Source organism: Ostrea edulis, chromosome 8, assembly GCF_947568905.1.
Source record: "Ostrea edulis chromosome 8, xbOstEdul1.1, whole genome shotgun sequence".
Taxonomy (NCBI): domain Eukaryota; kingdom Metazoa; phylum Mollusca; class Bivalvia; order Ostreida; family Ostreidae; genus Ostrea; species Ostrea edulis.
Genome location: NC_079171.1, coordinates 67,571,930 through 67,644,018, shown reverse-complemented (window position 1 = coordinate 67,644,018; position 72,089 = coordinate 67,571,930). Strand labels below are relative to the sequence as shown.

The 72,089-nt window shown below is 34.6% G+C and overlaps 1 protein-coding gene across 1 annotated transcript; it reads left to right on the top strand.

The window, feature by feature from the left end:
* The first annotated feature begins 30,421 nt into the window (after window positions 1-30,421).
* Window positions 30,422-49,374, top strand: LOC125682784 (uncharacterized). The gene is made up of 4 exons (XM_056147771.1): window positions 30,422-30,619; window positions 46,343-46,528; window positions 46,673-47,453; window positions 47,549-49,374. The coding sequence occupies exons 1-4, from the start codon at window positions 30,422-30,424 to the stop codon at window positions 49,372-49,374; spliced, it is 2,991 nt and encodes a 996-aa protein (XP_056003746.1).
* Window positions 49,375-72,089: the final 22,715 nt, after the last annotated feature.

The following is a 72,089-nucleotide window of genomic DNA, read 5'->3' as shown; positions in this document are numbered from 1 at the left end:
CCCTTGTATATTGAGGGATCCTATTTGTTCAACTCTTAATTTAGTAATCATTACATAGAGTGATCACTTTTCATTTACTTCACCCCTTAATAGAATTGGATTGATTTTGTTCACGATAACATATACTTATTTATAATATTATATTTTATGTCATGAACCACAGACTAGAATTGTTTCTGTTTACTACATTTAGTGTAGACCTGAATTGATTCTGCTTACCGTTTATATTCGCCTATAAGTCGGTCCGCCTATAAATCGGTTGTAGTCTTTAAGGTTATTTTGTAGGAATTTACCATTGGCCCGCTTGTAAGTCGGTACACTTTCTTTGTCAGAATCGGTTGACAATTTCAAGTCAATGGTCTAGTGTTTTCGCCTATGTTTCAAAAAAATATTTTCAGAAATTAATAATTATGAGGTGCTCAATATCCAAGCCATATCTGTTTGGGGTTTAAACGCAACCCCTTGATTTATCATCGATAATGATCACTTGTTTACCTAAGCAATTATGGTGTCCTAATTACACAGTACCTGACACCGTGTTTAATTAAAGGCATGCGTCTCGCGAAAATTGTTATTGTGGTATTCCGGTAAAATTCACTGTATCAACATTCGAGATTTTAAGAGTCAAGAAGGATGATCTAAATTATCTGTTAACAGTATTCAATCTTTTACGAAATATATTTCAGCCGGTATACATATGAATATTTCAATATTTAATCGGGTTCGCAATTCAATTTTTGCCGATAAACGAGAGATTTGTTAAATTGAATGAAATAATTAGTTATACCGGTATGTAAATGATTTTTAAAATAAATAATATACACTTAACTAGATAAAATTATGAATATATGTAAATACTTAATTGTATACATAATTTTTAAATACATAAACAATACGATGTGTCTAGATATTTGTGAACAATAATCATTTTTGTAGTAGTGTGTTATAATCGTCCGGAGTTGTTTAAAAAACACTACATATGGGGCTCAAAATTATTTTGCTTACTAATTATTACAATTAATTTTTACTACTCGAGGAATGAAGAAAATGTTGACCCTCATTATACTTTATTTAGAGATATATAACACTTTACAATGTATACAAATGCTTGGGAAACGAGGTTTTGAAAAAAAATCAAATGAATGAATGGATGTACTAACACAATAGCGTGGAATGGGTAGATTGATTTTGTACTCAGACACCATACACATGATCTAATATGTCATTTGGAATTTTAAAAAAGCTACAGGAATTTAACAGAATGTCACAACATATACCATGACAGCGTTTGGTCTGTAATTTATACTCAGAATTGCGGTCAGCCATTGGTTTCAAACAATCATTCTGCTGAGAAACGGTAATTCATAACGCAGTTTGTTAGACATGACTTGAGTCAAAACGAAGAGAGACTATCGCGAGTTTATATTGCTGAGTGAAGTAATACATTGCGAAATGAGTTGCTTAAATGTTTGAAATCCAAAATAACAAAGGAAGTTTTAAATCTATTATAGGGGAAAACAGTGTGTCAAAAAAGTGGAGTCAAATTCGTCTAATGATAAGAGCTATGCGTGAAGGAGATAATACAATATACATGTGCTGCATATCGCTCCTGGCGTGCCCATACTATAGTCGGCACATGCTTAATCACCAACCACTTGACATTGTCTCGTGTTTTCAAAGGTTTCTGTTTACCCCATGATCAATTTCGTATTCATTTTGCGATTTACGGAATTAGTTTAGCTTCTCCATCATCGACTTCCCATATTCATGCAGTAATAGTCAACTCCCACCTGCATATCATGCTCAGATCTCATAACTGATACGATAAACAAGAACTTGTCAAACGTATGATCAGTTATTAGATTGGTTCAGGCCACTAACAAACAAATTGATAATTCATGGGTTTCAATTAAAGTCTGCAATTCGCAAATTACATGATCATTATAATGACATTGTTGCAAAGACAGTTTATCATTGGATCAAATGATATCTGACGTGTTTCATATTGATTGTTAGTTCGACACACCCATTTTAATTACGGATAATTCCGTTTACCTGTTCGTAATATAGAGTTCATGGTGGGTGTGGCCGTTCGACAGGAGACACTCTTACTTTGCAAATGTTCCCACCTACAGTGTGTCCAGGGGTCTGTATTTACCAAACTCGTTATTATGTATTACTTATATGATCGATGAGGTTGATCATTATTCGCTATCTTCACCTTTCATGATGAAGATGCAATTGACTAATTTTGTTATATGTGTATCTTAACTTTGTCATGATTCTCAGTTCGATTAATGAGTAACATAATCATTTGAAATTAATAGTATTGGTTTCCAATTGTTTGTCATTCGAAAAAAAAAATTGAAATCAATTTGAAGAACACAAGTTGTATCGAATATATCACTCAAGAGACATTATTTGTCAAAATGCACATTTGGTACATCGACATTGGCACCGTCTAAGTTTCAATTGTGAAAAAAAATATTAATATTCCTATGATAGATGTTTTCAATTTTACACCGACCGAGAACAATTGAATTCACTCACTAAAAATTCAGGCCACACCAACTCACTCAATCGTATCTGTAATAGCCTCTATATTATAAACGTAGCCAGTAAAATTATCCTGGAACATGCAAATGCCTATCATGTATTTCCGATTCACATTTCTGTTTAAGATGAATGGAAACAACATACTGCGAATCTTCCATCGACGACATCTTCAGAAATTGTACAGTATCATCGTCGTGGATATTGTGTCTATTTTAAACTGACTAGATATTCATAAAATTCACCTTGACACGATTGTACTTGTTTTTGTGTGTGTGATAAAAATTCGGATCTTTTATTTTACAAATATAGATATGTATTGTTTCGTAAAACGGGTATTATACAGAGGATTTTCTTATCGTTGCATACTCGATAACTGGGGAGAAAGAAATTTAACAATTCATCAAACTATCAGCATACTCGATAACTGGCGAGAAAGAAATTTAACAATTCATCAAAGTATCAGCATACTCGATAACTGGGGAGAGAGGAATTTAACAATTCATCAAATTATCAGCATATTCGATAACTGGGGAGAAAGAAATTTAACAATTCAACAAATTATCAGCTTACCCGATAACTGGGGGGAAAGAAATTTAACAATTCATCAAATTATCAGCATATTCGATAACTGGGGAGAAAGATTTTTAACAATTGTAGGCAAACAAGAGATAATCAATAATCTCATTATTTCTAAATTGCAATGTAATGCGTCGATAATTCTCAATCTCCCTTATGAAATAATTAAGCAACTGAACAAAACGATATTTAATTATCTATATAATACAGGTGAAAGAATCAAAAGAAATACACTCATTGGAAAGGAATTGAAGGGTGGGGTCAATATTTTTTATGTTCATTCCATTTTTTTCTCATTAAAAGCGTCTTAGATTACACGTCTGCAAAGTACTACATCCAGTTTCTAAACATTTCCTGAACATAAATATCAAAAAGAGGTATATAATTAAAACAAACCTGAGAGATGTAAAACAATATAAAGATATTAATTTCTGACGTAGTTCTATACAGAAGTAATTTGCGCTTTTAACAAAACCAAAATAATTAAAGATATCTCTATGACTACAGAATGTGGACAAAAGTATTCGCACGGGCGATGACGGCCATTTTGTTTATCGAAAACGCTTGACGGTAAACAAACATATTTTTGGAGTGTCTGAACAGGACAAATAACTTGTAAATGCAAAGATATTGTAAATAAACAATTTGTTTCTATCAATAAAATCAATGAAATAAATAAAAGGTCAAGTACCTTAATACTTTCGTGATATACCCTCGGGCCCTTTGAACTTGGCGCACTCGTTGAGGAAGGGTGCATGGATATTTTGTATAATTTACTGTAAATGAAGTCCAGATTTCCAGAATTTTGTGAAACAGTTCATCACCAAAATTTAATGTAAGAATGCAATATGAAGTTTTCTTTTAATTACCAGCCATGTTTTCTACGGGGTATAAATCAGGTCATTGTGTGAGCCACATCAGTCCTGGAATTTGTTTCTCAGTTTTGTAATTGATTGAAAGACAAGATCAAAGAACAGGTGTATGGTCATCCATAAACAGATAATAGTAGTCTTGAAAGAGGTTTGCTATACAGGCCACACGTTATCTACGTATTGTTCAGAGTTATTCATGTTGCTATATGTATTGACTCTGCAAAGAGTGATAACGCCATGACACGTAATGCATCCCTAAATATTTTACCAGTTTCGAGGGAAAATACAGTCCAACAGTCAATATTTAAATCACTTCTCCATATATATACTCGACAGTATTTTCCAAAGACAATCTGGCACATGTCAGAAGAAATTACCATTTTCCTTTCATTTTCCACGGCCCAGTTTATTTTACCCGCACATCATTGCGCATGTTTTACAACAGTGTCTATCTAACAAATCTCCATTGTGCACGTGTACTCATTATTATTTTTCGTCCACTTCTTTGTTAATTTTCTATTGTATCTTACACTCGAAACTTATCCCAAGCTCTATACACAGTTGACATAGACATTCATAATAATTTTCCAACTTCCCCGGAACCTTTACAGCCCTGTACTAATGCCTCGATGTTTTCTTATCAGCCTATACCCAGCTCCGATGTTTACAACCCATGTTTTCTAATCACTATCGTGCATGTATAAACAGAGTTGCAGACGAACACAAACATCATTACGTCACATAATTGACTTTCATTTTTTTTAAATACATCATCTGTGAAAGGATAACTCATGTATGTACGGTGAAGATAACAAACAGTAAGCAATCTCATAACTCCTATACGCAATATAAAATAGATAGTTGGACAAACACGGACCCCTGGACACACCAGAGGTGGGATCAGGTGCCTAGGGTGAGTTCTTTTAACATCAGCATTGCTAGTGAGAAACGTTATTACATTTGATAATATTCGACGTGTCTTCTCAAATACCAACCATGGTAACTTTAAACGATACGATGACAGAATCATAAATTATCAATTTACTAAATGTACTAAGTTTGTGAAGTCTTGACATACTTACACATTTGGCCGAATGGTAGATAAAGATACCATGCTAAAACAGAGCATATGATATCCGGTCTCCAGGCTGGTGATTAAAGCACCAGAGGAGAAAGCGTTATATAACGCAGACAAGAGGGGGTTTGACCATTTTTGTTTAGAATTATATTTGGTGAAACTGTATATTTCAATTGATCTTTCATAGAACACGTATTTCATCTATTTCTTAACATCCTTGATGATATACAAACCATATGTTTTTTTTTGTTTTTTTTATTTTTACAAGTTTGGGAATATTTTACACAGATATAGGCAAAACTGGCATGTGGTTTTTCCGAAAGTATTTACATATAAATGATTGTATTACTACGCTATAGAGGCGATTGTTTAACATTCCTCTTTTCAATGAATCAAATGGGTGGGGTTGTAACGCCTTACCTATGAAGATCCGCCGATTGTGCACCACTTGACCGCATACGGGTATCGAAGCAAAGGATATTTATTTATTTAATTTCTCTTGTTTAACGTTTCTCTCGAGAATTTGTCATTCATATGGAGCTTTAACCGAGACCAATGACGGGCTTCAAATGTAGGCCTTTGCTCGGCGCTTACGGTCATTGGACAGTGTACTGTACCTACTGTTGTACGGAGTATTTGTTTTTAAGGGATCTTAGAAGACCTGTGATATCAACCTTTGATGTCGAGTGTTTGGCGATGAAAATGTTACTACCTGTTTTAACGACTTAGGTATGTCGCAGATGGGATTCGAAACCGGCATTCCGCATGTCACGCGAAGTCTATAAGGTATTGGCCACTGCGGCGGTGAGACAAATGAGATGGAAGACACGAACTACTTTCGTTGATTAACGTACAAACTGAAAGACGGGTAAATATAGTGAGCAAAGTGAATAATCGTAGATTAATGTATGTCTAGCAAAAGTGGTAAAGGCTTAATCATTTATTTCCGGTTCCATCACACTATTATACAGTCAACATAATTCAAAGTATGTCTTTTTTTTCAAAACTAAAAGGGATGGGTGATCCAGTTTTCAATGTATTATACCTTGTATTAGCAGTTAATGTGTGAAAGTTTGTTTGAAGTTGAAAACTTCGTGTTTAAATCCTCAAAAACCTAAAACTCAACAGCTGTATTTCAATTCTCTGCGCTTGCGAGTGTCTTCATTTAATAAATGAGTAAACAAATAAAATATAAATTTGCCTTCAGGTTAATGAAGACGTTTGAAACTTGCAGTATTTCACTTGCAAGGCGTTTCCTTCACTGATAGCAAAAAGTTTATGCTGAACAGAAGAAACAGATATTGATCTTTGAAAAAATGCATGATTTATAACAGCCAATACAGAACCAAAAGAATATTGTAATTATTTGTGCAAACACATTATTGCCTTCCAATTGAATTTTGTGGATATACTTGTCTAGTATATAGAGGATATTGATATATTTCAATTAATATCAACATTATCTTGTAGTTCTCAACATTCGTTCTGTAAAATTTATACGGTACCAATTTTGATGCACCAGATGCGCATTTCGACAAATAATGTCTCTTCAGTGATGCTCAACCGAAATGTTTGAAATCCAAAATAACTATGAAGTTTTAGATCTAAATATAGCCAAAAACAGCGTGCCAAAAAATGGAGCCAAATTCGTCCAAGTTGTGTAAGTTATTTTTAAAGTTACAACATTTCTATCAGATTTTCTGTTCATCATGAAGATCAGTTATCGGGTTTTGCGCCTATGGTGTAGCGCGTTTATCACATGTCGCGTTGATCAGATATATTGTGATGTTCGTTTATCACGTTTTACGTTTATCATGATGAATTTTATTTGTGTTTATCAGGTTTTCCGTTTATCTCATCGTATAGTGTGTGCAGTTTATCGTAGCCTACATGTATCTTATCATACCGTGCTTGTATCGTGTTTTATCATTTATAATTTCGAGAATAACATAGCGCGTACTTTAATACCATACTGTGTACATATGTACATGGTGGCTTACAGAAATTATGACCTATATCATATGATATAGACCTAGAGTAGTGCAGTTTAAGCTTTATAATCACTGAAGCGGATTATATGAAGCATACACTGTACCAGGTTAGCTTATATACAACATAGATCAGTATATTGTCACTCGGAATTTAAAATAAAAGAAATTCCAGCGTGCAAAACACAAACTTCCATTTTGCAAATGACCCCATTGTGCATGGACTGGTGAATGTATGTCCGTTATGAACAATCACTTAACTTCTTTTTTTTACCAAAGACCACAAGTGTTAATGAATATTGTTTTCAAATGTAATGGCTTGAATTTACACATCTAAAATATGTATATGTATTTCGCCATTAAATGCATCTGCTTCATTCATTTTCAAATTGTACATACTTAGATTTTACTTTTAGAACAGTAAACAACGTTTTGAATTTGGACATTATTTTGAATTGGTTCATTCTCGTGTGCACTGTTGATGTTTTTCTGAGCGCTACATATGTTGTTCTATGTTGAATTTGTTATTTGTGTCCACTAAAGAGTACGTAAATTTGATATTGATCTTCAATATTTTCCTGATATTTAGATATGGATCAGTCTGTGTTACACAAGTTTGAATTGTACAAAGAAAAGGTGAAATTAACGATCGTGATGTCAATCACAACTGCGATAAAGTATACAAATAATAGAGTTGGGAAACACGGACTCTTGAACAATCCAGAAGTAGGATCAGGTGACTAGGAGGAGTAAGAATATCGTGTCGACTGGTCACACTCGGTCGAGAATCTGTCTCGTAATCGGATAAGCGAGTTTCTTCTGTTTGCACATAACACTACTGCAATTGTATTTTAATGAAATTTGGTCCCGAGATTAGAAAAAAACAACACTGATGTGACCTTTAACTCAACATTGCATATATCAACGACAGTTTATGTAAAATGCATTTTTATTTTCATCCATATTCGGAGTCAATATAGCATAGTCAACACAACTTAGTCTTCTTCATTTGGTTCATATCTGTGTATCTAATTGAATAACGTTGCTATTGGAAGACTGACAAGTCACTTTGTGAAAGGTTACTTGCCTATCAATTGGTTGTAATAACATTGTACAAAAGTTTCAACAATCTGAATTAAAATAAATACATTGTAACTTTTTACGACTATTATTGTGATATTATAAGCATACACAATACATTGAATACAGTAATTTCCACTACTCACCTTAGCATACACTATGATAAGTGATAGTTGCTTTAAATGTCCTAAATGTTTGAACACTTTCGACAACATGAAACTGTGGTAGATGCACATACGAAAACTGCCGTATTGCATTTTAGGAATGAAATTGAAGGACGTCATTTCCCAATAGACGCCTAGGGAGTATAGAATAACTTCGAAGGTATTGTCCATTTCAATAAAGATAATATCCACTCTAATTGCTGTATCATTTATTGATAAATGATGTTGTTCTTCAGCATCATTCAACATTAACTCCGGCGATAATGACAAGTTGGATTCAATATGATCAGCAATATTCATATCGCTATCCACACACTGTATTTTAATCTGGTTTTTTTTTACGATACATTAGGATTGATTCTGTTTAATATACACTAGAGGGGATTATGTTTGCAACACTTTTGTTACTACCCACTAGGGTTTATTTCGTTTACCGTACACACAGATGAATTTGGTATGACATGCACTAGGTTTGACTTCGTTTACTATGTACCATTGTTTGTTTGCTCTACACGTTGTACAGACACATTTGTTTTGTATACAATATGATTCATTTTGCTTACTGTACAGTTTGATTTTGTTTACTTTACACTAGCATTGATTTTGTTTACTATATATTGGATTCGATTATGTTTACTACACGCAAATATTTATTTTGTTTAGGATACAGTAGGATTGATTTTGTTTACTGCTTAGTAGAGTTTGATTTTGTTTACTTTAAACTGGGATGAACTCTGTACTATACACTATAATATATTTTGTTTATATAACACTAGGATTATTTTGTTTACAGTATATTATCATGTTTACTGCACATTGATATTGATTTAACAAACACACTGATATTGATTTAACAAACACATTGATATTGATTTAACAAACACATTGATATTGATTTAACAAACACATTGATATTGATTTAACAAACACATTGATATTGATTTAACGAACACATTGATATTGATTTAACAAACACATTGATATTGATTTTGTTTACTATATACCTGTTATAAATGTTTATACAACGTGTATTTATTGATGGAGAACAGGTGGATTGGGATGGTGTTTGTGTTTTGTGCAGGTTGTCTCTTTACAGATTCCGACAACATAATCAATGTTTACTACGTTTAGTAATATTGTCACTTTTTTATCATCAAATATCTGCCTCATCTTTATTTATACTTGACATTCATCCGAAAATATGTACATACTTCTTTCTTATCTCCTCAAAGTTACAGGAATTCGGACGATGTCGTGGATATCTCGATCCCGACCTTGTTGTTTATAATTGTAAATACCAGTGATTTTGTAAAACAAAAAAAAAAGTGGCACATCTTGTAAAGTAACGAATATTTCTGTGTTTTTCTTGTTTTATTGATATACTTTGTTATATACAATATGTATGTGTAGCTCTAAATAACATGGAGATACTGATTATAATGGTGACATAGTTATTTAGATATTTATATCCGGTTCTTGGTAAACATATGTTATGTATCAATACAAAATGTCGTTAGCAGTTTCAGTTAGTGGCCAGATTTACTTGTCAGTAATTAGTTGTTAAGTTGTGCAGTTGTAAAAATAAGAGGCTCGTACAAATTTCAGAAGTCACAGTTAATGTTGACAGGTGTGCAGAAGAGGTAACTGAGTCAAGAACACTAACAATTTGTAGTTATTGATTACTTGTAATACTATTTAATTGGATACATTTGTTAATTTTTAACTTTTTCTTTATCAAATAAATTCGAAAGAATTGACGGCAGCGTTTTTTAAATGCTTTTTGTTTGCTGTTAATGAAGTGTAAATATTATGGATAGGTGAAAAAGTATCTTATTCTTGCCAATTAGTAATCGTATTTACGAGAGGAAAATAAAAGACAGCTAAGTCGTTTTCCTTGAAGTGGATTTTTTATTTTTTTTTTATTGGTGAATAAAATAGATCGTAAGGTGAACCAGGGTGACCCAAAGGTAAGATAACCTTACTTCCCTGATCAAGAAATTGTATCTCTAATTAAACAAAAACACGAGAAAGGCATTCATTTAAGAAATAGACAATTCCATCCCAAACCACAGCGGAACCTCAGAACTCTGAAGGGAATGACATGGGCAATCAAACATTTCCACTTCAAAGGGAAAAATGTATGATGAAATACCAACACAGAGTAGTGTATCTGTACATGCAATTCTCAGTCAGCATATAACAGAAGCAGAAAAGTCAAGACGCCATGTATTGAATGAAAATGATGCAACAACAGATGATGACACAAATCAAAGTTATGCACGAAATACAGACGACGATGAACACCGAACGGTGAAGATTACGAAAAGTGATCAATATCATAACTCCTATAAGCAATACAAAATAGAGAGTTGAGCAAACATAGGTTCCTGGATATACTAGGAGCGGAATCATGTGGCTAGGAGGACTCACCGTCGACCGGACACACCCGCCGTGAGCCCTGTATCTTGATTAGGTAAACGGAGTTATCAATAGTCGAAACCAGTTTGCCAAGAACGGCCTAGGTATGAAACACGTCAGACAGCATTTGACAAAGTGAAAGGTTGTAGAGGCACATCGATGCCACAATCTCAGATACATAACCACCATGATGGCTATACTATACGGAGATTTGAGTATGGACATGGATACATTGGACACAAGTTGTGCAACAATAAGAACCAATTGCAAGAAAATAACGAAACTCCTAATGTTGATGAGCCCAAAGAAAGATTGCCAATTCTCAATGGCAATAAGCAACACAACTTAGACATTCTTAAGGATTCAATGAAACATGATTTCATAGAGATTTCGTTGGACTGGCCGTAGACAGACAGATGAGTTATATTTTTGCTTGAAGGATGATTCTGCTGAGGAATATGAGAAACATATGGAACTCAGCTGCAGAATATTAGAAGACAATCTCAAGAATATATTCTGGAATTTTCATACAAAATATATTCACTGCTAAACAAAGCATAACCAGTATTCGTAGATGAATAGCTGGTAACGGAACATGCAATCGGATATTTACTAAATTGGGTAAATGACAACAGTATTTCATACTATGTCGCCACAAAAGAATAAACATCAGTGAAAAGTACAATGAATATTATATTATGGAATTAATGCTGCAAAAATGGAATGCGGAACATTGCAAATATCAAAACGTCATATGTGAGAATAATCTACTAAAACCAAATTATGTTTGATGCAGGAAAATGGGGAAGAGAAACTGATGTTACATTAGGGAACATCTGTTGAGGAAAAGAAACGAAAAAAAAAATCAGTGAATATCGAGTCAGTACATTGCGTGAAGACCAGCAGGAAAACGTGTCATCTTTGAAAAGGACAATTTACAAATGAAGCAAAGAATGAAAAAAAGTAGTAGACTTCACGGCAATAAATCGTGAACATAACGAGGCTCAGGACAGACAAATGACACGTGAAAGAAAAATAGTAGAGCTGAAGAAACACTGTTCGGAGGAGGGGGAAGCTAAGAGAGAGATGAAGGCTATGTTAGAGGCAACTGTACAATGACTGCTGGAGGATGTGGATTTCAGAACAAAACGTTATCAAGAGTTAGAGAACCAAACTAACAGGGAGCTTGAGGGAAAGAAACTTACTGGGAAGCAGAGCTCGCGCAAATGAAATACAAATAATCCAGGGCCTCTGAGGAAGTTAAAGAAAACCAAAGCTCAGGGATGACAGAGAAGCTTAACCAGATACCTCATTAATATGAAACCATGGAGGTTGAAAAAGAAGGCATGCATATAAATAAGATTTTCATCTTATAAGGTCGCATGCCTCATCTGGGAAATATGGATGTCCAGCAACAGACGGAGCTGGAGAATGCGAGACAAAAAGATTAAATAATAGAGGTTTTCCTTACAGAAGAGCAGACAAGGCACAGGGAGCTACAATCCTGTATTTCTGAACTCAATTACAAGATCATGGATAAAGATAATGCCACGTAGGGACGAAACATAGCTATTGCACAGTTACAAACAACAAAGGATGAGAAGGAGACAGAAGTTGCCAATATATATCAAATTATATTGTTTGCTAGAAGGCTTTCTTCAGTCAGAGTCTCTTCGAATTTCTGGATAATGGCGTGACTTCGTCCGGGAACGACAACTTTTGTCAATCAAGCGATAGTAAAATTGAATATATTTGTTAATTTCTAAAAAAAAATGGTCTTTATTAAAAGTGATCTTTTTGTCATGCACTAAGACTGAATTTACTTGGTATACGCTAAGACTTTTTTGTGTGTACTGTACACTATGGTTTATTTTGTTTGCTGTATATTTAGATTGATCTTGCTTTCCATAGGAATTCAATTTTCCATACGAAAGTGAAGATAATGAACAGTAATCAATCGCATGAGTGACATATTGATAAGGGATGCACTCCTTTCCTTTTAGTGATTGCTTACACACTGATATGTCGAGGGGCTCGCTTTTGTCAAACTCTTAATTTAGCAATCATTAAAGAATTGAATACATTGATCACTTTTGACTTTCTTCACCGAGATTGATTCTGTTTACGATAATATAGAATTATTTAGATTACTATATTTTATGTCATGAACTACAGACTAGAAATGTATGTGTTTACTGCATTTAGTGTAGACCTGAATTTATTCTGCTTGTTATAAAGTATTATTGATTCTGTATACTTGATATAACGTTTAATTCTGAACACTGAAGATGACGTTATTTATCTCGGTTTACATTACGACTGATTCTATTTGATATCAACTAGGAATGATTTTGTTCACTAATTATTGGAATTAATTTTGACTACCCAGGGAATGAAGAAAATGTTGACCCTTATTACACTTTATTTAGTGATATATTAACCTATACATAGTATACAAATGCTTTGGAAACGTGGTTTTGGAAAACGAAATGAAATGCATGAATGGATGTAAAAAACCAATAGTGTGGAATGATTTTTTGTACTCAGACATCATACACATGATCGAATATGTAATTTGAAAATTTTAAAAAGCTACAGGAATGTTAACAGAATGCCACAGCATATATCATGAGAGCATCTGATCTGTAGTTTATACTCAGAATTGCGGTCAGATATACGTTCCAAACAATCATCCTGTTGAAAAACGGTAATTCACAACGCAGTTGCCTAGACCTGGCTTCCGTCAAAACCGAGAGAGACCATCGCGAGGTCGTTTTGCTGAGCGAAGTATTACATTGCGAAAAAAGTTTGTGAAATGAACAATACGCATTGCCTGTACTGAATATAGCCCTTGGTGTGGAAAGACAATCGTCAGAATATGCTTAATCACCAACCACTTGACATTGTCTTATGTCTTCAAAGGTTTATCTTTGCCCCATGCTCAATTTCGTATTCCTTTTTCAGATTTACGGAATTAGCTTCTCCATCATCAACTTGCCATATCTATGCAGTGATATGTAACTCTCACCTGCATCTGATGTTCAGATACCTCAACTGGTTCGATACGCAAGAACTTGTTCAGCGTACTATCAGTTTTTAGATTGGTTCAGGCTACTGCCAAACAAGTTGATGATACAGGAGTTTCATTTAAAGTCCGCATTTTGCAAATTTCATGATCGTTATAACGGTATAGTTGCAAACAGCCTATCATTGATTCAAATCTTGTCTGGTGTGTTTTATACTGATTGTTTGTTCGACACACCCATTTTAACAACGGAAAATTTAGTTTACCTGATCATGATCTATAGCTCATGGCGGGTGTGATTATTCGACAATGGATGCTTACTCCTACTAGGCACCTGACACCACCTCTGAGATTTGTATCCCTTATATGATTTATGAGGTTGATCATAATTCGCTATCTTCACCTTTCATGATAAATATGAGATTAACTAATTTTCGTTACATGTGTATCTTCATTTTGTCATGAATCACAGTTCGGCTAAGAAGTAACATCATCGTTTGAAATTAGTGTTATTAGTTTCGAATTATTTGTCATTCGGGAAAAAAATAGTTGAAATCAATTTGAAAAACACAAGTTTTATCGAATATATCACCGAAGAAACATTATTTGTCGAAATGCGCATCTGATGCATCAAAATTGGTACTGTATAAGTGTTACATGTGGAAAAGATTATCAATATCCCTATGATAAAGGTGTTCAATTTTATGCCGACCGAGAACAGTTGAATTCACTCATTCAAATCCAGATCACACTAACTGACCCAATCGTATCTGCAATAGCATCTGCGTTATAAACGTAACCAGTAAGACTGTCCTTGAGCATGCAACTGCCTATCATGTATTCCTGATTCACATCTCTGTTTAAGATGCATATGAACAAAATACTGCGAATATTCCATAGAGGACATGCTAAGAAATTACACAGTATCATTGTCGTGGATAGTGTGTCTAGTTTAAACTGACTAGATATTCTGAAAATGTATCTTGACACGAATGTGCGTGTTTGTTTGTTTGTGTGTGTGTGTGTGTGTGTGTGTGTGTGTGTGTGTGTGTGTGTGTGTGTGTGTGTGTGTGTGTGTGTGTGTGTGTGTGTGTATGTGTGTGTGTGTGTGTGTGTGTGTGATAAAGATTCGGATGTTTTATTTTACCAATCTAAATATGTATTGTTGTCTTTCGTAAAACGGGTATTATACAGAGGGTCTTCTTATCGTTTATTTTTGTTTTTAAAAATACGAGTAAAATACACTTACAGAGTCTGTAAATTCACAAGACTGGAAAATGCTGTCTCAGGTATCTTTTTTATTCGATTGGAACCTAGGCTCCTGAAAGAGAAAAACATGTATACAGTTAATATCAGTAAATGCAACACTTTCTTTAAATTATTTTCGACAACGGATGATGTGATTCATAATCACTACTCAACTTCTTTCTAGATGAGCTTGAAAACATGATTACATTATTTTTACAGGCACTTCCAGTAATAGTCATGATTATTATTTAGAAAGGTGCAATCACATAATTCGATACACAAGGGGTTGTTCTGAGTGTAGTCAGTTTTTAAATCGAAGCAGGCTACTGACAAATAAGTTGAAGGTTCAGGGGTTCCAATATTCTCGTTTAAAGTCAGCATTTCATGAACTATATGGTCGTTATGATGATTTACTTTCCAAGTACAACCTATCATTGGGTCAAATGCTGTCTCACGTATTTCATACCGATTTTAAACCGCTCTTGACACACTGATTATGATTACGGATACCTCCGTTTACCCGATCAAGATATAGGGCTAACGGCGGGTGTTATCGATCAACAGTAGGTGCTAACTCCTCCTAGGCACCTTATCCCTGATATTGCTATTGGTCCAGAGAGTTTTAATTTGTATGCCGTATAGGAGTTATGAGATTGGTCACTGTGCGTCATCTTCGCCTTTCATGAGTCAATAAAACCGCGTTTTGGTTTGTATAGAAATAAATGATACGTAATGTGTATCCTTCGAATGGAGTGAATTTGAACTTTCACAAATATTTCTTAACAACGGAAGTCCTTTTTTTTTCGCAAAATACGCGAAATTCAACACGACAAGTTTTGCCTGGACATTGAGTCTCGGTTATCAAAAATAAAGAGCGATTTTCCAATCGAAGACATGGTCCCCCGTTAACATAATTCCCAGTGGTTTACAGAGGAACTTCATATGCTAAAACAAACTAAGCGAAAAACAGAACATACATGGTGACAAGCACGTTTGACTGTACACCTTCAAATATATGAGGAGTCAGTTCGAACATACAGCGAATCCTTAACTCAATGTAAAAAGGAAAAGTATTCACACAAAATAACTGAGTGTAACAGAGACTCTAAGAAACTCTATCATCTAACGAATCGGCTCATGGGTAACACGTCCGAACCCATTTTACCTTCATCTTCTGAGGGAAGGGAATTATAGCAAAACTTTGCTAAATATTTTCACGGAAAAATAAGCAATACCTGTTGTTTATCACTTTGCGAAACTTAGTGCCTTGAACAATGGCACAAAATATCCGTTTTGCTCTGATATTCCATTTGATGGTGAACACCTCAGGAAATTTGCACCTGCAACTACAGGAGAAATTCGAAAACTCCTTAAGAACTCAGCACCCAAATCTTGTAAGTTGGACCCAGTTCCTGCGCATCTATTGAAACAATGCATTGAAAGTTTCTTGCCATCCATCACTTTAATCATAAACAAGTCGCTGTTGGAATCTGTTGTTCCTAGTGATTTTAAGCAGGCAATCGTTCGACCATTACTGAAAAAGCCAGGACTTGACAAAGAAATTTTCAAAAGCTATCACTCTGTGTCAAATATCTCGTTTGTTTCGAAGATTCTTGAAACGGTTATTGTAAAACGAATCGAAACCCACCTGGATAGGCATCAACTGCATGACAATTTTCAGTCCGCGTACATAACGGGACACTCTACGGAAACTGCATTAATGAATTTACATCATGACATCGTATGTGCACTTGACAATAACAGTTGCACTATCCTTGTATTTCTCGACCTCTCTGCGACAATTGGACTGATATGTCTCAAAGACTCTCAAGTTGTTTATCGGACATACGTATGTAGATGAGTATTAACCTCCTCAAACTCAATGAAGATAAAACTGAACTTGTAGTCTTCGCACCAAAACATTAAAGATATGAGCAGTTTTGATCTCGAATTTGGTAATTGTGTTGTAAGTGATTCATCTTTCGTAAAAAAAAAAAAATAAGCGTATTATTTGACAAATCCCTTACCATGGAAAAACACTGTCATTCTATTTCCCGATCAGCATATGTGAACATTCGCAGAATTAGCTGTATCCGATCATTTATCAATGATGAAGCATGTAAAACTCTAGTAAACTCGCTAGTTACATCCATATTAGATTATGGAAATGTATTGCTTTATGGTGTTCATTCTAAACACACCAGCAAACTTCAGAGGGCACAAAACACAGCTGCAAGATTAATAACGCGCTCGAAAAAAATCCGACCATATTATTCCTGTTCCAATAGATCTTCACTGGCTCCCAGTTGAATACAGAATTCAATATATTATATTTCTTCATACTTTCAAATCTCTCAACAACATATCTCCAGTTTACGTAAAGGATATCCTTACTGTTTACAATCCCACACGATCACTAAGATCCGAATCTCTGGATCTTCTCCAGGTACCTCGGACACGTACGAAAACATATGGAGATCGACGTTTGGACAAGGCTGCATTGATTCCCTGGAATTATCCGCCTTTTAAACTGAGACAATGTACTGCATTGTCTAATTTTAAAGTGGACCTCAAAACGCATCTCTTTAGATTAGCTTTTAATTTGTGATTATTTTTATATACTTAGTGCACTTACATACAGCTCTTACAGTGCTGTTAACAAAAAACAAATCTGCTGTTTGTTATTAGACCTATGTCCTTTTTAATGTATTTAATTATGTCTAAGGGTTGTTTTAAATTGTTTCATTTGTTATTAGGGCAATCATATCATTACATTACATTACAAGATTGCTCACTGTTCGTTATCTTCACCTTGCATTGGCGCTATATATTAATAATAATATGTATGCATTTTAATTCTGACACTATGAATATTTTATTCACATGTATGTGCACATCGATTTTATATTATCTTTTCTTTCACATTTGTAAGTCGCTTTAGAGAACTAATTTTGATAGGGCAATGTACAAATCTTTTAATTACAATTACAATGTGATCGACTATAGTCAAGCATCACCACTGCGTGTGATGAACCTGCTTTCCGAAGTTAGTTCTACTTTCATGCTACTTCTATGTATCCACAATTGATCGGATCGTATTTTAAGGCGAAGATGTAAATATTGCAGCCTTATATCTTCTTTCGTGTAATAGTGGCCTTTGAAATCAACTGTACATCATGGCAGAATGAAAGGCAAGATAACGAATACAGGTCAATCTGATAACTCTCATACGTTTGTAATATAACATATGTAAATCTTTTTTTTTTCACATGACGTACATCGTTCGTTCAGTATGCATTCTTTAGTAGTGACAAATAAAAACTTCAACTGTGTTATGATAAGGTGAAGCTAACAATTATTAATAAATCCAATAGCTCATATCAGGACATGTGCTTTTTATGTTTTGGGGGTGTTTTTTTTTACACTTCAAGCACCCTTTCTATTTCTTTTCGCTTAATAGCACGGTAATACTTTGCATTGTGTATATTTAAGAATCTATGTTTGATTTCGTCAGATATTTATGCTAACGTTTAACGTTCATAACTGTCTCATTGGTGATTACCCAGCGTGCCAGAACCCACCGTAACATCAAAGATCTGTTTTAAGACAATTTACAAAATACATGACTCTCATTTGTTAATGGTGGATGATTCATAAGCTTTGTTCTGTCATGATTAAAATCACTTTATTGGACCACAACAATATATAGTTTACGCTAGCTTCAGACCACACCGACAAAATACAATGCCTTGTTCAAGAAGTTTGTGATTCAAACTGTGGTCAATAAAACAGCGTATGTTTAGAATGAAAGAAAAAATAACACTATCATGACAACAGAACACCGTGTTGGTATGGAAGATAACGCGAACTGTCAAGACAGGTATCAATGAAACAAAGATCCCGAAAAAGACAATATTGCAGCACCGTGTAGCTGCTTTTCCCTATAATAGCTCTACAACTTCATTGTTATTTCGGATTTCAAACATTTCGGTTGAGCATCACTGAAGAGACATTATTTGTCGAGATGCGCATCTGGTACATCAAAATTGGTACCGTATACGTTTTACATTATGACCCCTGGGTCGAGGCCTCTGCTGGTGGACTGTTAGTCCCCGAGGGTCTCTACAGCCCAGCAGCTAAGCACTTCATTACTAGCTTGAAAATACGGATGTATATTTAATTGCTGTTATAAAATTTAGAAATTAATTTCGAAATTAAGGAGTATATCCCGCATGCATAGCTCTTATCCTTAGACGAATTTGACTCTATTTTTTTCGGCACGCTGCTTTTCCCTATAATAGCTCTAAAACTTCATTGTTATTTCGGATTTCAAACATTTCGGTTGAGCATCACTGAAGAGACATTATTTGTCGAAATGCGCATCTGGTGCATCAAAATTGGTACCGTATACGTTTTACATTATGACCCCTGGGTCGAGGCCTCTGCTGGTGGACTGTTAGTCCTCGAGGGTCTCTATAGCCCAGTAGCTAAGTACTTCGTTACTAGCTTGAAAATACGGATACCGTATACGTTTTACATTATGACCATGGAATATTTCTTAATGTACGTAGGCCTTTAGGGTAATAAAACCAATCACGTGTATGCAACAACTTGTTGGAGTGCAAATACCTTGCTGGGATTAGTATAAGCATACATCTATTTGAATGTTGCTGGGGAAGGTATACAGTATACTAGTTCTTTTAACATCAATATTGCTAGTGAGAAATGTCATTAAATTTAATATTATTCAACGTTTGTCCTCAAATGCCAAACATGGTATTTTTAAAAAAAATATGACGGCAGAATCATATATCATCAATTTACTAAATCTATTATGTTTTGGAAGTCTTGACATACGTACAAATTTGGCAAAATGGTAGATGAAGATACCATGCTAAAACAGAGCAAATCTTATCCGCCGTCCAGGCTGCTGATCAAAGTATGGGGGAAAGCGTTATCCCGCGCAGGCAAGAAATATTTGTCACTTTTTGCTTTCAGATTTGTTTTGGTGAAAGTGTATATTTGAATTAATCTTTCATAGAAAACGTAAAACATTTTGTTGCTTTATATCTCAACCATCCTACACAGATCCACGAATCACGCTACTAGTTGTACATTCCTACTGCAATATTTAAACAATATGGTATGACGTTAGGGTAAATATTCCATAGACATATGTTATTCGAAAGCATACGCCTATGTTTGCAAGTATGAGAGGTGATTGATTGATTTGTATATTGCTCGGGAATCTTTCACTCCTATGGATAAGTCACCATTACCCGTGAAGGGCTGCACAATTTAGGCCTATGCTTCCCGCCTTTGAGTAGGGGGGACATTTATCGTGTCACATCTGCTGTGAAACGGGGCCTCGGTTTTTGCGGTATCATCCGAAGGACCTTCCAATGCAGTCGCTGACCAGTGATCAATATCATGCCTCCCATAAGCAATGCAAAATATAGAGTTTGGCAAACATGGATAATTTGAATAGGGAATATTTCTTGTGGCTTTTTTGTATAACATATCGGTAATACCGATCTGTAACAATTTTGCACTTCGGCACCGGGATTTCAAAGTATATATCGTCACACGAGAATATGCAATAAAAAAAACTCCTTTGTGTTTATGTGTTGTTGTTTTTTTTGGAATTTACAGGCCTTCAACCATGTTTAGGTAGACAATTTTCCTTACTGGTTCGAAATAGTGAACTCATGTTTCGTCACCAGTATTAATGTTTGCAAATTGTCTTTGACTGAGTTTGGAAAGTATTTTGAGCAATTGCTTGGTGGTTTGTACGCGTACCCTTCTGCCAATATATGTGGTATCCATGTGACAGAAATCAAAGTACGCTTTAAAATGAAATGCACTTGCGATAGCGATATGCCAACAGCTTTGGCAATGTCAAGAACCGTGTATCTATCATTACTTTAAATTATTTTTTACTTTTGAGATCTGCTGACTAAAATGTATGAATCATCACAAAAATACACACAGAACGTGAGTATGGTCGATTCTACACAGCGAGTAACATCTGGTTTACATTTCAAATTAAATATTATGTAATCTGGTATTATTCGAATTCATTTCTGCATTATAAATTGAATTCCGTGAAAAGACAATAGCATAATATAATATTTATATTTATCATACGACAAACCAAAATCCAACCTTCGGTGCATTTATCGAATAGGTAAAGGGCAATGCTTTCCGATCAATTTGTTACACACAATATCTACATGCTCCATCTGTCAAGCAGTTGACGAACTGCTCATACGACCATATCATTTGCGATAGGATGACTTGAAGGGACACTTTTAAAACCCCATTAACACCAACATATTTGTCGATAGCCTGCCTAGTTGCAATCAGTCGTCCAAAATAACTTTGGTAAATACTAAACACAGCCATTCAGAAGCTAATATTAAAGTGACAGTTGGAGTTCCTCCATGAACATATCATTAAGAAGACGAAATACCACTTCTCAATCAGCCAGCTTTCTGTGTATTGCTACGCGAATTATCGCTGATAAAAGTATTATCAGATGTTTTTTTTTCTGATTCAGTTCAGTAACCCTTCAATGAACTGAATAATTGGAACGTTCAGTCAGTTTTCAGTGATCATTCATTCGCTGTCAACTTTTCATCCAGTCATCATTTACCGACCATTCGTCCACATTTAGGGTATCTTTTACGCACACATGATTCAGTTTTAAGTCAGCTTTCAGTAGTCAATAACCTAATTTTAATTAGTATTCACCCAACTTTCAGCTACCATGTATTCAGATTAAGTGAATTTGCAGTTATACAATTTAGTTTGTCACTGTTATATGTCAGTCAGCTGATAGTGAAACTTTACTGACCTTTCAGTTATTATTCAATATAAATTCCTTAGTTTTTTTTTAAAATTAATTTGTCAAAGATACAATAGATTGCATTAGAGCTTGATGTGGATTCATGTAAGACAATTAGTCATCAACGTATATGTTTGATTTATGAATATTCATATGTAGTATGACAGTCTCCCTCCACTCTTGTGAGCATGTTCCTTGATACTTTATCCTTGTTATAAAAGTGCACTATATGCATCCAACACGTTTGACAGCATTTGACCTAATAGCATGTTTGTGTGGCTAATCGGATCGTTGAAACGACCATACAATTTGTGAAATGCTGACTTTAAACGAAAACTGTTGAAATTGCTGACAAATGACGTTTTTTTTAGTGTCCTTCCTTGATTACAACTGCTTATATATCAAAGGGAGCCTACATAAAATCAAAGGCTAACTGGATAAAGTATGGAAAAAAAATGTTCCTCTTGTTTTAAATTTTGAATAAAAGCATTGAAACAATAATGGAATAAAAAAAAAAATGTAGAGCGTAGTAACACAGCTTATACCAATAACGAAATCTTGGGTCAGCTATGAAAGCCGAGCATTACGAACAGTGATCAATCTCATAACTCCTATAAGCAATACAAAGTAGATAGTTGGGCAAGCAAGAAACCTTGGACACACCAATAATGGGATCAAATGTCTAGGGGGAGTAAATATCCACTGTCGATTTTAATGAAAACCTGTGTTATTCGGAAAAGCGGAACGTAGATGAAATTAAGAATTACATCGCGGAAACAAATAATGAAAATAAACTAAACGATGTGAACAAATATATGCGATAGTTTCCTATTTTTATCCGAATACGGAATTCAAAATACGAAAAACAATAAATATTCCGGTACAGATGCTATGCCAGTTGAATTTTACAAAATTTTCTGAAATAATATAAAGCATTATTTCTTCATTTTTTTTATTTTTTTTTTTATAAAATCTTCTGAAAGTAAAGAGCTCCCAAAATCGCAGAGTCTGTCAATAATACATCTTATTTATAAAAAAAATGTGAAAAGTCAAATGTTGGAAATTATAGAGCAATTAGTCTAACAAATTGCAATTATAAAATTCTTGCATTTCTTTTGGTTAAACACTTGCAAACAGTCATATCAAAACTTATAAAGATATACCAATCAGCATATATTAAAGGTAGATGTATAGCGAATAATATTCGACTAATTCAAGATATTTTGACTACTGTAAACTTGCTAAAGAAGATGACATTTTATTATTTTAAGATTTCGAAAAACCTTTGATACCGTACAATGGAGTTTTAAGATTGGAACATTAAAAGCTTTAACTTTTGGAACAATTTTTATTAACTGTTTTACAACCTTATACAATAATCCTTTATTTCCAGTTAAAAATAACGGTTACATATCTAAAACTTGTGAAATTACTATTCGGTATTCGTCAATAATGTTCAATATCAGCATCACTGTTCAACATCACAACAGAAATGTTAGTTACAAGAATTAGATCTTCTAACACAATACATGATTTTGAAATTGGAATTAACAAAGATATAAATATACAACATGTAGAAAATTTCATAAGCTCCTTAAAACATGTGGAGTCAGTAAAAGAAGTAATTAACACAATAAAACAACTATCTGGATTTGCAGGTCCAAAGCTTAATCTAAAGAAATCAGAATGTATATTACTAGATTCTTTAAAAAACACATGTAAACAGATTGAACATATAATTAAAACACATAATCCAGTTAAAACACTTGGTATATTTATAGGACATAACAAAATAATTTGTCCAAAAAAATCGGATAGGAAAAATTTATCAAATTATTAGCATACTTGATAACTGGGGAGAAATAAATCTAACAATTTTGGGAAACAAGAAATAAGCTATAATCTCATTATTTCTAAATTGTAATGCAGTGCGTCGATAATTCTCAATCCGCCTTATGAAATATTTAAGGAACTGAACAGTAAGGTATCTAATTTTATATGTAATACCGGGGAATGAATAAAAAGAAATGCACGCATTGGAAAGGAATTGAAAGGTGGAATCAATATTATTGATGTTGAATCAAAGTTTGTTTTCCATTAAAATTATCTTGATTGCACGTCTGCTAAGTACTAAATTTAGTCTCTTAACATTTCTTGAACATGATTTTGAAAAATATTGATTGATTGTTTCTTGCTTAACGTCTTGCTCGAGAATTTCACACTCATATGGAGACGTCACGAAGACCGGTGAAGGGTTAGAATTTAGGCCTATGCTCGGGCTTACGGCCATTGCGTATTGAGGGTTCTGTAGCGAGCCACACCTATTGTGAGCTGGGTGATCCGTTTTTAAGGTGATCTCCGACGACCCGTGACATTCACACCTGATGCCGAGCTTTTGTCGATGGAACTCTCAATACCTGTTTTAACGACTTAGGTCTGCTGCACCCGGGATTCGAACCCCGCCCTTCCGCAGGGCGAACACTCTAACCTCTCGGACATCGCAGCGGCTTTTTTCAAAAACAAAATATATCGCTGAGATATATAATTAAAACAAACTTAAGAAATGTGAAAGAATATAAAGATATTACATTTCGGACATTGTTCTATAAAGAAGTAATTTGCGCTTTTAAGAAAACCACAATGATGAAATATATTTTGAGACGAATCCTTATCTTTACCAATTTGGAAAAATAAACTATTTCAGTTCTAAAACCATCCAATTTATTTTCCCAATCGGGTCAAGTCAGGAGTTCTATACACCAAAGACTTATATGGTAATACTGGTGTATTTAGATATTTAAAATATTACCAAGATTTCATCACTCATAGAAACAATACTATCTGTAAAAACTATATTTTAAAAACAATGTCCAACCGCTTTACCCGTATATTTGTCTGCCAAAAAAAAAAAAACCAACAAAAAAACTTCCAGTATTAGTATTAAAGACAACCGGTCGACAGGGAATGCTCACTCCACCAAGTTATCTGATCCTACCCCTGGTGTGTCCAGTGGTCCGTGTTTGCCTAACTATCTGTTTTATATTGTTTGTAGGAGTTATGAGATTGACCACAGTTCGTTATCTTCACCTCTCATGCATATATTATTTAAAGGATATAACTTTGTTAAAATATTGAATTTTAAATCACCTTTCTTATATAACATATTAGTTGATGACAAATTTATTAAGCCAATTACAGAAACATTTGGACGGACATGTTTGACATTCCAAATATGTATGGAAGACAATTTATCTCTTAAAAGTCGAAAAAAAAATTCAGATAAACAAACATAAGAGGTTAACTACCAATTGTTACAAAAACTTTTGAATAATAATTTGAATGTTAGCAACTGCAATCCAAATTTACAAAAATACTGTGCAAACTGATGAAATTGAAAACATACAACACCTTATAAATGTCGGCAGAACGTCTAAAAATATGGTAAGGGGTTAACAATGTATTAAATATTGACATGTCTTGAACCCATATCGTCATAGGCTTTTATAATGAAACACGTAGAATCTCTTAATATTTTTATTTCTTTCATTGCACTGAAGATAAATGAATATAAAATGAATTACAGACCTGAAATATGAAACTTCTTGTAACAGTGAAAATTGATATATCTCAGTGAAATGAGCTTTAAATACATATCGATACATTGTAGAACAATCGTATTCAAACCTATATATTGAAAATATATATAAGAAAGTTTGTACATTAGATCCCCGGTTTATGGGGACGGCTCCTTCACAATTTGTTTACCTGGAGGCAATTGGACTTTTGATATATGTGGAAGTGCACCTTACAGATAAACAAAGGTAACCGTCCATGTGGTAAACAATGGCTTTGCATGACTTGACAATTCAATCTAACTATTGTAAACTTTACTGTATATACTTTGAAATACATTTATCATTAAAATATAATTGATATCAAAATATTTGTCCTTCTTTAGCATCAAATTGTATTATATATTGCACTACACATTCATTAATGTATAATATATATTTGAATATGTAGAACCGTAAAGAAATAGTGTTCATGACTGATTTATATATTTGTTGATATTGCATTAAATAAAAGATAAAAAACTGATTATACGCCAAACAAACCATACAGATACGCAACTGATCCATGTTTGTTAACTTCATAATTAATAATTGAACACTTTATGCAGGTGATGGTGGAATGTTGGTACATACATATGGGACGTTCACGATGAACAAACATTTTTTTCCCGTTTGCCATAATGATAAGTGGCATTTTAATTACCATCAACAATTATATTAATTGAAATGTTTAACAGTGATCCAATAGTGGAGTTAACTGGGATTTATAGAATCGAAACATAAATGAAAATAACTAATGTTTATAAATAAAACGTCGTCGACACGTTTAAATGTCAAGATTATTAATAGAATATTTTCCTCTTCAGAATATCAACGTAATAAAGGAGCACAATTCCCACCGTGGAAAATACAAGAAAATGTTGAAAGTCCTGATCCCCAAATACTACAAAGACATTGTCAATGAGGGACTCCAGCTTCTTTTTTTATATCAACATCAGAGTAAACGTGCGTACAATCAAAGTGGTGTTGGACAAAGTCATTTTTGAATGATTGATCACTTGATGCATATATTTCATTTTACTAGTATTTGTTGAAAAAGCAACTGTTCATGATTGCAAACAAGTTTAGTAATCAAGTGTCTTCGAGGCCTTCAAAAGTCATAGGCGTTTATGCTGTTGACTAGAAATTATGTTTGTGATTTCTAATTCACTAAACGTTCTTCAGAATAATTTAGGATACACACTTCATCTAATCTACTTCTGCTGTATGTTGTAGCACAACGGGATTCAACTTATTATATCACAGCTCCTAATAATTTCGTGAGGAGCAAAGATAAGTGTTTGATCAAACATACACTGGATCCAGCAATGTACTTTTGTAAAAGTTTGTGAAGTCTGCGATCAAAGCATAGGTAAGGTACCTATATATGTTCAATTCGTTGCATTGTCTTGGTTATGGAATATATTTAAAACCGAACAATGGTTTGAAAGCAATTTGTCTTTTGAAAGAGCAAGGGAGACGTAAATATGATTATCAGATGTGAAATTAATGACAAGTTAGTTTAAAATGCAGTTGTAATGACGAGTCGTATAAGCAAACACAATTTTGGCGGTTTTTTTCCAGCTGGAACAAAAACATATTCCTCATTGAATCTATTTGATTTTACCACTTCTAATTTACTAAACACAGACGAATATATGACACCAACTTGTTATTCCCTTTGTCTAAAATCTGATCTAAAAATTCCTTTGATACGTTTTATCAACCTATTTCATTGAGACTCAAGTGCTTCCCTTTCATGTTTAGTCAATAGTCTGAGCAAAATTTTTGACCGAATACATAACAGAGATGCAATGGTTTTCCAATTGAAAGACCGATTTTTTTTTTAGTTGATGGCCTATCAAAATAAGTGATTTTATGGGGTTTTTTTTTCTCGAAATAATAGCAGCATCACCAGTTATGACACACCCTATACTTGGAATAGTACGAATGTCAAAGCATATAGGCGGTTTTTGTATAGATAGGTCTATATCTAGACTTCATAAAGTTGGTTTGTAATTAAAACGCCTGCATACAGTAGCGGAAACATATTTGGAAATACAGGAAATTATCAAACTCTGTTGAAATACATTACAGGGCATACCGATGACGAGAGATGTTGTTGATGAATAATACATAATTATTGTGAGCAATTGGTTGCTATGCACTATTTTTTTGTTTGCTATACAATTTGTACAGACGCATTTGATTAGTATACAATACGATTGATGTTGTTTTACTGCACAATATAGTTTGATTTTGTTTACTTTACACTAGCATTGATTTTGTTTACTATATAATGGATTCGATAATGTTTACTACACGCTAATATTGATTCTGTTTAGGATACACTAGGATTAATTTTATTTACTTCACAGTAGGGTTTAATTTTGTTTACTTTAAACTGGGATTGCTTTTGTACTATACACTAGAATATATATATATATATATATATATATATATATATATATATATATATATATATATATATATATATATTTATTTATTTATTTATTTTACACTACGATTAATTTTGTTTACAATCTATTAAAATTGATTATGTTTACTACACATTAATACTTATTTTGTTTAACATACATTATGAATGATTTTGTTTATTGTATCCTTGTTATAAATGTTTGTGTAAAGTATATTTATTTATTTATAGAGAAAAGGCAGATTTGGTTGAACTTTTGTGTTTTGTGCAGGTTGTCTCTGTGCAAATTCCTACTACAGTGTTATCATTTACTACGTTTAGTAATACTGTCAATTTAATATTATCAAATATATGTCTCATCGTTTATATTTGACACACATCGGGAAATCTTTACATACTGCTTTCTTAACCCCTCAAAATTACAGGAACTCGGACGATATCATGGATATCTTGATCCCGATGTTGTTGTTTATAATTAGAAATAACCGGGATTATGTTGGAGAATGTGGCACTGCTTGAAAAATAACGAATGTTTCTGGGTTTTTTTTTCTGATTTATTGATACACTTTCTTATATATGTGTTGCTTTAAAAAGATGTAGAAACTCATTGTAATGGTGACCTAGTTATATACCTATTTACATCCGGGTCTTGATAAAAATATGTTATGTATAAATACAGACTGTCGTTAGGAATTTGAGTTAGTGATCAGAGTTATTTGTCATTAATTAGTTGTCCAGATGTAAAAATAAGAGATCGTGAAGATTTCTGAAGTCACGGTTAGCATTGACAGGTGTAATGAAAAGAGCACTGAGTCAAGGGCACTAAAAAATGAAATTGTTGATTTATAATAATAATATTTAATTAAATAGATTTGTTAATTTTTAAACTTGTTCTTTATCAAATAAATTGATAACAATTGACGACAGCGGGTTTTTTGTGCTGTTAATGAAGTGTAAACATAATGAATGTGTGATAACGTATCTTGTTCTTGCCAGTGATTAACCTATAAGGAATGCAAAATAGAGAGTTGGGCAAACATGGACCCCTGGATATACTAGAGGTGGGGTCATGTATCTAGGGGAATTAAGCATTGACCGTCGACCGGTCACACCCGCCGTGAGCCCTGCATCTTGATCAGGTAAACTGAGTTATCCATAATCAAAATCAGTGTGCCAAGAAAGACCTCGGTATGAAAAACGTCAGACAGCATTTGACCCAGTTATATGTTGTTGTGTAACATACGATGTCAAATCTTAGATGCATAATCACAATGATGGCTATAACAAAAACTGGGAGCAAACTATGCCTGGCAGTGACATGTGAAGAAAAAAAATGAATTAATAACAATTTTCTTATCAGGGTAATAATATAAATATATACTCTCGTTACCATATATCCAGTGACAATGTGCGGATATTTGAATACGGAAATGAATACAGTGGACACAATTTGTGCAACAACAAAAAGGAACCAATTTCAAAAAAATCACGAAACTCCTAATCGTGATGAGCCTAAAGAAAGATTGCCAAGTTTTAATGGTAAAAAACAACACAATCTAGAAATTCCTGTGGATTCAATCAAACATGATTTCATAAATATTTCGTTGGACTGCCCATACACAGTCCGAGGAGTTATCTTTTTGCTTGAAGGATGATTCACTTACATTTACGACTTAACTTAGTCCAGTTGTGAGGCCAAATATTTCTGAATTTGATTCTGCCATAACACAGGGATTGCGAGATTACCTTGCTAGAAACTTATGGAACTCAGCTGTAGAACATGAAAAGAAAATATCAAGAATATATTCTGAAAATTTCATCAAAGATACATTCACTGCTGAACAAAGCAAAATCAGTATTCGTAGATGCACAGCTGACAACGAAACATGCAATCAGATATTTACTAAATATGGTAAATGGCCAGATTATTTCATACGATTTTGCCACAAAAGAACAATCACCAGTGAAGAACGCAATATATATGATATTATGGAATTAATGCTGCAAAAATGGAATGCGGTCAATATGCAAATATGAAAAAAGTGAGATGTGAGAATAATTTATTAAAGCCATATCCTGTTTGATACAAAAAAACGGGGAAGAGAAACTGATATTAGATTACGGAACATCTGTGAAGGAAAAGAAACAACAAAAAAATCAGTGAATATCTAGATGAAGTTAGAACATTGTGTGACGAACACCTGGAGAACGTGTCATCTTTCAAAGATGAGAATTCACAATTAAAGCAAAGAAGTGAAAAAAGTAGTAGACTTCTAGGCAATAAATCGTGAACATAACGAAGCTTATGACAGACAAATGACACATGACAGAAAAAAATAGTAGAGCTGGAGAAACGCTCTTAGGAGGAGGGGGTCTAAGGAGTTAAGGCTGTGTTAAAAACAACTGTACAATGGCTGCTGGAGGATGTAGATTTCAGAACAAACCGCTATTAAGAGTTAAATGACCAAACTCACAGGAAGGTTGGGGAATAGGGACTTACTGGCAAGCACAGCTTGCGCAAATGAAAAACAAATACTCTAGGAAAGTTAAAGACAACTACAGCTCAGGGATGACAGAGAAGCTCAATCAGATGCAAGATCAATGCGAAGCCATCAAGGCTGAAAAGGAAGACACGCATACCAATCAGGTTTTCATATTTGAAGATCGCATGTCTTATCTGGAAAATAGGGATGTCCAGCGACAGAGGGAGCTGGAGAATGCGAGACAAAAATATTAACATTATAGGTTCTGCTTACAGAAGAGCAGACTAGTCATAATAAGCTAAACGCCTTTATTTGTGAACTCAAGGACAATGATGGATAAAGATAATATCGCGTAGTGACGAAACATAGCTGTAGCACAGTTGCAAACAACAGAGGCTGAGGTGGAAACAGATTGCCAATTTATATCAAATTCTGGTGTTTGCTAGGAGACCTTCTTCAGTTAGAGTATTTTGGAATATCTGGATAAGGACGTGGCTTCGTCCGGGAACGACGATTGTTGTCGTTGACGGGAAGAGCGGATGTCGTTACTAAGCAGGTGCTAAAAACCCAGAAAGGAATCACACTAAGCATCAGGGCAAATATTCCCCAGCAGAGGTGTGCGTAGCGAACGGTGTAATATATAACTTATACTGCCTCGATAATGAGCTATCTTTTCGAGTGATGTTGTAGAATCTATCTCTTGATCACGCAAGTAAAGTAACGGGGAGAGAGATCAGCACTTGGCTGGGTGACATCTACACGTTACAAATTGTAACTATGCTACACTATATGCAATGTAAATCTTCATCGTAATGGTGACCTCGTTACCTACCTCCCTATAATAAAATTGAATATATTTGTGAATTTCTAAGAATATATCTTTATTAAAATTGATGGTTTTGCCATGCACTAAGACTTGGTATACGCTAAGATTGGTTTTGTGTACTATGGTTTATTTTGTTTCTGTATCTTTAAATTGATCTTGCTTTCAATAGGAATTCAATTTTCCATATGAAAGGTGAAGATAATTAACAGTAATCAATCGCATGAGTGACATATCGATAAGGGATGCGGTTGATTACACCCCTGGTATGTCGAGGTGTCCGTGTTTGTCCAACTTCTAATATAGTAATCATTAAAGAATTTTAAAGATTGGTCACTTTTGGTTTGCTTCACCTCTTCACAGAATAGGATTGATTCTGTTTACGATAACATCGATTTATTTAGAATACTATATTTTATACCATGAACTACAGACTAGAAATATTTTTGTTTACTGCATTTAGTGTATACCTGAATTGATTCTGCTTGTTTTAGAGATTAATTCATAGTGCATTTGATTAGGTATGGCTTGAGTCAAAGCCACGAGAGACTATCGCGGGTTTATATTGCTGGGCGAAGTAATACCTAGCGAGAGGATTTAGTTAAATTAACAATACGCATTGTCTGTGCTGTATATAGCTCCTCGTGCCGAGATACTATTGGCAGTATATACTTAATCACCAACCACTTGGCATTGTCTCACGTTTCTAAAGGTTTGTGTTTATTAATTTTTTTTGTTTACTGCATTTATTGTATACCTGGATTGATTCTGATTGTTTTAGAGAGTACTATTGATTCTATATATTTGATATAACGTTTAATTGTGAACACTTAATATGACGTTAACTTTCTCGGTTTACATCACGACTGATTCTATTTGATATCAACTAAGAATCATTTTGCTTACTAAGTATTACAATTTATTTTTACTACCCAAGGAATGAAGAAAATATTGACCCTTATTTTACTTTATTTAGATATATGTTACACTTTACAATGTATACAAATGCTTGGGAAACGTGGTTTTGGAAAAAAAGAACTCAAATGAATGCATGAATGTACAAACACAATAACATGGAATGGAAAGACTGATTTTGTACTCACGACACCATACACATGATCTAATATGTCATTTGAAATTGTTATAAAGCTACATGAATATTAACATAATGTCACAGCATATATCATGACAGTGTTTGGTCTATAATTTATACTTAGAATTGCGGTCAGCCATACTTTCCAAACAATAATTCTGCTGACAAACGGTAATTCATAGTGCATTTGATTAGGCATGGCTAGAGTCAAAGCCACGAGAGACTATTGCGGGTTTATATTGCTGGGCGAAGTAATACATTGCGAGAGGATTTAGTTAAATTAACAGTACGCATTGTCTGTACTGTATATACTTCGTTACTAGCTTGAACATACGGATGTATATTTAATTGCTGTTATAAAATTTAGAAATTCATTTCAAAATTAAGGATTATCTCCCTCATGCATAGCTCTTATCCTTGGACGAATTTGGCTCCACTTCTTTGGCACGCTGTTTTAGGCTATATTTAGATCTAAAACTTCATAGTTATTTCGGATTTCAAACATTTCGGTTGAGCATCACTGAAGAGACATTATTTGTCGAAATGCGCATTTGGTGCATCAAAATTGGTACCGTATAAGTTTTACATTATAGGAGTTAGGAGGTTGATCACTTCAACAATTTTGCATTATGTATATTAGAGAATGAATGTATCGTTTCGTCGTATATCTATGTTAACGTTTAACGCTCACAACTGTCTCAATGGTGATTATTTAGCGTGTTAGAACCCAACGCAACATCGGATATCTGTTTTAAGACAAGTTACGAAAATGCATAACTCTCGGACGTTTCAACCAATGGCCTATCACAGTCAGTGGTATGATGAAAGCTACTGTAGACTTGTAATTTGGAAGGTTCACGTTATCAACTACATCATGATGTGTATCATTGCTTCTATGTACCATAAGCATTGTTATGCCATGCTTGCAATTAGTTGTTATTGGATCACAGCAGTATATAGTTTACCGGAGCTTCAGACTGCACCCAAAAAATGCAATGCCTTTTTCAAGAAGTTTCTGATCCAAACTGTGCTCAATAGATAGCGTATATTTAGAATGAAAGAACAACCAACACTATCATCACAACATAATACCGTGTTAATATTGAAGATAACGCGCGATGTCAAGACATATATCAATAAAACCAAAGATCCCGAGAGAAAAAATACTACAGTACTGTGTAGCTAAATGTATTTCGCACTGATTCACGCCACACAAAAAAAACAACAACTTTAATTCACAATGTACAGGATTATAAAAACATTGTAGGTAAAACATTACAATATTTTGGCATTAATGAAAACAATCAGCGAGGTTTTAAACTGCTAATTTCTAAATTTGCATTCAGATGTTGGTGAACGGTTTATGCTTCTTTGGTATCATACAAGAAGCCAATGCAAAACCAGGTGTGCATCCTTAATTTTGAAATGAATTTCTAAAGTCTATAACAGCAATTAAATATGCATCCGTATTTGTTAAGCTAGTAACGAAGTACTTAGCTACTGGGTTGTAAAGACCATCGGCGACTAACAGTCAACCAGCAGAGGGTTGTACCAAGGGTTCATGATGTAAAACTTATACGGTACCAATTTCGATACACCAGATGCGCATTTCGACAAATAATGTATCGTCAGTGATGTTCAACCGAAATGTTTGAAATCCGAAATAACAATAAACTTTTAGAGTTATTTCAGGGAAAATAGAGTGTCAATAAATCGTTTACACTACAATGAGTTTTGTTTTATAGTATTACCATGGAATTTTTATTACTGTGTTATAGGCCTTTGCAGTTAGAACTCAAACCACGTGTCTGCAACAACGTAGTGAAGTGGAGATAACTTGCTGGGATTAGTGTGAGCATGTATATATGTGGTGGATCTTGTTAGGAAGGTATGAATTTTACTGGTTCTTTTAGCATCAACATTGCTAGTGAGAAACGTTATTACATTTGATAATATTCGACGTGTCTTCTCAAATACCAACCATGGTAACTTTAAACGATACGATGACAGAATCATAAATTATCAATTTACTAAATGTACTAAGTTTGTGAAGTCTTGACATAATTACACATTTGGCAGCATTTTAGATAAAGATACCATACTAAAACAGAGCATATGTTATCCGGTGTCCAGGCCGGTGATCAAAGTACCAGAGGAGAAAGCGTTTAGAATTATATTTGGTGAAACTGTATATTTCAATTGATCTTTCATAGAACACGTATTTCATCTATTTCTTAACATTCTTTATGATATACAAATCATAGTTGTTTTTTTTACAATTTTGGGAATTTTGTACACAGATAGAGGCAAAACTGACATGTGGTTTTTGCTAAAGTATTTACATATAAATGGATTTTATTGCGACGCTATATAGGCGATTGTTTAGTATTGCTCTATGAAGATCCGCCGATTGGACACCACTTGACCGTATACGGGTATCGAAGCAAAGGAGATTTATTTATTGAATTTATCTTGTTTAACGTCTCTCTCGAGAATTTGTTACTCATATGGAGCTTTAACCGAGACCAATGACGGGCTTCAAATTGAGGCCTATGCTCGGCACTTACGGTCATTGGGCAGTGTACTGTACCTACTGTTGTACGGATTATTTGTTTTTAAGGCATCTTAGAAGACCTGTGATATCAACCTTTGATGTCGAGTGTTTGGCGATGGAAATGTTACTACCTGTTTTAACGACTTAGGTATGTCGCAGATGGGATTCGAAACCGGCATTCCGCATGTCACGCGAAGTCTATAAGGTATAGGCCACTGCGGCGGTGAGACAAATGAGAAGGAAGACACGAACTACTTTCGTTGATTAACGTACAGACTGAAAGAGGGGTAAATATAGTGATCAAAGTGAATAATCGTTTATTAATGTATGTCTAGTAAAAGTGGTAAAGGCTTAATCATACATTTCCGGTTCCATCACACTATTGTGCAGGCAACATAATTCAAAGTATGTCTTTTTTTCAAAACTAAAAGGAATGGGTGCTCCAGTTTTCAATTTATTATACCTTTTATTAGTAGTTAATGTGTGAATGTTTGTTTGAAGTTGAAAACTTCGTGTTTAAATCCTCAAAAACCTAAAACTCAACAGCTGTATTTCAATTATCTGCGCTTGCGAGTGTCTTCATCTAATAAATTAGTAAACAAATAAAATATAAATTTGCCTTCAGGTTAATGAAGGCGTTTGAAACTTGCAGTATTTCACTTGCAAGGCGTTTCCTTCACTGATAGCAAAAGGTTTATGCTGAACAGAAGAAACATATATTGATCTTTGAAAAATTGCATGATTTATAACAGCCAGTACAGAACCAAAACAATATTGTAATTATTTGTGCAAACACATTATTGCCTTCCAATTGGATTTTGTGGATACACTTGTCTAGTATATAGTGGATATTGATAATTTCAATTAATATCAACATTATCTTGTAGCTCTCAACATTTCGTTCTGTAAAACTTATACGGTATCAATTTTGATGCACCAGATGCGCATTTCGACAAATAATGTCTCTTCAGTGATGCTCAACCGAAATGTTTGAAATCCAAAATAGCTATTAAGTTTAAGATCTAAATATAGCCAAAAACAGCGTGCCAAGCAAATGGAGCCAAATTCGTCCAAGTTCTGTCTAAGATATTTCTAAATTTACAACATTTCTATCAGATTTTCTGTTCACCATGAAGATCAGTTATCGCGTTTACGCCTATGGTGTAGCGCGTTTATCACATGTCGCGTTGATCAGATATATTGTTATGTCCGTTTATCACGTTTTACGTTTATCATGATAAGCTTTATTTGCGTTTATCAGGTTTTCCGTTTATATCATCGTATAGTGTGTGCAGCTTATCTTAGCCTACATGTATCTTATCATACCGTGCTTGTATCGTGTTTTATCATTTATAATTTCGAGAATAACGTAGCGCGTACTTTAATATCATACTGTGTACATATGTACATGGTGGCTTACAGAAATTATGACCTATATCATATGATATAGACCTAGAGTAGTGCAGTTTAAGCTTTATAATCACTGAAGCGGATTATGTGAAGCATACACTGTACCAGGTTAGCTTATATACAACATAGATCAGTATATTGTCACTCGGAATTTAAAATAAAAGAAATTCCAGCGTGCAAAACACAAACTTCCATTTTGCAAATGATCCCATTGTGCATGGACTGGTGAATGTATGACCGTTATGAACAATCACTTAACTTCTTTATTTACCCAAGACCACAACTGTCAATGAATATTGTTTTCAAATGTAATGGCTTGATGTTACACATCTAAAATATGTATTTTGCCATTAAATGCATCTGCTTCATTCATTTTCAAATTGTACATACTTAGATTTTACTTTTAGAACAATAAACAACGTTTTTAATTTGGACATTATTTTGATTTGGTTCTTTCTCGTGTGCACTGTTGATGTTTTTCTGAGCTACATATGTTGTTTTATGTTGAATTTGTTATTTGTGTCCACTAAAGAGTAAGTAAATTTGATATTAATCTTTAATATTTTCCTGATATTTAGATATATATCAATCTGTGTTACACAAGTTTGAATTTTACAAAGAAAAGGTGAAAATAACGCTCGTGATGTAAATCACAACTGTGATAAAGTATACAAATATTAGAGTTGGGAAACACGAACTCTTGAACAAACCAGAAGTAGGATCAGGTGACTAGGAGGAGTAAGAATATCGTGTCGACTTGTCACACTCGGTCGAGACTCTGTCTAGTAATCAGATAAGCGGGTTTCTTCTGTTTGAACATAACACTACTGCAATTGTATTTTAGTGAAATTTGGTCCCGAGATTAGAAAAAAACAACACTGATGTGACCTTTAACTCAACATTGCATATATCAACGACAGTTTATGTATCATGCATTTTTATTTCCATCCATATTCGGAGTCAATATAGCATAGTCGACACAACTTAGTCTTCTTCATTTGGTTCATATGTGTGTATCTCATTGAATAATTGAAGACTGACAAGTCACTTTGTGAAAGGTTACTGGCCTATCAATTGGTTGTAATAACATTATACAGAAGTTTCAACAATCTGACTTAAAATAAATACATTGTAACTTTTTACGACTATTATTGTGATATTATAAGCATACACAATACATTGAATACAGTAATTTCCACTACTCACCTTAGCATAAACTATGATAAGAGCTTTTTGCTTTAAATGTCCGAAATGTTTGAATACTTTAGACAGATCGAAACTGTGGTAGATGTACATACGAAAACTGTCGTATTGCATTTTAGGAATGAAATTGAAGGACGTCATTTCACAATAGACGCCTATGGAGTATAAAATAACTTCGAAGGTATTGTTCATTTCAATAAAGATAATATCCACTCTAATTGCTGTATTATTTATTGATAAATGATGTTGTTCTTCAGCATCATTCAACATTAACTCCGTCGACATTGACAAGTTTGATTCAATATGATCAGCAATATTCATATCGCTATCCACACACTATATTTTAATCTGTTTTTTTACGATACATTACGATTGATTCTGTTTAATATACACTAGAGGGGATTATGTTTGCAACACTTTTGTTACTACCCACTAGGGTCTATTTCGTTTACCGTACACACCGATTTATTTGATATGACACGCACTAGGTTTGACTTCGTTTACTATGTACCATTGTTTGTTTGCTGTACACGTTGTACAGACGCATTTGTTTAGTATACAATATGATTAATTTTGCTTACTGCACAGTTTGATTTTGTTTACTTTACACTAGCATTGATTTTGTTTACTATATATTGGATTCGATTATGTTTACTACACACTAAGATTGATTTTATTTAGGATACAGTAGGATTGATTTTATTTACTGCTTAGTAGAGTTTGATTTTGTTTACTTTAAACTGGGATGAACTCTGTACTATACGCTATAATATATTTTGTTTATATAACACTAGGATTATTTTGTTTACAGTATATTATCATGTTTACTGCACATTGATGTTGATTTAACGAACACATTGATATTGATTTAAGAAACATATTGATATTGATTTAACAAACACATTGATATTGATTTAACAAACACATTGATATTGATTTAACAAACACATTGATATTGATTTAACAAACAAATTGATATTGATTTAACAAACACATTGATATTGATTTAACAAACACATTGATATTGATTTAACAAACACATTGATATTGATTTAACAAGCACATTGATATTGATTTAACAAGCACATTGATATTGATTTAACAAGCACAATGATATTGATTTAACAAGCACATTGATATTGATTTAACAAACACATTGATATTGATTTAACAAACACATTGATATTGATTTAACAAACACATTGATATTGATTTAACAAACACATTGATATTGATTTAACAAACACATTGATATTGATTTAACAAACACATTGATATTGATTTAACAAACACATTGATATTGATTTAACAAACACATTGATATTGATTTAACAAACACATTGATATTGATTTAACAAACACATTGATATTGATTTAACAAACACATTGATATTGATTTAACAAACACATTGATATTGATTTTGTTTACTATATACCTGTTATAAATGTTTATACAACGTGTATTTATTGATGGAGAACAGGCGGATTGGGATGATGTTTGTGCTGTGTGGAGGCTGTCTCTTTACAGATTCTGACAACATAATTAATGTTTACTACGTTTAGTAATATTGTCACTTTATTATTATTATTATTATTATTATCAAATGTCTGTCTCATCTTCTATACTTGACATGCATCGGGGAATCTTTACACACCACTTGTAATATTCCCTCAAAACTACAGGAATTCGAACGATGTCATGGATATCTCCATCCCGACCTTGTTGTTCATGATTAAAATAACCGTGGTTATCGTGAGCATGTGGCACATCTTGTAAAATAACGAATGTTTCTGTCTTTTTCTTGTTTTATTCGTATACTTTCTGATATATTTGTTGCTCTGAAAACATGTAAATATCCATTGTAATGATGACCTAGTTATCTAGTTATTTACACCCAGGTTTTGGAAAACATATGTTATGTATAAATACAGAATGTCGTTCGCAGTTTGAGTTAGTGTTCAGAGTTACTTGTCAGTAATTAGTTGTTAAGTTGTCCAGTTGTAAGAATAAGAGGTTCGTGCAAATTTCAGAAGTCACAGTTAATGTTGGCAGGTTTAAAGAAGAGCTAGCTGAGTCAAGTAGACTAAACATTTGTAATCATTTTTTTTATTATAATGATGCTATTAATTAAATAGATTTGCTAATTTTTAAACTTTATCAAATAAATTCGTAACAATTTGCGGCCAGCAGTTGGTTTGTTTGTGTGTGTTAATGAAGTGTAAACATACTGAATATGTGAACAAGTATCTTATTCTTGCAAGTAGTTAATCTTAACTAGGAGAGGAAAATAAAGGGCAGCTAAGTAGTTTCCTTGAAGTGGAATCATTTTCCCCCCGTTTATTTGGAACGTTAAATAATTGTGGAAACAAAAAAAAAACCAACAAAGATTTATTTTTGTTTTCATTTTTATCGGTGAACTAAATATATTCCAAGGTAGAACCAGGGTGACCAAAACCTTATTACTCTGATATATAAATGATAAATTGTATCTCTAAATAAAAAAAAAAAGACGAGAGAGTAATGCATTTGAGAAATATACATTCGCATCCCAAACCACCGAGGAACCTCATAACTCTGAAGGGAATGTAATTGGAAATGAAACATAGCCACTTCAAAAGGAGTACATGCAAGATGAAATATGAACACAGAGTAATGTATCTGGACATGGAATTCTCAGTCAGCTTATAACAGAAACAGGAGAGTCAAGACGTCATGAAATAAAAATGATTCAACAACAGATAATGGCATAGATGAATGTTATGCAGGAAATACAGATAATGATGCAGACTGAAAGGTGAAGATAACGAACAGTGATCAATATCATAACTCCTATAGACAATAAAAAAGAGAGAGTTGGGCAAACATGAACCCCTGGATATACTAGAGGTTGTACCATGTGTCTAGGATGAGTAAGCATCCCCTGTCGACTGGTCACATCCGCCGTGAGCCCTGTATCCTGATCAGATAAACGGAGTTATTCATAGTCAAAATCAGTGTGACAAGAACGGCCTAGGTATGCAACACGTCTCATCTGCAAAATAGGGATGTCCAGTCGTAGAGGGAGCTGGAGAATACGATACAAAAATATTTAAAAATAGAGGCTCTTCTGACAGAAGAGCTAACTAGCCACATGGAGCTATAATCCTTTATTTGTGAACTCAAGGTCAAGATCATGGATAAAGATAATGTCACGCAGGGACGAAACATAGCTATAGCACAGTTACAAACAACAAAGGCTGAGAAGGAGACAGAGGTTGCCAATTTATGACAAATTGGTGACGGCATAGCGAGTCTGGTCTTTGTTAGGAGGCCTTCTTCAGTTAGCGTATCTTCGAATATCTGCATACAGACGTGGCTTCGTCCGGGAACGACGACTGTTATCGTCGGGGACAGCATATATCGTTACTAAGCAGGTGCCTACAACTCAGAGAGGACTCATTCTAAGGATCGAGATAAAGGTTCCCGAGCAAGGGCGTGTGTAGCAAACACTATAAGATGGGACGTATACTGCCTCGCTAATGAGCTATATTTCCTAACGATGTTGTAGGGTATCTCTCTTGATCACGCAAGTAAAGTAACAGCGAGCGAGATCTGCACTTAGCTGGGTGACCTCTGCACGTCACAAATTGTATATATGCTTCATTATATGTCATGTAAATACTCATTGTAAAGGTGACCTATTTACGTAGTAATTACTTTATCAATCATATAGGTTCTATCAGGACATGCTATTTTTATGTTGTTTTTTTGCACTTGAAGCACTATTTCTATTTGTTCGCTGAATGGCACGGTAATATTTTCCATTATGTATATTTAAGAATGCATACTTCTTTTCGTCATATATTTATGTTAACATTTAACGTTCATAACCCTCTCATTGGTGATTATTTAGCCAAAACCCACCGCAACAGCCAATATCTTTTTAAAGACAAGTCACTAAAATACATGACTCTCACTTGTTAAAGGTGGTTGATTCATGGGTCTTGAGCTCAACATATTTTGGTTTACCAAGTGGACGTTTTAACCAATGACCTACCAGTGTCACTGCCAGTGATATGATGAAAACTACAGCAGACTTGTCTATTGGAAGGTTCACATTTACAACTACATCCTCATCTGTAGGTTTTTATGCAGATCAATGCTACTATGTCATGATTAAACTTATTTTATTGGACCACAACAATATATCGTTTACGCAAGCTGTAGACCAAACTGAAGAAATATGATTTCTTGTTCAAGAAGTTTGTGGTTCAAACAGTGCTCAATAAAACAGCGTATATTTAGAGTAAAAGAAACAACAACAATACCATCACAACAGAACACCGTGTTGGTATTGTAAATAACGCGCGAGGTCAAGACAGTTATCAATAAAACAAAGATCCCGAGAGAGACAATATTGGAGTACTGTGTATCTTAGTGTATTTCGCACTGCTTCACGTCACAACAAACTTTAAATCACAATGTACAGAGTTATAATGACATTGCAGGGGAAATGTAAACATAACAAAATTGGCATTAATGAAAACATGCAGTGATATTTTAAACTGCCAATTTCTATATTCGCTTCCAAATGTTGGTGAAAGGATTATACTTCTTTGGTATCATACAAGTACCCAATGACAATAAAATATACGCTACAGTGATTTTTGTCTTATATTATAACCATGAACTATTTCTTAATGTATATAGACCTTTAGCGTAATAAAACTAATAACGTAGGTACAACAACTTGTTGGAGTGCAACTAGCTTGCTGGGATTAGTGTAAACATGCGTCTATGTGGATGTTGCTGGGGAAGGTATGAATTATACTAATCCTTTTAACATCAGCATTGTGAGTGAGAAATGCCATTTACTTTGATAATATTCGACGTTTCTCCTTAAATACCAACCATGGTGACTTTAAACTATACGATGACAGAATCATAGATTATCAATTTACTAAATCTACTAAGTTCGGGGACTCTTAACATAGTTACACATTTGGCAGAATGGTAAATGAAGATACCATACTAAACATAGCATATATTATCCGGCGTCCAGACTGGTGATCAAAGTAACGGAGGAGAAAGCCTTATCCCGCGCAGACAAGAGATGTTTGAACATTTTTGTTCGGATTTTTATTTGGTGAAACTGTATATTTCAATTAACCCTTCACAGAAAACACACTCCGTTTTATTGCTTTACATCACAACCATCCTACAAAGATCCACTCATCACGCTACTAGTTGTACATTCCTACTGCAATGCTTACACAATATGATTAGGCCGTTACAGTAAATATTCCATAGACATGCAATGTATGCTATTGACAAACATACAGTTATGTATCAAAGTATTTCTTAGAATGAGAGATGATCGATTGATTGATTTGTATATTGTTTAACATCCCGCTCGGGAATATTTTACTCCTATGCATAAGTCAGCATTGTCGGTGAAGGGCTGCAAAATTTAGGCCTATGCTTGGTGCTTACTACCTTTGAGCAGGGGAAGATCTATCTTGTCACACCTGCTGTGATACATATCCTCAGGTTTTGCGGTCTCATCCGAGAGACCGTCCAATATAGTCGCCTCTTACGACAACCGAGGGGGTATTGATGATCAGTGAACAATATCATGACTCCCATAAGCAATGCAAAATACATAATTCGGCAAATATGGATCATTTGAATAAGGAATGTTTCTTGCGCATTTTAGTATAACATCGGCAATGCCGATCTGTAACACTTTTGCCCTTCGGCACCGGAATTTCCAAAGATATACCGTCACACGAGAATATGCAATAAAGAACCTTCTTTGTGTCTGCTTTTTTTAAAGCTATATGCCTTCTACCGTGTTTAGTTAACCAATTTTCCATACTGGTTCGAAATAGTGAATCCATGTTTCAACACCAATAACAATGTTTGCAAATTTTCTTTGATTGGATTTGGAAAATATTTTGAGCAATTGCTTAACGGTTTGTACTCGTACCCTTTTTTGATAATCTGCCAATATATGTTGTATCCATCTGACAGAGATAAAAGTAGGCCTCAAAATAAAATACGCCCGCGATAGCGATATGTCAGCAGCTTTGACAATATCATGAATCGTGCATCTGCCATTACTTTCAATTATTTTCTTGACTTTTGAGAAATGTTGACTAAAATGTAGACATCATCAGAAAAATACACACAAAACGTGAGCTTGATTGATTCTACACAGTGAGTAACATCTGATTTATATTTCAAATTAAATATTAAATAATCTGGTATTATTTGAAGTCATTTCAGCATTATAAACTGAATTCCGTGAAAAGACATTAGCATGGTATCATATTTATATTTATCATACGACAACCCTAAATCCAACTCTCGGTTCATTTATCTATTAATAAAATGACATTTAATCTATATCAGTTTGTTACACACGATATATGCATGCTCTATCTGTCAAGCAATTGACGATTTGGCCATACTTTCATAGAATTTGCGATAAGATAACTTGAAGCGACACTTTTAAAACCCCTTTAACACCAACATATTTGTCGATAGCCTGCCTACTTGTAATCAGTCGTAAAAAAAAAGCCCCGGTAAATACTAAACACAAACACGCTGAAGCTAATAGTAAAGTGATGTTGGAGTTACTCAACGAACATATCTTTAAGAAGGCAAAATGCTACTCCTCAGTCAACCCATTTTTTGTGCATTGATACGCGAATTGTCCTGATAACAGTATTATCAGATATTTTTTCTGACACATTCAAGTGGTCCTTCATTTAGCTGAATTATTTGAACATTCAGTCAGTTTTCAGTGATTATTCATCCACTTTCAACTTTTTCAATCAGTCATCATTTAGCGATCAATCGTTAACATTTAGGATATCTTTTACTCACACTTCATTTAGTTTTAAGTCAGCTTTTAGTAATCAATAAGCTAATTTTAATCATTATTCATTCAACTTCCATCTACCATGCATTCAGATTAAATGACTTTACAGTTATCTAGTAACGCTTTAGTTTGTCACTAACTTTTCCGTTATATGTTAGTCAGCTGATAGTGAACATTTAATGACCTTTCAGTTATTATTCAATACAAATCCCTTCGTTTTTTTTTTAATAATTTGTCAGAGATACAATAGATTAGAAATTGATGTGGATTCATTTAAGATATTTAGTCATCAACGTATATGTTTGATTTATGAATATCCATATGTAGCCTGGCAGTCTCCCTCCACTTTGGTGAACATGTTTCTTTATACTTTATCCTTGTTATAAAAGTCCACTCATTGCATCGAACACGTTTGACAACATTTGACCTAATAACATGTTTGTGTGACAAATTTGATCGTTGAAACAGTCATACAATTTGTGAAATGCTGACTTTAAACGAATCTATTGAAATCACTGACATATGACGTTATCTTCAGGGCCCTTCCTTGATTAAAACTGATTATAAATCAAAGGAAGCCTACATAAAAGCAAAGGCTAACTGGATAAAGTATAGAGAAATATGCATCTTATTTTAAATCTTGAATAAAAGCATCAACACAATAATGTAATTTAAAAAATGTAGAGGGTAATAACACACTATATACCAATTACGAAATCTTGGGTCAGCTATGAAAGGCGATCATAACGAACAGTGATCAATCTCATAACTCCTATAAGCAATACGAAGTATTTAGTTGGGCAAGCACGGGCCCCTGGATACACCAAGGATGGAATGACGAGTCTAGGAGGAGTAAGCATCCCCTGTAGATTTTAATGGATACCTGTATTCTTCAGAAAAGTGAAGCGTAGATGAAATCAAGAATTACTTCAAAGAAACAAATATTGAAAATAAACTAAACGATGTGAAAAAAAATGTATGTGATAGTCTCCCATTTTTATCCGAATACAAAGACGGAATTGAAAATATGAAAAACAATAAATCTCCAGGTACAGATGCTACACCAGTTGGATTTTACCACATTTTCTGGAATGATATAAAGCATCATTTCTTCAGTTCTTTGATAACATCTTCTGAAAGTAAGAGGTCCCAAAATCGCAGAGGCTGTCAATAATACGTCTTATTTATAAAAATAAGCTGAAAAGTCAAATGTTAGAAACTATAGACCAATTTGTCTAACAAATTGTGATTATAAAATTCGTGCATTTGTTTTGATTAAACGTTTACAAACAGTCATATCAAAACTTATAAATATAGACCAATCAGCATACATTAAAGGCATATATATATAGTAAATGATGTTCGACTAATTCAAGATATTTTGACTACTGTAAAGTTCATAACGAAGATGACATTTTATTATTTTTAGATTTCGAAAAGCCTTCGATACCGTAGAATTGAGTTTTATTATTGAAACTTTAAAAGCTTTAAATTTTCGAACAATTTTTATCAACTGTATTAGAACTTCTACGATAAACCTTTATTCCAGTTAAAAATAACGGTTACATATCTAAAACTAAAGATCACAGAGAACGTGCATTTAAGACTGATGTTGTTAGTGACAACCAGAGTACAAATACTTTAGGTACCCCATATCTCTTTGATAAGCTCGATGTTGGTAGTACTCAGTCTCCATACATTTTGTCTACTTGCACAGGCAAAGTTAATACTTGGGGAAGACGTGTATCTGGACTAGTCGTCGAATCATTGGATAGATCAGTCAGCCTTGATCTGCCAATGGTAACCGAGTGTGAATTCATACCTGAGAACAGAAGTGAGATCCCGATACCAGAGATTGCACGAGCATACTCACATCTTTCTGACATTGAAGTATTCATACCACCATTAGATTCTAAGGCCAACATCTCCTTGTTAATTGGAAGATACCTTTAGAAAGCACACCACGTGCTTGAACAACGTACTGGGTCTGACGTTGAACCATTTGCTCAGAGATTGCCTCTAGGCTGGACCATAGTGGAAGAAACCTGCTTTGGGAGTTACCATATCCCACGTTGCATCAACGTATTGAAGACACAAATATTGCCGAACGGACGTCCTACTTGTATGGAACCTTGTCAGAGTGTTCTCCGTTTGAATGATGATCCGGTTTTCCTGAAAACGCCTCTTGATGAGAAGGTAGGCATGTCTGTTGAGGATCGACAATTTCTAGACATAGTTGGAGCAGGATTCCATAGGGATGAAGAGGGATTTTGGACATCACCTCTACCGTTTCGACCTGATCGGCCTAGGCTTGACAACAACTATTCAATGGCATTCTAGCGAGCCAGAAATTTGCAAAGGAGTCTTCTGAATGATTCTGTCAAGGCCTCGCACTTCATAGAGTTCATGCAAAAGATACTCAAGAACGGTCATACAGGGAGGGCTCCTCCGTTACAACCAGAGGAAGAATGTTGGTTTCTGCCGATCTTTGCGGTTTACCATCCCCAGAAGCCAGGTCAGGCACGTGTGGTATTTGACTCCTCAGCTAAATTTAATGGCCTTTCGTTAAATGACGTTCTATTGACTGGACCGGATCTGGTTAACAGTCTACTTGGGGTCTTGATGCGATTCAGAAGAGAACCCGTAGCCATACTCGCAGACATCCAGAAAATGTTCTTTTGTTTCCGTGTTGAGCCGCAACATCGAAATTTTCTTCGTTTTCTGTGGCACGAGGACTGTGATTTGAACAAGCCACTGGTACAATTTCGAATGCGTGTACATGTGTTCGGGAACCGGCCTTCGCCTGCCGTTGCCACTTATGGCTTACGACTTTGCATTCAAGGCGCGGATCCGAAAGTAGTTGAGTACATCGACAAGGATTTTTACGTGGATGACGGACTTGCATCGCTTCCCACACCCAGTAGTGCTATTACTCTTGTCAAGGATGCACAGACAGCTCTACTGCAAGGAGGTAATATTCGCTTGCACAAAATTGCGTCTAACGACCATGAGGTCATGGCTGCGTTCCCCAATGATTATCTTGCTAAAGACATTAAGGACCTTGACTTGCGGAAGGATTCTCTTCCAGTTCAGGCGAGTTTGGGTGTGAAATGGGATCTAGGTACAGCTTCATTCTTGTTTCGTTCTTCCCATGGCAAACAGCCATTTACAAGAAGGGTGTTTTGTCTACAATAAATAGTATTTATGATCCGTTAGGCTTCATGGCTCCCGTTGTGATCAAAGGGAAACTCCTCCTCAGAGACTTGATTCATGGAACTGTTGACTGGGATGAACCACTTCCGGAAGAGTTATTTTCAGAGTGGCATCGTTGGAGAAGTTCATTGCTCGATCTTTATGATGTGCGAATTCATCGACCATACTTACCTGTGTCATATTCTGGTTGCAGTCGGAAAGAAGTTTATATTTACTGCGATGCCTTCGAGAAGGCAATAGTCGCTGTTGCCTATCTTAGTGATCTTACAGACCCAACACATATGGGGTTCATCCTCGGAAAGGCAAATGTTGCGCCTTTAAAAGGACATACCGTTCCACGGCTTGAACTTTGTTCTTCGGTTCTTGCAGTTGAAATTGCTGAAACAATCACTGAGCACTTAAATATATCTCTGCAAGACTTCCGTTTTCATACAGACAGCAAAATTGTGCTTGGGTACATATTCAATACATCACGGTGTTTTCACACCTACGTTGCAAATCGTGTCGCTAGAATTCATTCAGCTACGTCTCCACACCAATGGAGGTTCATACCCACAAACAAGAATCCTGCGGACGATGGTACACGATCAATTGATGCTCATGAGATGCAGGATAGCGCATGGTTAAGGGGGCCATCACCATCTGTTGAAACTGACAAGGAACCAGTTTCCTTTGATTTGCTGGATCCAGATTCCGACAAGGAAATTCGAACTAGTCTGATGACAAGTGTTGCGCCAATTCATGGACTCGGTACATCCCGATTCAAACGTTTTTCACGTTGGAAATCTATTGTGAATGCGATAGCTCGATTGAAGCTTTTTGTGCGTCTATGGAGAAACCGTCGAAGTCATAGAAATCTACATCCATGTGAGACTCTGTGTCTCGTAGATATCCGCCGTGAGGCACATGATCATGTGCTCAAAGAATTTCAGAGGGAAGTATTCCCAGAAGAAACAAGTTGCCTCCACGCTGGCAAGGGCGTTGCAAAAACAAGTCAGATATCATCTTTGGATCCATATTTGGACAACGATGGATTCATCAGGGTTGGTGGACGTCTAGGGAAATCACTCCTGTCGTTTGAGTCAAAGCATCCGATACTTCTCCCTGGTCGGAATCATCTAGCTGAGCTGTTGGTTAGACACTACCACAGTGAGATCTTACATCAAGGCAGACTCTTTACCGAAGGTGCCATTCGTTCCGCTGGCCTGTGGATAACTCGATGTAAGCGATTGGTATCATCCGTGATATCAGCTTGTGTACCTTGTCGCAAAATGAGGGGACGCCTTGCATCACAAAAGATGGCTGACTTGCCGGCAGATCGCTTAGAACCAGTACCGCCATTTTCGAATGTTGGGGTAGATGCACTTGGACCTTACCATGTAGTGACAAGAAAGACTCGCGGGGGCAGTGCAAATTCTAAACGTTGGGGAGTTTTATTCATATGTTTGGTGACCAGAGCTATACATATTGAGCTAGTCGACTCTATGAGTTCAGCTGCGTTTATTAACGCGCTACGACGTTTTATTGCTGTGCGTGGTGCAGTAAAGATTTTTCGGTCTGACAGAGGCACCAATTTCATCGGGCCCTTAGATGATCCAGAAATTGACCGTGTAAATGTTGAGGATGACTCTGTGCGGATATTTCTATTATCATCTGATGCTAAGTGGATATTCAACCCACCACATTCTGCACATTATGGTGGAGCATGGGAACGCTTGATCGGGGTGGTGAAGAGGATTCTTAACTCAATGCTATCTAACCAGCATAATTTTACTCATGATATATTGAACACTCTTATAGCTGAAGTATCAGCCATTGTTAATGCCTGACCTCTAACTTCAGTGTCATCTGATCCGGATAACCCCACCATACTATCACCATCATTATTACTCACACAGAAATATCATAAGTATGATATTGGAGATACTATTGGGTCATTCAGTTCAAAGGACATTCTGAAGAGTGAATGGAAGCGCATACAGGGTTTATCCAATGTTTTCTGGTCTCGCTGGAAATGCGAATATTTGCACAATCTTCAACCACGTCGAAAGTGGAAATCTGATGAACCCACCGTTAGTGAAGGTGACATAGTTCTTTTGAACGATTCAAACTCTGCTAGGAATCAATGGCCTATGTTAATCGTGATGAAAACATATCCAAGTGAGGACAATCGCGTTCGTAAGGTTCAAGTTAAGACTGTGAAAGATGGAAAGACATCTGTGTACATTAGACCAGTAACACAGATTGTACCTCTTGTTTCTATGTATTGACAATTCCTTTAATCGTTTGCTACACTGATTGTATCTGTTGGTTGAATTGACACTTTGTTTGATCCTTTTTTGAATTTATTTACTTGTGAATTGTACTTACTTACAATTCAGGCGGGGAGTGTGGTGTTTATTGTACGAATAAGTTATGGGTCGAATTGACAAACGTTTAAAAAGGTTTGTTTACTACTTCCGCCTGAACGGTACAACTTCTGCAAACATTTTCACGTCGAGTTTGGCCTACTACAGTGTGAGTTTTTACTCTGTTTGTATATTTTGTCATTGAATTTATTCTCTTATGAATGTTTATAAGCAGCAGGTGAATGCATATATTGTGTAGTGGTAAACTGAGATTGGTAGAATATTCTGAAATTTAGTTCGCCTGGTAATTTCATGCTCATTGTTTGCAAATATTTTGCTAACGTGGTAACTTCGATAAAAGTGATTATCTTATGAATATTGGACTATATTTTTGTATTTTGAGTTTTTATGAGTGTTTTATACGTATACAGTATTTGTATCAGTATTACGTATGTGACTGAACTGTGTACATGACAATGTTTATTCAGATTCTTGGTCAACATTCTTATGATTGTTTTTCTTAATTTTCAGCCTTTTACCACAACATTGTTATAAAGTTACATTAAATACAGTGGATTTCGTATTTTGGACTTTATTTCTTGGTTAACTGGCTGTGACGTCCACGACTATACCAGCACAGTTATTGTTGGCAGGTTTAAAGAAGAGCTAACTGAGTCAAGTAGACTAAACATCTGTAATTATTTTTTTTTATTGTAATGATGCTATTAATTAAATACATTTGTTAATTTTTAAACTTCTTCTTTATCAAATAAATTCGTAACAATTTGCGGCCAGCAGTTGGGTTTTTTTGTGTGTGTTAATGAAGTGTAAACATACTGAATATGTGAACACGTATCTTATTCTTGCAAGTAATTAATCTTAACTAGGAGAGTAAAATAAAGGGCAGCTAAGTAGTTTCCTTGAAGTGGAATTCTTTTTTCGTTTATTTGGAACGTTAGATACTTGTGGAAACAAACAAAAAAACAACAAAGAATTTTTGTGTTTTCCTTTTTATCGGTGAATTAAATATATTTCAAGGTAGAACCAGGGTGACCAAAACCTTATTTCCCTGATATATAAATGATCAATTGTATCTTAAATAAAAAAAAAAAACACGAGAGAGAGTAATGTATTTGAGAAATATACATTCGCATCCCAAACCACCGAGGAACCTCACAACTCTGAAGGGAATGTAATTGGAAATCAAACATATCCACTTCAAAGGGAGTACATGCAAGATGAAATATGAACACATGGTAATGTATCTGGACATGGAATTCTCGGTCAGCTTACAACAGAAACAGGAGAGTCAAGACGCCATGAAATGAATAAAAATAATTCAACAACAGATAATGGCATAGATGAATATTATGCAGGAAATACAGATAATGATGCAGACTGAAAGGTGAAGATAACGAACAGTGATCAATATCATAACTCCTATAGACAATACAAAAGAGAGAGTTGGGCAAACATGGACCCCTGGATATACTAGAGGTTGTATCATGTGTCTAGGATGAGTAAGCATCCCCTGTCGACTGGTCACATCCGCCGTGAGCCCTGTATCCTGATCAGATAAACGGAGTTATTCATAGTCAAAATCAGTGTGCCAAGAACGGCGTAGGTATGAAACACGTCTCATCTGCAAAATAGGGATGTCCAGTCGTAGAGGGAGCTGGAGAATACGATACAAAAATATTTGAAAATAGAGGCTCTTCTGACAAAAGAGCTAACTAGCCACATGGAGCTAAAATCCTTTATTTGTGAACTCAAGGTGAAGATCATGGATAAAGATAGTGTCACGTAGGGACGAAACATAGCTATAGCGCAGTTACAAGCAACAGAGGGTGAGAAGGAGACAGAGGTTGCCAATTTATGTCAAATTGTTGACAGTATGGCGAGTCTGGTCTTTGTTAGGAGGCCTTCGTCAGTTAGCGTATCTTCGAATATCTCGATACGGACGTGGCTTCGTCCGGGAACGACGACTGTTATCGTCGGGGACAGCATATATCGTTACTAAGCAGGTGCCAACAACCCAGAAAGGACTCATTCTAAGCATCGAGGCAAAGCTTCCCGAGCAAGGACGTGTGTAGCAAACACTATAAGATGGAACGTATACTGCCTCGCTAATGAGCTATATTTTCTAACGATGTTGTAGAGTATCTCTCTTGATCACGCGAGTAAAGTAACAGCGAGCGAGATCAGCACTTGGCTGGGTGACCTCTGCACGTTACAAATTGTATATATGCTTCATTATATGCAGTGTAAATACTCATCGTAAAGGTGACCTCTTTACCTAGCAATTACTTTATCAATCCCATAGGTCCTATCAGGACATGTTCTTTTTATGTTGTTTTTTTTTTTGCACTTCAAGCACTATTTCTATTTGTTCGCTGAATGGCACGGTAACATCTTCCATTATGTATATTTAAAAATGCATACTTCTTTTCGTCATATATTTATGTTAACATTTAACGTTCATAACCCTCTCATTGGTGATTATTTAGCCAAAACCCACCCCAACAGCCAAGATATTTTTTAAGACAAGTTACTAAAATACATGACTCTCACTTGTTAAAGGTGGTTGATTCATGGGTCTTGAGCTCAACATGTTTTGGTTTACCAAGCGGACGTGTTAACCAATGACCTACCACTGCCAGTGATATGATGAAAACTACAGCAGACTTGTCTATTGGAAGGTTCACATTTACAACTACATCCTCATATGACAATATTACAGTACTGTGTAGCTTCATATGTAGGTTTTTATGCAGATCGATGGTACTATGTCATGATTAAACTTATTTTATTGGACCACAACAATATATCGTTTAGGCAAGCTGCAGACCACACCGAAGAAATACGATTTCTTGTTCAAGAAGTGTGTGGTTCAAACTGTGCTCAATAAAACAGCGTGTAGTTAGAATAAAAGAAACAACAGCACTATCATCACAACAGAACACCCTGTTGGTATTGTATATAACGCGCGAGGTCAAGACAGGTATCAATAAAACAAATATCCCGAGAGAGACAATGTTACAGCACTGTGTATCTTAGTGTATGTCGCACTGCTTCACGTCACAACAAACTTTAATTCACGATGTACAGGGTTAAAATGACATTGTAGGGAACATGTTACAGAATTTGGCATTAATGAAAACATGCACTGATATTTTAAACTGTCAATTTCTAAATTTGCTTTCAAATGCTGGGGAAAGGATTGCAGTTATTTGGTATCATGCAAGTACCCAATGCCAATAAATCATATACGCTACAGTCATTTTTGTCATATTATAACCATGAAATATTTATTAATGTATGTAGGCCTTTAGAGTAAGAACACCAATATCGTGTGTGCAACGACTTGTTGGAGTGTAAATAGCTTGCTGGGATTAGTGTAAGCATGCATCTATGTGGATCTTGCTGGGGAAGGTATGAATTATACTATTTCTTTTAATATCAACATTGTGAGTGAGAAATGTCATTAACTTTGATAATATTCGGCGTTTCTCCTCAAATAGCACCAAGGTAACTTTAAACTATACGATGACAGAATCATAGATTATCAATTTACTAAATCTATTAAGTTCGGGAACTCTTAACATAGTTACAAATGTGGCAGATACCATAACAGAGCATATATTATCCGGCGTCCAGACTGGTGATCAAAGTAACGGAGGAGAAAGCGTTATCCCGCGCAGAGTAGAGGTGTTTTAACATTTTTCTTCGGATTTTTATTTGGTGAAATTGTATATTTCAATTAATATTTCACAGAAAACGTACTCCATTTTATTGCTTTACATCACAACCACCCTACAGAAATCCACTCATCACGCTACTAGTTGCACATTCCTATTACAATGCTTACACGATATAATTAGGCCATTACACTAAATATTCCATAGACATATGTTATACACAAGCATACAGCTAAGTATCAAAGTATTTCTTAGAATAAGAAGTGATTGATTTATTGATTTGTATATTCTTTAACATCCCGCTCGGGAATATTTCACTCCTATGGATAAGTCGCCATTGCCCGTGAATGACTACAACATTTAGGCCTATGTTCGGCGCTTACTACCTTTGAGCAGGGGAATATTTATCCTGTCACACCTGCAGTGACATATGGTGACCGTCCAGTATTCCGACGGTCCGATAGTTCGCAGGTCTGGTAGTCCGACGGTCCGATACTCCGACGGTCCGGTAGTCCGACGGTCCGATAGTCCGACGGTCAGATAGTCCGTTAATTTGTGGACACATATAAGAAATCGCTATGTAATAGACAGCAGAAAACAGGATTAAGTGTCATGTGCCAGAGCGATTTTACGTCACAATAGCAAAACAGATTCGACCTACATCGGGTACCATTCTCTCACCAGAGGGCGCGCTACGAAAGCTTCACTTTCACCTCTGTTATCGTCTGATAAATAGTTCGGCTAACCACATGATCTCGCACGGACAAAATGACGTCTTTGACTCCAACAGAAAGGCACGTTTCTGTTCTTTGTGCAATGTCAGATTTTCATCATTATAATCTCACTAGCTTTTTTTTAATGTAGAGGCTATAGTTACGAAGTGAAAATGAAATGATACATTTGACAAGACAAAATAGTTCCATAAATATGGAGGTTGCACTAACGTAATACAGCGTTTCGATACCTACCAATGTGTTTTTAACTCATAAATCAATGTTTTATTTATGAAAATGATGCAGATTTATTTCATTTTCAAAGACACGCTGTTTACAAAATTCTTGTAAAGTAGACGATAACAGAGGTGTTGTGGAGCGTAGCGTATCGTCCTCTGGTGAGAGATTGCATCGGGTACCTGTAAATTGCGAAACGAAACGAAACAAAATCTACCGAAACGTAACCCACCGAAACGAGACGAAACCCACCGAAACGAGACGAAACAGATTGTATAACCGAACTATATTAATTAAAATAATTAATAATGGTGTATAACCGAACTCTATTAATTATAATAATCAAAAATGGTATCTTAAGTCCCTGTTAAAGTTATCACATATAAATAAAATTCGCCTCCCCATTGATGTAAGCTTTTGGCTTCACAGATACAATTTTTTAAAAGTTGGAAGGGGGTGAGTAAGCACAAAGTTCATATCCGAAGTTGATTGAATATCATGTGCAATTAGTTTCGGATCCATAAATATTAGAACCGAGGGTTACAATTCGGCATAAATCCACCTTTCAGTATTTTTTGCTCTAAAGACAAATATGTGTATACATGTGGATATCGTGTATTTGTATGTAGTATATCAAACGGTGGATTCTGAGTATGACTTCCCGTTCTCTTTGTAATTTCTGCTTCCCCTGTTCATTAGCCTTTTGAGTTTACAAAATGCTGACCTCCTGATATTATTGCATAAAAAATTCTGCCTTCCGTCCCGTTTTCAATTTCCCGTCTTAGCAACACCATAAATGTATAGAGTTATATTTAGACTCATTACATATCAATAATAATTTTTAATAGCACATGTATATATATCTTACATAATTGCATTCATATGATATGGTATATTATGTAACGTTTTCCATTATTGAAAGTACTCGCACCTCAGCAGTTAGAGATAAAATAAAAGGTTAAGAACTCTTCCTGCTTTCAAATTTCTCAGACACCAGTTTCTTCAAATAATGTATCTATGCCCAAATGCGGATCCAACGCCAGCGACCCCACCCCTTGTTTAGTGTGTTTCGCCAGACCTCTGAGACTATAACTCTCCGTTCTGAAATTTATGGATCTGAAATTAATTGCACGTGGTATTTAATCAACTTCGGATATGTACATTCTGCTTACTCACCACCTCCCCCTTTCCACCTTTTAAAACTGTGTATCAGTCAAGTTGAAAACCTACATCAAAGGGGAGGCATTTTTTTTTATATGTGGTAATTTTTACAGGGGCCTAAGATACCATTTCTAGTAAAAAGGTTCGGTTATGCAATCTGTTTCGTTTCGTTTCGGTGGGTTCCGTTTCGTTTCGCACTGTACATGTACATCTACATGTATATATTTCGGCATCGTCGCAAACCCACGGTTAACAACGCTTCGTTCCTTTCTCCATCACCCGTGGGTTCATTCATTCCTAATCGCTGTGTGTCTGTCTTTATGTATGTATGCTGAACTTAAGGAACATTTTCCTCGTGTCTTTATAGAGAGCTATGTAGATACATGGAGGTATATATATATATATATATATATATATATATATATATATATATATATATATATATATATACAGATATATATATATATATATATATATATATATATATATATATATATATATATATATATACAGATATCTATTGGCTTATAGGGAGGTCTGTCAGCGGATACTCGTCAGGGAGGGGGGGGGGTGATACCCTCCCCACTCTTTATTTTTTTTCCCTTTCTTCTTTTATTACATGTTAAAACTCTTTTTGGTCCGGCTGCCCCCCCACCAATCCTTTTTGGCTGGCCCCCAGCTTCCCCCTTTCAAAAACGAGGTCACGCGCCTGCACGTGCCCCTTAACACTTTCAAAAGTAGGGGTGGGGACAAGGGTATGTATTTACTGTATGTGCCCCCTTCTTACACTTTTGGGACCCCAAACGAGATCCTCATCTTTATAATAAATGTTATTTGATAACATTCTCCCCTACATTTTAGTGCAAGAAATTTATGTTCAAAAATTGTTATTTGCTATGAAAAAAAGGTATGCCATAAAATTGGTATAAAATTCGGATATCCAGATTTACGTTGAAAAACTTAGATAGGCTCTGATTGGCGCACAATTGCATTATTGTCGTCCCATACAAAAATTGATTTCCTTATTGACTGTGTTATGCCCCGTTATACAGAACATTTTCATTTAATAAACTTTTGCCCGGGAATGGGCGGGGGGGGGGACTTGAGGCCTACTTCAAACTTTTAAGACTGAGCAGGGTGTAGGGATTCCTACCATATTTAACTTGTTATTTCAGGGATTGGGGATGATTGTGTAGGTTACCGTCGCCATCTTCATGACGTTTATATCGAACATTTTGGAATTGAATCCCATTTTAGCATGTGCCCCAATCTAAGTTTTGTGCTCCCCTACCAACACTCTACGATGTTTGACTACGGTATTGGCGTTGCCTTATAGCTAATAACAAATTCGGCCGAACAAATTACTAATTCGTCGGAACAAATAGCTAATCCGTCCGAACAAATAGCTAATCTGTCCGAACAAATAAATAGCTAATTCGTCCGAACAAATTGCTAATTTGTCCGAATGATTTTCTATTTCGTCCGAACACATAACTAATTCGTCCGAACGAATAATATATTTATATATGGCCTTTCTACGACGCCGTAGGTTCACACTTGGATGATTTTGGTCAGAAATTGGTTGTCTGATTTATAATCAGGCCGTGTCGATTTTGACGGTTTCTGGTAATATCCATAAAATAATGCCTGACATGAATAAATTTTAACTCTATTAATTAAAATTGTTGGTGATGGTCAACATGTCGGACTATCGGACCGTCGGAATATTGAACAGTCGGACTATCGGACCCTCGGACTAACGGCCCGTCGGACTATCGTACCATCGGACTATCGGACCGTCGGAATACTGGGCTTGAACCGTGACATATAGCCTCAGGTCTTGTGGTCTCATCTGAGGGACCGTCCAATACAGTCGCCTCTTACGACAACCAAGGGGATATTGGTGACCAGTGACCAATATCATGACTCCCATAAGCAATACAAAATATAGAGTAGGGCAAACATGGATCACTTGAATAAGGAATGTTTCTTGTATTTTTTTAATATAACATCTCGGTAATACCGATCTGTAAAATTGTTGCCCTTCGGCACCGGGATATACCATCACACGAGAATATGCAATGCAGAAACTTCTGTGTGTTTATGTTGTTTTCTTTTGGAAACTACAGATCTTCAGTCGTGTTTAGTTAGCCAATTACCCTTAATAGTTTAAAATAGTGAACCCAAGTTTCATCACCAGTAACAATGTTTGCAGTTTTTGTTTTGATTTAATTTGGGAATTATTTTGAGCAATTGCTTAGCTTTTGAGGAATGTTGACTAAAATGTATTAATCATCAGAAAAATACACACAGAACTTGAGTTTCATTGATTCTACACAGCGAGTAACATCTGATTTATATTTCAAATTAAATATTAAATAATATGGTATTATTCGAAGTCATTTCAGCATTTTAAACTGAATTCCGTGAAAAGACAATAGCATGATATCATAGTTCTATTTATCATACGACAACCCTAAATCCAACCATCGGTTTATTTATCTATTAAGTAAAGGGCAATTCATTTCTATCAATTTGTTACACACGAGATATACATGCTCCATCTTTAAGAAGACAAAATGACACTCCTCAGTCAACGCACTTTCTGTGTATTCATACGCGAATTATCGATGATAAAAGTACTTTCAGCTTGTTTTATGATGCATTCCAGTAACCCTTCAGTTGACTGAATGATTGGAACATTCATGCAGTTTTCAGTGATCTTTCATTCACTGTCAATTTTTCATTCAGCCATCATTTACCGACCAATCGTTCGCATCCTGGGTCATCTTTTACTGACACTTGATTCAGTTTTAAGTCAGCTTTCAGTAATCAATAAATTAATTTTAATTATTATTCACACAATTTCCAGCTACCACGTATTGAGATTAAGTGAGATTACAGCTATCCAATAACGCTTTAGTTTGTCACCAACATTTCTGTTATATGTCAGTCAGCTGATGGTGAACATGTAATGACCTTTCCGTTATTATCAATGCCTTTTGGGATGATTTTTTGTGAAAGATCCAATGCATTAGAGATTGATGTGGATTAATGTAAGAAATTTAGTCAACAACGTATATGTTCAATATGTGAATGTGCATATGTGGTATGACAGACAACCGTTCAACAGGGGATGCTTACTCCCCCTACGCACAAGATCCCACCGATGGTGTGTCTATTGGGTCCGTGTTTGCTCAACAACATATGTTGTATTGCTTGTAGGAGTTCTGAGATTGACCACTGTTCATTATACTCACCTTTCATACATCCATTATTTAAAGAAGATAACCTTTTTAATATATTGAATATTAAAGAATATAGCAGTTGATAACAAATATTAAGCCAATCACAGAAACCTGTTGGACGGAAAAGTTTGACATTCCAAAATATTTATGGAAGACAATGTATCTCTTAAAAGTCGAAAAAAAATCAGATAAATATATGTCAGAGTTTAACTATCAATTATTACATAATCTTTTCATTAATAATTTGAATGTTAGCAAATGGATTTCAAATACACAGAAATATTGTGAAAACTGTGGTGAGATTGAAAGCATAAAACACCTTATATATGTCTTCAGAACGTCTCAAGGGATATGGAAAAGGATTAACAATGTACTAAATATTGATATTTCTTGTAAACATATCGTCATAGGCTTTAATAATGAAACAAATCGATCAGAAGCTCTTAATATTTTTATTTCTGTCATTGTACTGAATATCTATCAATATAGAATGAATTGTAGATTATCTGAAACCTCTTGTAACTGTGAAACTTTATATATCTCAGTGAAACGGGCTTTAAATACATATCGATACGTTGCAGAACAATCTTATTCAAATATATGTATTAAAAATACATATAAGAAAGTTTGTATATGAGAGGCCCGGTATGGGGCTCCTTCACAATTTGTTTACCTGGAGGCAATTAGACTTTTGATGTATGTGGTAGTGTGCCTTACAGGTGAACGAAGGTAGCCTTTCGTGTGGTAAACAATAACTTTGTATTACTTGACAATTTAATCTAACTATTGTAAACTTGATTGTATACACTTTGAAATACATCTATATTTAAAATAAAATTGATATAAAACATCTTTTTCCTCCTTTAGTAGAAAATTGTGTTATATATTCCACTACAAATCCATTAATGTATAATATATATTTGAATATGTAGAACGCTGTTGCTGTAAGTGAATAGTGTTGTTGAATGATTTATATATTTGTTGATATTGCATTAAATAAAAGATAAAAAACTGATTATACTGTGGACAAGCTATACAGTTATGCAACTGATCCATATTTGTTAAGTTCATAATTAATAAATGAACACTTTACGACCACTATAGCATACACGTACCAGTTAATTAATTGAATTAATTGAATATTTTTCTCTTCAGAATACCAACCTAATAAAGGAGCACAATTCACACCGTGGGGGATACAAGGTAATGGTGAAAGACATTGTTAACGTGTGTATAAAATCAGAGTTGTGTTCAGCAAAGTGATTTTAAATGACTGATTATTTGATGCAAATGTTTCTTTTTGTCATTTTTGTTGAAGTTGCAGCTGTGCAAAAAACAGTCTAGATAACAGTCCAGATAGTAAGAAAAAGACTACTGATCACTTGGTGCAAATGGTTCCTTTTGCCATTCCTGTTGCTCCAACTGTTTCTGGTGCCAAAACAATCTAGATAATAAGTGTCCATGAGGCCTAGAAAAACTATACTTCTTTATGTTGTTGATTAGAGACTAGCTTTGTGATTTCAAATTTACTGAAGGTTCTTTAGAATATTTCAATACTCACGTTTGTTTACACTACTTCTTGTATATACATTGGTACAAAAATGTTTAAGTTCCTTTGCCACAGTTGCTAATATTTTCTTGAGAAGCAAATATAGGGGTTTTGCAAAACATTGAGAGTGTAGCATTAGATGATAACAAAATATAAGCTGTGCAGCATTATAACGATGAAAGCTGAAAATAACAAACAATTATCAATCCCATAACTCTTAAAAGCAATACAAAATAGAGAGTTGGGCACACACAGTGGGATATGGTGCCTAGGAGTAGTGTACATCCCTTGTCCACCGGTCACACCCACCTGAGCTCTATACATCGATACGATATGACTTATTTGACCTGTCCTATTATGGAGGTGCGGAATTATTAATTTTGACATCTTCCTAAATATATTTATTATTACTTCGCATCAGGAAACTTAAATGGGTGACTCAAGGAATAAAAACACAAACCCCTGCAAGGATTTTGGCAGCATCCTGGGACCAAAAGTTTACTCCCTATGATATCGTTATTCTAATTATACAATGGATCACAATTTAGTATCAAAAGCACTGAAGAAGATAATATATAAATATGTGGTTAAAAACATTACATACTAAATTTGCATCAGCCCTGATGAATTTACAATTTCGGTGGATACCTTCCTGCTATATATGATAACATTTCCCTTACAAATATGTGGTTTGTAGAGGCGACTATTTTTAAAGAATGGACATTGTCACGCTCCTAAATATTCGGGAATGCAGCAGTCCTCGTATTTTCAATTTGTGTCCGCCTCTTCCAAAGATGCTTCAAAGATAGTTTTAAAATAGTTTCAAATTTGTTACCAAGAATTTAAAACTATTCCGATGTTAGTGCACGACTCACGATGAACAATAGCAGATGTTCTCACTTGTGTTTAATAAGTAACCTGAAAACCAAAACTACATGAAAACATCTGCAACTTCTGTTTTTGACTAAGGCAATTTTACCTACTTCGAAACCTCACACTTGTCATATCATCTAAGAATGAAAAATGTACCACCCGGATGAAACTTAATTCAATGCTTACAAGTTGTAATATGTAAATTTGCATTTAGATGGACCATTTATATATCTATTTTGACCACTATGAAAGGATTTTTTTTTAAAATAACAATGACTTTTATTCATATTTCAGAAGCCTATCGATTCATATTAACTTTTTCAGCTTCTTTAATTTTGAAATTAGTTTAAATTGTTAAATAAACAACAAAATAATTTGCAGAAAAAATGTATAACCCGCATACTCGGGTTATGCCTTTTTTCTGCAATAGTCGATACCTACCTTCATTCCCCGATGGAACAAGACAAGAGAACACTTTATTTGTTCATGTTTTCATGTATCATTTATTTATGAGTTTGATTACTGTTTGTTATCTTCACCTTTTATCTAAATTACCGTAAGGTTAAAATGTTTGTTACGTTAAATGGATTAGTCAGTGTACCCTTTCACCTTGATGACACTCTATATTTGGCAATGGATTTTTAGAGTATACACAGTATGCACAAACATGTTTGAACCGTTTCAAAAGTGCGAATAAAACAAGTCTTTTGTTTATATTTATTTATTTCATCTAGCACTATTGATATATGGATTTCAACATGTTCCAATTACTTTTGAGTACCAACTATCATTCATAATGTAAGAATATCAAACATGTGCAAATATATCGTGTAGTTGGTTTTTAAGCAGTCATTACATGTAGTTGTAACTGTTGATTGAGTGGTGAACTTATTGCTTGATGCAAAATACACCCCATTGCTACACAAAAAATAATTTGGTTCTAGTTCACATTCTAGCAAAATTTAATTGTATAAATGATATTGATGTCTTGTAAAATTTCAGCCAACACTAACTTGCATTACCAGATGATATGCATTAGAAGAATAGAGCTACTGAGGCAGGATATCAAACACGGTGTATGCCACTGTGCATTATATTGATGTGATGGTGTACTACTTATTCAGGTGTATATGGTTTATAGTTTCCTAATTTCAAATGAAAAGTTTAAAAATAATAGTAGCGTGGGTAAAAAAAATGCTTTTTTATCATTTTTTTTATTTCATTGCTCATATTTCAAATACTCCATTGTAATGCCATAACCTTATCAACGATGTTATCATTCTTTCAATCATTTGAAAGGAAACCCAACATAAGTATAGACTGTCATTTTCAATTTTTGCTCTTTTTTTGGGGTATATAAATCAAGTTTTATAACAAGTTTAGGAATGTTCTACACATATAGAGACGAAGTTGACATGCGGTGTTGGCTAAAGTGTTTATATATAAATATATCTTATTGCTACGCTATAGAGGTGATTGTTTAGCATTGATCTATTTCAATCAATCAAATGGGTGGGGTTGTAACTCCTTACCTATGAAGATCCGCCGATTGGGCATCAATTGACCGCATAGAGGTATCAGAAGTAAAGGAGATTTATCGATTAATTTTATCTTGTTTAACGTTTATCTCAATAATTTTTCACTCATATGGAGGCATAGCCGAGACCAATGAAGGGCTTCAAATGTAGGCCTTTGCTAGGCGCTTACGGCCATTGAGCAATGTACTGTATCTACCGTGGTAGGGATCATCTGTTTTTAAGGTCATCTCAGAGGACCTGTGTCATCCACCATTTATGTTCAGTGTTTGGCGATGGAACTCTTACTAACTGTTTTAACGACTTAGGTCTGCCGCGGATGGTATTCAAAACCAGCCTCCTGCATGTCAGGCGAATGATCTAAGCTATAAGCCACTGCGGTGAAACAAATGAGTAGGAGGACATGAACTAGTTTCGTAGATTAAGGTACAGACTGAAAAAGGGGGTAAATAAAGCGAGGAACGTGAATAGTCGTTGGTTAATGTATATTTAGCAAAAATGGCAAAGGCTTTTGGTAGAATGCTGTCTGATGTGCTCCATACAAATTGTTTTACCGTTCTTTACATACTAATTTTGACAAGGAATTAGCCCGTTTGCGTATTTGAGATATTTAGTTCAATGGAACGAATTTACATTGCCATTCCCCATCAAAAAAAGTGCTAAAACAGTAAGCCGAAAGACGTTTTTATTTGAAAAAGGAAGCGTTTCGAACCCCAAATTTGAATTCTTTAACATTTTTTCATGTTCAGAATGGTATTTAACTGGAATTTTAAATACGATCAGTAGATAATGATGCATGCTTTATCAAAATATCATCCGTTGTAAATTTTGCACGCTCAGATTCTGCACAAAGTGAATATTATCCACCATCAATTCACTCAGATCCTTTGAATTTCTGTCGAAATATGTGATCAACTATTGCGTTTCCAACTTAGTAAGCTAGACCGACACCAGTTTCTCCATCGCTGATCGCAACCAAATCATATCACGGATGTAGTTTACTCCGCTCTTCTTACCGTCATTTTAGTGAACGTTGCGCTCTAAATTACCTTTATTTTAAACACATTTCGTCTTTTTTTTTTTAACATTTTCAATTAAATATCTATTTCTTATATTCTCTATTTTTTTATTCGATAAAACTCTAACGAACTATATGTTGTGTTCTACGATCGTTATTTTGGTAATCTGCTACATAATCATGGAAAGTCGGTAAGAACACAAATCAAAATAGAAAATATAAATATAAGAAATAAAATATCATTTTTGAATGTTATTGGGATATGACATGAAGTTGGTACGTGATCGGGCGTTAGAGGATTTGATCACATGACCAAATTCGTCATATCCCAACAACATTCAAAAATGATATCTTATTTCTTAAATAATTCAATTTCCTTCCATTCATTGTTTTACCCCCAACTCTCACTATAGACACATTTTTCATTCATTTTCAGATTAACGATTGATATCCGAACTTCTTTTCACACATGGACATCAATAAACCAAATGCTATACTTCAAATAGCATATGTTATCGAGTAATATACATACCGTACAAAAACAAAACAAATGAACGAGTAGTGTATAAAAATTGCATTAGCCTTAGTAGTGTTTTTATTTTATTTTTTTGGTCAAAAACTGAACAAATCTGACATTTTAACAAATTAATTATAATGATTGACTGATTTTCGTTACATCTGTATCTTCACGTTGTCATGATTCACAGTTCGACTAAGGAGTAACACCATCGTTTGAAATAAATGCTATTAGTTTCCAATTATTTGTCATTCGGGAAAAAAGAGTTCAAATCAATTTGAAAAACACAAGTTATATCGAATATATCACTGAATTAAAGATAAGAGCTATGGAAGTTCTCATTATACCAGAGAACACTGGATTCGGGGCAAACGCTCTAACCACTCGGCCATGGCGGCGGCTTTTTTTTTCAAAAAGAAAATCTATCACTGAGATATATAATTAAAACAAACTTGAAATGTGAAAGAATATAAAGATATTACATTCCCGGCGTTGTTCTATTAAGAAGTATTTTGCGCTTTTAATAAAACCTCAATGATTAAAGATATTTATATGACTACTTTAGACGAATCCTCATCTTTACCAATTTAAGAAAATAACTTATTTCAGTTCAAAAACCATACAATTTATATTCCTAATCTGGTCAAGTCAGGAGTTCTATATACCAACGATTTATATGATTATAATGATGTGTTTAGAGATTTAAAATATTTTCAAGATTTAATCTTTCATAGAAAAAATATTATCTGTGAATACTATATTTCATAAACAATGTTCAACCGCTTTACCCGTATATTTAACTGCCAAACAAACCTCCTCTATTAATATTAAAGACAACCGGTCGACAGGGGATGCTTCCTCCTTTTAGGCACCTGATCCCACCCCTGGTGTGTCCATGGGTCCGTGTTTGCCTAACTATCTTTTTTTATATTGCTTGTAGGAGTTATGAGACTGACCACTGTTCGTTATATTCACCTTTCATTCATGTATTATTTAAAGGTGATAACTTTGTCAATATATTGAATATTAAATCATCTTTCTTATATAACGTATTAGTTGATAACAAATTTATTAAGTGAATTACATAAATATTTGGACGGATAGTTTTGATATTCCAAAATATTGATGGAAGACAATTAATCTACTAAAAGTCGAAAAAAGAATCAGATAAAGACATATCAGAGTTTAACTATCAATTGTCATACTAAATTTTGATTAAAAAATTGAATTTTAGCAAATGGAATCCAAATATACAAAAATATTGTGAGAACTGGTGAAATTAAAAACATAGAACACCTTATATATGCCGTCAAAACGTCTAAAATAATATGGAAAAGGATTAACAATGTATTAAATATTGACATATCTTGGAAAGATATGCTCATAGGATTTTATAATGACACAAATCTATCAGAGGCTCTTAGTATTTTTATTTCTTTCATTACACTGAAGATTTATCAATATAAAATGAATTATAGACTAACCGAAACCCCTTGTAACAGTGAAAATTAATATATCTCACTGAAACGGGCTATAAGTACATATTGATACATTGTAGAACAATCGTATTCAAATATATGTAGTGAAGATATGTTTAAGAAAGTGTGTATATGAGAGGGCCGGTTAGGAGGAATACGGCTCCTTCGCAATTTGTTTACCTGGAGGCAGAGTATTGGTATATGTGGTAGTGTGCCTTACAGGTAAACGAAGGTAACCGTTCATGTGGTAAACAATAGCTGTGTGTGACTTGACAATTCAATCTAACTACTGTAGACTCTATTGTATACCATTGGAAACACATTTAAAATTATAATATAATTGATATCAACACATTTTTTCTCCTTTAGCATAACATTGTTTTATATATTGCACTACAAATTCATTAATGCATAATATATCTTTCAATATGTAGAACTGTAAAGAAGTAGTGTGCATGAATTAATTATATATTTGTTGATCTTGCATTACATAATGATATTGCATTAAATAACATATATAAAAACTGATTATACGCAAGGTATACATTTATGCAATTGATCCATGTTTGTTATCTTCATAATTCATAAATGAACACTTTTTGCAGGTGATGGTGAAATGTTCCTATATACATATGGGAAGTTCACGATGAAGAAACATTTTTTTCATAATGATGAGTGGCATTTCAATTACCATCAGCAGTTATATTAATTGAACTATTTAACAGTGACCCAATAGTGGAGTTCACTGGGATTTAAAGAATCGAAATATAAATGAAAATAACTAATGTTTATACATAAAACGTCGTCGACATATTTAAATGTCAAGATTACGACTACAATAAAATACATATTCCATGTACCAGTTAATTAATTGAATATTTTTCTCTTCAGAATATCAACGTAATAAAGGAGCACAATTCCCATCGTGTTGGAAGACCCAATTACCAAGTACCATAAAGACATTGTTAATAAGGGACTCCAACTTCTTTTCTCATATCAACATCAGAGTACGAGTGCGTGAAATCAAGATGGTGTTCGACACAGTTATTTTTGAAAGACTGATCACTTGGTGCATATATATCATTGTACCATTTTTTTTTTGAAGAACCAACTGTTCATAGTGGCAAACAAATCTAGTAATTAAGTGTCCACGAGACCTTGAAAAGTCATAGGCTTTTATGCTGTTGACTATAAATTATTTGTGTGATGTCTAATTCACGAAAAGTTCTTCAGAATAATTTAGGATCCACACTTCATTTAATCTCCCTTTGTTGTATGTTGTAGCACAACATGATTCAAATTACGCTATCAAAGCTCCTAATAGTTTCGTGAGGAGCAAAAATAGGGGTTTGCTAAAATATACACTGGATCCAGCTAGGTACTTTTGTAAGAGTTTGTGAAGTCTGCAAGCAAAGCATAGTTAAGGTACCTATATTTGTTCAATTCGTCACATTGTCTTGGTTATGAAATATATTTAAAACTGAATAATATTTTGAAAGAAACTGGTCTTTTGAAAGAGCAAGGGAGACGTAAATATGATTATAGAATATGAAATTAATGGAAAGTTATTTTAAAATCCAGTTGTAATGATGAGTCGTATAAACAAACACAATGTTGGCGTGTTTTTATTTCAGGTGGAACTAATACATTTTTCTCATTGAATCTATCTGATTTTACCACTTGTAATTTACTAAACACAGACGAATATATGTCACCGATTTTTCATTTCCGTTGTCTAAAATGTGATTTAAATGTCTTTGATACGTTCTACCAACCTATTTTATTTCGACACAAGTGCTTCCCTTTCATATTTTAGTCCATAGTCTGAGCACAATTTTTCACCGAATACACAATATGGATGCAATGGTTTTCCAATTGAAAAAAAAAAAACGATTTCTTTTATTTGATGGCCTATCAAAATAAGTGAGTTTAGCTCTTTATTCGAAATAATATCAGCATCACCAGTTATGACATGCTCTATACTTGAAATAATACGAATATTAAAGCATATAGGCAGTTTATGTAGAGATATGTCTATATCTAGACTATAGGTGGTTTATTTATAGCTAGGTATATATCTAGACTTCATAAAGTTGGTTTGTAATTAAAGCGCCTGGATACAGTAGCGGAAACATATTTGCAAATACAGGGAACTATCAAACTCTGTTGAAATACAATACAGGATATTTCGATGACAAGAGATGTTGTTGATGTATAAGCATGTTACATAATTGTTTTGAATATTTGGTTGCTGCGCCTCCAAGTCTCCGTAAGACAAAAATGCGCAAAATATGTTCATTTCCATTAGAGGTATGTGTGATAAAAACAAGATACTGTGAAATGATATCGAATATGAATGTTCCTATCTTCAATGCCCAAAGCATATCTCTTTATTACAAAGTCAAAGTAGGATGCAACGCTATTTTATTATTTATATATTTACATAGATATGAGTCTCATACTCCTCCTACACACCTGTTCTCGCCTCTGGTATACCTAGGGGTCCGTGTTTGCCAAACTATATATTTCGTATTGCTTACAGGGGTTATGGGATTGGTCACTTGTTCGTTATAGGAGACCAGGTGCCCAGGAGGAGTAATCATTCCCTCTCGACTGGTCACACCCACCGTGAGGCCTATATATTGATCATGCAGGGAATTTTCTGCAGTCAAAATCAGTGTAACCAAGAACGGCTTAACAGTCGATATGAAATAAGTCAGACAGCATTTGACTAAATGATAAGTTGCATTGGTAATCTAGATTGTTATGACGACAATATATCTCACATATTATTTATAACATGTTGGAGAAAGGGTGGACATAAATGCTAGTAGATAGTATACATAATGTTATTGATAGGAAAATCCACAGAAAACTTATACATAAGACAACAACTGAACGTCAAGGTCTACATATTGAGGTATTAGACATGATTTCTTAACATGGTTTGCCCATAAGTCACCCCCGACCAATCGAGCTTCTTAAATGATAGGTCCAATGGGGAAAGTTTGTTTACTTATCTGACTGGTCGTGTTTAAAAAATTCGAATTCAAATTCATATTGTTTTACTGGGTATTTTATTTCAAACATTTCGGTTGAGCATCACTGACTAAACATAAATTTATCGAAATGTGCATCTGGTGCTTCGAAATTGGTACCGTATATTTTTTACATTATGACCCCTGGATCGAGGCCTCTGCTGGTGGACTGTTAGTCATCGAGGGTCTCTACAGCCCATTAGTAAAATACATCATTACTAGCTTGAATATACGGATGTATATTTGATTGATGCTAGAAATTCATTTCAAAATTAAGGATTATCTCCCTCACGCATAGCTCTTATCCTTGTACGAATTTGACTCCACTTTTTTGGCACACTGTTTTTGCCTATAATAGCTCTAGAAAGTCGTTGTTATTTAGGATTTCAAACATTTCAGTTGAGCATCTGGTGCATCAACATTGGTACCGTATACGTTTTACACCTAACAAGAGAATAAGTGGAAGGTATTTGTGAACATATGTAAAACGCGTGATAACACAATATGTATTCTTAGCTGTAATAAATAAGTCGCAGTCGGAACTGATGTTTACGACAAATACTCAAAAAGTATGTAAACGTATGTCTCGTTGTTAATTAAAATCAAAAAGTGTGTAAATTTTGTTTGGTATAAATATATGAAAGGTGAAATTGAACTCATTATAATTCAACACACTTTATTTCCAATTAATGCAAGGAGGTTTTGATGAAATTAATAGATTACGTCTTACAGCTGTTTTTCTATTTAAATACGGATTTTTGTCCGCCTAGAAAGATGTCCCAAGAGAAGAGACGAAAACGTACGGAAGAAACAAAGCATATTGATGAAATAGAACGAAATTAAATGGTCGAATTCATCGTATTCTTACTGGACTGAAGATTATTCGTGCTGGGTATAATCTAAATACTCCGATAATACCATGTTTTGAAATAAAAACACCATTTATGAGACTATGTTTATGATGAAATACGTCTTTGTTCATACGTAAAGTTTGTCAATAGATTTATTGATAGTTTGTGAGGGTTAGTGAATGTAAGGTCAGGTCTAGTAAAAATAGTTTAATTCGATTGGTTTAGTGCTAAAAGAGTAAAGAATCAAACCTTGTAAGAATGTCTTTATTTTAAATTCCTACAATTCAATAACATATGAAAGTTAAGTTGTTGAGACAACAATTACATATATTGCGGGTTCAGAAATGCATAACGATAGGATAACACACAGAGAAATAAAACATTCAGTTTGTGGTTGATGCATCATTACCTTCTGGGATTACACAAGTTACTTGAACCTTACATTTTGCGTATACCCATGCTGAAATAATCTACAAGTTTCTTTTGTGAACGTGAACGTGAACATTGGTATTGTATTTTGCTTTCAGATTTTATATTTTAACACTGAGGTACATACTTTGGGTAGAATACTGCCTGATGTGTTCCATACAAATTGTTTAACCGTTCTTTACATACTAATTTTAACAAGGAATTAGCCCGTTTGCCTATTTGAGATATACATTTCAAGGGAACGAATATATGTTGCCGGTCCCCATAAAAAAGTGCTAAAACAGTACGCCGAAAGACGTTTTTATTTGAAAAAGAAACGTTTCTGACCCCAAATTTGATTCTTTGACTTTTTTTTTTTTCATGTTCAGAAAAGTATTTAACTGGAATTTTAAATACGATCAGTGGACAATGCTACATGATTTATCAAATTACCATCCGTTGTAAATTTCGCATGCCTAGATTCTGCACAAAGTGAATATTTAGGACAGTCACAATTCAACATGTGTGCAATGTAAACAAGTATAACAACGGAATAAAAACATATTGTGGAAATAAGTTATTCTTTAGACAGTATAATTAATTGTTTGATACAAGTTTGTCTTATTATGAATGTTCGAGGCTGTATTTGCACGGCTACTCATGTCCCAAATCATACTGTATCGGTTATGCAAGAAAATCCGTTTGAAGTGTTTCCGGTTATGAAACAGGAGGTTAATGTTGAATAATCCTCACTACTATCGATTGTTAAGGTCAATAACGACTTCCCCCCTTAATTATATACATTAACGACAAAATGACAATTCAACTGTATGACAAACGGGAAGAGTTCAGCTTCTCCATCGTCAACTTCCCATATTTATGTAGCAATATTCAATCCTCACCTGCATATGGTGTTTATATATCTCATCTGATTCAATATGCAAGAGATTGTTCTGCGTATAGTCAGTTTTTAAATCGAGGTACGCTACTGACGAACAAGTTGATGGTTCAGGGGTTCCATCAGTATCGATTGAAGTCGGCATTTCGCAAATTATATGGTCGTTATAACGATTTAGTTCGTCAATACAACATACCATTGGGTCAAATGCTGTCTGACGTGTTTCATTAATGTTAAGTCGTTCTTGCACATTGGATTTGACTGCGGATGATTCCGTTTACCTGAACAGGATTGAGGGCTCACATCGGGTGTGACCGGTCGACAGGGGATGCTCACTCCCCCTAGGTACCTGATGCCACCTCTTGTGTGTCCAGGGGTCCGTGTTTGCCCAACTATCTATTTTTTTTGCTTGGAGAAATTATGCGATTGACCACTGTTCGTTATCTTCACCTTTCATCATACGTAATATGTATCCAATTAATATAGTTAATTGCAACTTCCAAAAATGTTTTCTAAACAACGTTGGTATATATAAGAACTTAACAATGTGATTGACTATAGTCAAGAATTACCACTGCATATAATGAACCTGATTTCCGGATTTATTTCTACTTTCATGATACCTCTCCGTATCCATCAATGGTGGCATCAGATTTTAAGTCGAGGAGGTAAATATAACAGCCTTATGTCGTTTTTCATGTAATAGTGACCTTTGAAATTAACTGTACACCATGACAGAATGAAAGGTGAAATAACTAACACTGATCAATCTCATAACTCCAATCAGTGTGTTATATAAAATAGGTAAATCAATTGTTTTTCTTCACATTTCGTTCATCGTTCGCTCTTCATGAATTCTTAGTAGTGAAACATAGAACTTCAACTGTGTCATGACCAGGTGAAGCTAAAAATGATTGATCAATCCCATAGTTCATAGCAAGACATGTGCTTTTTATGCGTTTTTTTATTTTGCA

What these genes read in the sequence shown, in the direction of transcription:
- LOC125682784 (XM_056147771.1), top strand. Translation starts at nt 30,422, where the DNA reads ATGAAAAACAAATACTCTAGGAAAGTTAAAGACAACTACAGCTCAGGG. An exon ending in GACAGAGGGAGCTGGAGAAT is followed by an intron (nt 30,620 to 46,342) that starts GCGAGACAAAAA and finishes CCATTTGCTCAG; the next exon opens with AGATTGCCTCTAGGCTGGAC. An exon ending in GGGTGTGAAATGGGATCTAG is followed by an intron (nt 47,454 to 47,548) that starts GTACAGCTTCAT and finishes ATGATCCGTTAG; the next exon opens with GCTTCATGGCTCCCGTTGTG.